At 42.2% G+C, this 72,089-nt stretch overlaps 3 protein-coding genes and 1 pseudogene across 3 annotated transcripts; 3 read left to right on the plus strand and 1 right to left on the minus strand.

Moving 5' to 3' along the window:
- Positions 1 to 4,000: 4,000 nt before the first annotated feature.
- LOC123346870 lies at positions 4,001 to 21,902 on the minus strand (annotated as a pseudogene).
- Positions 21,903 to 31,168: 9,266 nt separating this feature from the next.
- Positions 31,169 to 32,110, plus strand: LOC123346872 (olfactory receptor 6F1-like). Its single transcript, XM_044984319.1, has one exon. The coding sequence runs from the start codon at positions 31,169 to 31,171 to the stop codon at positions 32,108 to 32,110; it is 942 nt and encodes a 313-aa protein (XP_044840254.1).
- Positions 32,111 to 43,527: 11,417 nt separating this feature from the next.
- On the plus strand, positions 43,528 to 44,460 carry LOC123346299 (olfactory receptor 5A1-like). Its single transcript, XM_044983634.1, has one exon. It carries the CDS (start codon positions 43,528 to 43,530, stop codon positions 44,458 to 44,460), a length of 933 nt encoding a protein of 310 aa, XP_044839569.1.
- A 22,384-nt stretch (positions 44,461 to 66,844) lies between these two features.
- LOC123346460 (olfactory receptor 5V1-like) lies at positions 66,845 to 67,777 on the plus strand. Its single transcript, XM_044983869.1, has one exon. The coding sequence runs from the start codon at positions 66,845 to 66,847 to the stop codon at positions 67,775 to 67,777; it is 933 nt and encodes a 310-aa protein (XP_044839804.1).
- Positions 67,778 to 72,089: the final 4,312 nt, after the last annotated feature.

The following is a 72,089-nucleotide window of genomic DNA, read 5'->3' on the forward strand; positions in this document are numbered from 1 at the left end:
TACGTAGGCATTTGTTTTTATTTCTTTTACTTTTTTCCTATATTTTTCCATCCAGGAGATAAGCAAGAGTCGTCACCAGCACTGCATTTCAAAAGCTTCAATTTTCTTCTAGTCAGCAGCATTAACTTCCCACAATTAACATCTACAATTTGCTGTGGAGAAAAATTAGGCTTTTCCTCAGTCACACTTTTGTGTTTCTTAGGTGTTAGGTATTCAACCATTGTCAGCCATGGCGTGTGGAACCTAATTTTCAAAAGCCTGGTTGACACACAGCTCCTGCATTGGTATAAGTATTTCAGTTAGGAGTATATATATTTTTAATCAAAATAATTATAGTTTAACAGGATCACCCTCTAGTAGGCTCAGTTTTAGTGGTATAAATGTACCCTTTCCTTCCTGTATTCAGCTATCCTGGTATAAAGACTTGGGGCCAGATTTCCAAAGGTATCCAGGCACCTAAAGATGCACATATTTCCCATTGGGATTTTCAGAAGTTTCCAAGCATGTTAGACACCTATGTTGCATTGGTTTCAAAGGGTGTTAGGCACCTAACTTGCTTAGGTGGTTTTGAAAATAGCATACAAAAATTCCTAAGTGCTCGAGTCACTAGGCTTCTGAGTCACTTGGGCGTTGTTGAAAATAGTTCCCTAGGTTATTAGCAATTTGTTGCCCTGGCATCCAGCTGCATGTAGCCTGTAAAGGACTGATCTGCCAGAAGGGAATTCCCTACTGGTGCAATAAAGTCAGGAGAGTTAGAAACACCATTACCATCCTGCAAGTGCCAAAAATGCATACATAATAGTGCAGCTGAAATGATAATATTAAGCCAAACATTAGGTCTTTACTCAGGGTCAGATCCTCAACTGGTTTATGTGAGTCACGTTAACATACACCAGATGAAGGCCTAATCCTCATTGGTTGCACAGTGCTTCCTCAAACACAGGTCCTACTCCTTCTCCTGCATCAGTTTCTATGATTAGGGACTGAGTAAACACCTCAACATTTGGCCCCGTGGCTCACAATTTATTTCTATTCTTGAGCCAAGTTCAGAAATCTTTACTAGTTACAATTTATTCATGCAAAGCTCAGGAATGCATTTCTTCTGTTCTTTTGTGAGAAGGGTCTAATTCCAGGAAAGGCTCATAGCTATGAATCCAAGGACTCCCTGGGTCACAGCTCCTCACTCATCTGGCTGACTTCAGAGGATCCCCTTTTTAGGCACTTAACTCTCCCCTTGCATTGTATAGGAAGCCTGAGCACCTCACTCGGGGTTGTGGTATCCATTAGGCAGCAGGGTGTCTAAATATTAAGCATTGCAATGATGAGTCTAAGACCCCTTTGTGGACTTTCACATTACTTGGGTGCCTAACTCCCATAGGTGCCTTTGAAATTCTCACTCCATTAATCTGTCCATCGCTATACACACCATCTATCTATCTATTGTCGAAGAAAAACTCAGTTCTCGCTTTTTCTTTGGGTGCAGCAAAATCAAATACTTTATTCTTTCTCTAGTAATTACAATAGAGGGAGAGAGTGTCCTAGGAAACAGGGTTGCCCCTTGTCCCGGACAGGTCTCTCTCAATTAGTAAACAATCACAGCAAGCATTTATACCTTTGTTACAGACAATAGCTAGCAATCCTGGAGACAGTAAAAAGAAAACATTTGCATTTGTTTATACATAAGCCTCTTTGCTATCTTATTTGTCTCACTACTAGAAAAAAGCAAAACTGCATATTGCAAGGTCGTAATGACTTTTCACACAGTTCACTCTGTTCCACATTATCTTGCTTCTACAAATCTCACATCATTAGGGTCACAGCTAGCCTAACTCATGCTAACTTAACTAACATGCATTTAAGATCCCTTCAAATCCTTATTAATTATTTCCTGGCCTCCACACTATCTATCTATCTATCTACTTCAATGGAAATTGAAGGCACCCAGGTATTTTATATTAATTTTCTTCTTATTATAGCTTTATATTATAAATATTTATTATTTTTCTTTTAAAATTTCAAATAGACTAATAATTCTGCCTCAACCTATCATGTTTCAATGTATAGTATGTGATAGACCCAAGCCAGTTGGCAGCAGAATAGCAGAAGGCAGATATACTGGCCACTGGATTAACAGTTTTCTGTTCCCTGACTGACCAGAGCAGGGGCTGCTCCAATCTAATGAAAACACCTGACTCTATTAACCTGCAAAGAGTCAAGTGAGGCTGTTAAGCTAATGTGACCACCTGACTCTAATTAAGACCCCACTGATACTATAAAAAGGGCTCATTCCAGTCAGGCAGAGGAGAGCAAGTGTGGCTGAAGGGATGGTTAACAAAGATATCCTCAAGCCATCGTTAAGGGAGCCCTAAGGTAAGGATGAAGAAGGGAGAAGCAGGAGAGCTGTGGGGAAGTGGCCCAAGGAAATGTAGCAACTCTGGCAGTGAAAGGCTGGCTGCCAACTGCTGCTACCATTAGGGTCCCTGGGATGGAACCCGGAGTAGAGGGCGGGCCTGGGTTCTCCCCAACCCACCACTACAGGAACATCTCCTGGGAGGGGAAGTCAGGCCCCTGTCAGGACAGGAGGCTAAACTGTTCTGAAATAAGCCCCCAGGGACAACAAAGACTGTGGGAGTTCTCTCACCAACCTCCTTGCAGGCCTATGATGAAAAGGGTTCAGTAGACTGTAACGATGGCCGTAGAGAGAGAAGGGCTACTTGGAGGGTCACAGTGAGCCATGGAGGCTAGCATAAACCACCTAGAAGCGCAGGATCCATGGGGGCAAGATCAGAGCTATGCCACAAGTAATAAAAAAAGAATCATATACTTAATACCAATTACCTCGGTTTGTTCATGTGGGTGTATGTTTTAAGCTGCTTATGAATTCATTTTAGGGATACACATGAATGCTCAGTGAGGTACATAGGTTTGAAATGTATATTTGTTACATGTAGGTGGTAACATAGGTAGACAAGCCCTCAAAAAAGTATATGTACATCAGAATACACAGAGATAATTATTATACAAATATGTACAGTGTACACAGTTATTTAGTGCAATATTGTTATACTCAGAACCTCAAGTAGTTATAGAAGAGTATTTAACACAGTTATTATTTTACATATCTAATATATAGTATATTTAGTGCATACTTAGTGCAGGAATTATTGGACTGAATTCGCTGACCTGTGCTCGGCAGGAGGTTAGACTAGATTATCATAATGGTCTCCTATCGCCTTAAAAATCAAGAAATATATGATATACATCCTGAAGCTATAATCAGTGCTTCTAGCATAGACACCTGCACCTGTTCAGAACATAATAGAAGTTAAGATCTTCCTCACAGAGCTGTTGTGTGGCACCAGCAATTTAGGTTTGTAAAGCTCTATCAAAGTATTCAATAGAAAGTCATTCACAAGTGCAGAGAATTGTTATTTGAAATTAGGTCAGGGAGTCTGGGGAAATGCATTCAAGAGACAGCCAAACATGTTTGCACTGGAGTGATAGAGCAGGAAAGAGGCAGCCTATTTCACTTTACTGTAGAACTGGTGGGAATTTTTACATTATTGAAATTTTGATGAAAATTGTTAGGTTTACACACACACAAGGTGGAAATGTTATGAAATATTTCTCCTTTTCAACCACATATGTATATTTTTTCCTCTAACTTCTCAAATTTTGAAGATATAATTTGGAGACAGCACTTTGACTAAATATTCTCTTTTGTTTTTCAATCAACTTTCAATCTGGTCAAAAAGTTTTGAATTTCAGAAGTTGGATAAAAAAATCCTTAAAATTTGGATTAAAATATTGGATTTAAAAAACAAACAAACACAATTTTCCCTACCCATTTTCCCACCAGATATAGAACAGGTCATTCCACCCCCCCACCACCCCAATAGCAAAATGTCAATGAAGAAAAGAGGGCAAGGGGGGAGAAATTCAGTAAAATGCTGGTGGATTTCTCTTATTTTTCCCATTTTGACTAACTCTCCTTTTTTCTCTAATTTCTCTAGTTGTGTGAAAAGATGCTCTTCTCTATTGTTTTACTAAAGGTTTCCTTCACCTCTTTGTTCCTCAGCGTGTATATTATTGGGTTAAATACTGGCATCACAACCTTGTACATGAGAGAAATCATCTGATCACTCTCTGGGCTGTAGCTGGACTTGGGCCTCACGTAGGAAATTAGGGCCATTCCATAGCACAAAGTCACCACCATGAGGTGGGAGGAGAAGGTGGAGAAATTTTTATCGATGTAGGACAGGATTATCAACAGGAAAGGTCTCATGATGAACAGCACTGGCATGGCCAAGAAAACAATCTTGATCTTGGACATGTCTGTGCACACCATCTTCACCATTGGTGGGATGTCACAGAAGAAATGGTGGATGCGGTTGGAGCCACAGAAGGACTGGCTGAAGATCCATGTGGCCTGAACTGCTTCCACCAAGATGCTGATTACCCATGAGGTGGCTGCTAGCTGCCTGCACACCTGACCACTCATGATAGCTGTGTAGTGCAAGGGGTGGCTTATGGCCACATAATGATCATATGCCACGGCTGCTAGGATGCAGCATTCAGTGAGGCCCAGGATGGTGAAAACATACATCTGGGCTGTGCAGCCTGCCATGGAAATGCTCTTATGCTCCACCAGGCAGTGACTCAGAATCTGAGGGCTAGCTCAGTCGTTTGAACACTAGCCTGCTAAACCCAGGGTTTTGAGTTCAATCCTTGAGGAGGCCATTGGGGGATTTAATTGGGAACTCACCCTGCTTTAAGCAGAGGGTTGGATTAGATGATCTCCTGAGGTTCCTTCCAAGTCTGATATTCTATCCCAGGGGATGGGAACCTTTCAGAAGTGGTGTGCCAAGTCTTCATTTATTCACTCTAATATAAGGTTTTGCACTCCAGTAAAACATTTTAACATTTTTAGAAAGTCTCTTTCTATAAGTCTATAATATATAACTAAACTATTATTTTATGTAAAATAAATTAGGTTTTTTAAATGTTTAAGAAGCTTCATTTAAAATTAAATTAAAATGCAGAGCCCTCCGGACTGGTGGCCAGGACCCAGGCAGTGTGAGTGCCACTGAAAATCAGCTCGCGTGCCACCTTCAGCACACATGACATAGGTTGCCTACCCCGGACAGGCAAGAAGAACAGGCTCACAAGGAGGAAATACATGGGGATGTGAAGAGGTGGGCTGAGTTTTATCCGGAGGATAATGAACAAATTTCCCTCCAGAACGACGAGGTGTAGGTAGTTAAAAACACCACAAATAGAAGAATATGCAGCTCAGCAAGGTACAAAAACCCCACCATGGATGGTCTGGTTCTGGCCAGGGTCTCTCTCAGAATGGGTCCCCTTTAGGGGTAACAAACAGACTCTGAAGCTGAACCTGAAGAACCCCAAATAGGTGAATGTTAACTATACAATTAGTACTAGTTTCCCATCTGTTGGAATCCTTCAGACGAAAAGGTGCTGCTATTGTGTATATAAATATGCAACTGAGCCTCATTATCAGGAAATAATAACTTCGGTATTGATCTATTGAAATCAATAAAGCTATGCTAATGTACATTTGCCGAGGATCTAGCCCATTGACAGCGATGATGTACACTGATTTACACTAGCTGGGGATCTAATTCTTATGCCTCAGAGAATTTACCCTCCCCCCACCCATCTACATGAGAATTCAAAATGGGACCAGTCTTTTTGCCTTTGGGAATATTTTTTTTTACAACCATGTTTACTAAATACAATTTCCAAAATGCAGGCAAAATTCCGATCTCATCCATGCCTTCATCATGACAAGAGATAAACTCTTGCAAGTATTCCCACTGAGGTCGTAACTCACATAAGTAAGGACTGTGTTTAAAGCCCTTGGAAGTATTAAAAGCATTATGGGTCAACTGCATCTCAGATATAAGAATACTGAAATCAATGGAGGATTTTGGCCATTGGTGTGCTAAATATTTTATTCTTCCTTAAATAGTAAAGAGGAATTTAAATCATTGCTGCCATTATCACAAGAGCATTCTAAATGCCTTGTTTTCTCTCATTATACAAAAGAAGACCTAGGGTCAGTTCCTCAGCAGGTGTAAACCCTCATGGCTCCATTGATATCAGTAGAACCATGCTGCTTTACACCAATGGAGGACCTTTGTCTCAGACCCTTGCTATAAGGAGCTTGCCATAAGAAAGATCTGACAATTTAAGAAAAGACTTTTTCTGTAGACATTTACTTCAAGATTATTTACTAAGAAGGAATTTCATACTAATGGACATTACAGTAAAAAGGCAAAATTGAAATAAAAAAAATTATCCTTAGCATCTTCAATGTCTGGGTCACAAAGCAATGCATCTAACTGCAGTGCGCTGCTAAGGAAGAAAGTGGGGGTCGGAAGGTAAAGGGACTTGGGCAAGGTCACAGTGAGTCAGCATCCCCAGAAATGGAACTGAGGTCTTCCGACACCTAAAAATATGCCATGACCACAGGACCATTCCCATGGATATTGAACACACATAGACACACACACACACACAGAAGGGCGCATCCCCTGCAGCAAGGGGCAGCAGGGAAACACACACACACACACACACACACACACAGATCAGGTCTCTTTCTCTCCATCGGTGGGCAACAGGGTCTCTCTCACACACAGAGAGCAGGGCTCATCCCTTCTAGCAGCAGGCAACAGGACACACAGACATACACACACACTGGAAATCAAATAGAGAAAAGGAAATCAAACAATCTAAGCAAACAGTGATGACCCAGTGTGCAAAGTGCATTATATAGAACAATTTAAGGCAAATGGGAAGATTTTGACCAAATAGGAAGACTTGGAAAAGTTGTTGTGAAGTCAAAAGTATAATTGGGTTCAAAATAGAATTAGATAAGTTCAAGGTCCATCCATGCCTATTAGTCAAGATGGTCAGGGATACAACCCATGATCTGAGTGTCCCTAAGCCTCTGACTGCCAGAAGCTGAGACTGGACGACAGGCGATGGATCACTCGGTAATTGCCCTGTTCTGTTCATTCCCTCTGAAGTACCTGGCATTGGCCACTGTCGGAAGAGAGGATACTGGGCTAGATGGAACATTGGTCGGACCCAGTATGTCCATTCTTATGTTCTTAAGCAAGGGGCCTGACATATGATTAGATGAGGAGAGAATGTTGGATTAGATGGAGAGAGAAAGATAGATTCACAGATCAAGAGATGAACTGATATTCTAATAGATAGATTGTCAGAGGGATTTGACTAGGTAGATACACACACACACACACACACACATACACAGAGATACATGCACTTGAGCATGTGTATGAATGTACACACACTCATGTTCACACACACACACACACACACACACACACACACACACACACACACACACAGAGTGTTCTGCATGGAAAATTCAGATGAAGAAACCAATGATCTGACCTTGCTCCACTGCAGTCTCCAGCAGAATGCCCAATGGACGTCAGTGTGACAACAATTGGGGGCTTAAATAATTGAGTCATAGCCTACATTTTTAAGAAGAGTGGTTTGCTATCCTAGCTTGAAAGGATTAAATGTGTGGAAGGAAAGAGAGGTGTATTTATTCCATCCACTGGCTTTTGGGATGTAATCCTTGAAGGAACATTCTTATGATATTCCTGTGAGGATGAACAATACCGCCTTGAACTAGTTGGGCCAAAAAAAACCAAAATTCACTCAGCCAACCATTTCATATGAAGTCTGATGATGGTGTGTATTTTCTAGATGAGAATTGCAATGGGGTTTTACTGTAACTGGGGGAAGGGATGCTGTCCATTTCCTCTAATGGGAGTACTTTATTTTTTAGTAGGATTGAATCACCCTTCATTGCCTGCAGTCCCTTCCCCCTAATCCCATCCATGATCATTTTCTAGGTTAGTTGTCCTTGGCGGGGGTTTTCAAAAGGATCTGAGGGAGTTAGGTATCAAATTCCCATTGAACTTCAATAGGAGTTAGATGCCTAACTTCCTTAGGTTCTTTTGAAAAGTCCCACAAATGGAATCTGTGAATTTTTCCTGGAAGAACTTAAGGAAGCCCATATGATGTCCGAGGTCTTGAACCCAGGCCCGGGAGTCCCCAAACAGCTCCCACATCCCAGCTGCCACCCAATGCCTACTGAAACTGGGGCTGAGAAGCTACTAGGCCTATAACCCCAGCCAAGGTGTCTCCTGATCTACATAAAGCATGGGTCTGCTGTAGCTCATGGCGCTCAAGCAGTAGCAACTTTTGCTTTTTAGCTCTGGAGGCCCCTAGTTCAATCCCTGGTGTGTCACACAAATGGCATTTATCACCCAAGTGGGGATTTGAAGTGTTGTGGTCTTCAGGGGCTCGGTGGATCTTCCTTTGCTCAGAGGAAGTATATAAGCCCCTCATCAGTCTATGTTACCTGCCCCTCCTCTGCGTCCAGTTTGTAAAGGATGAAGAAAGTGTTATATATTTAGGTTAGTATCTAGTGACTCTTTAGCTCAGGCGGTACCGACTCAGGTGTTCCTTGTGGAAGTCTCAGGTTCCATCTCTTCTGGCGGCAAGATGGGGGTTGAGTGACCAGAGTGCAGCGAGCGAACAGGTAAGCCTGCACTCTGATCAGTTGGATGTTAATTAGTTCCCCTTGAGAAAGCTGAGGGGGGTAATTAGACAATCACGCTGGCTGGATGGATGGGATAAGGAGCCAATTAGCCCATAAGTCCAAGGCTGATAAAAAGGCAGGAAGGAAGTCCAAAACAGGAAGAGAGAGCAGGGACCAGGGTTAGCTGAGCTCAGTTACACTGAGGCCTCAAGGGAGGGAGATCTCAGTTCCCCTCTGGTCCTGGGGAGAGAGCCAAAAAGTGCTGTAGGTGCTGTAAATAGATTGTTGCATTGGGGTGGTTGTGGAAATGGTGGAGGGAACTTAAAATAACAGGGTCCGGTGAAGGCGCAACCACTTGACTCTGTTCAGTTTCTGCAGGGGAGAAGGTAGGAGAGAAGCCATGCCCCGTGACAGGCCGACACACATAGACCCACTAACAATACTGCTTTGCATGATCCCATATCGAGAAATACTGTTGTGACCTGATCCACTGGTGTCCCCATTCTCAGCTGACATGATATACAACATAGGTAGGAGACAGTACAAATCTATGAGTGTCATGAGCAGAGAATACAACAGCCTTCAACTGTGTGGCATCCATCCGCCTAACGCCTGTGGGGAAGAGTAGACATAACACTATATAGAAAACCAACAGTGTCAAGGAAGTTCTCACATCCCCAGAACACAAAGAGACACCAGCAAACATCACAATAAAGTGTACATGGTGAAACCAAGAGATGGGGAAGATTAAGTTGGGAGCAGACTGCCATGGAGAGAACAAAGTCAATGGGGCCACACTGATTTTTTCCCTCTGGGGATCTGAGCACTGATATCTATGTATAAATAAAATAAAATAATGTCTTTTCTAGAGCTTTACTTAGGGCTGAAAAGTGTATGAGGTTAAATGTTTTAATTAATTATGGAGTGAAGATAAGTGTGACACGTGAGAAACTTTCAGGGACCTATGCCCAAAGGAACCCAGGGATTATCTCAGACATTAGTTGGTATAAATTGCACATCTTTCAATGAGATAAAGGGAGTTTCTTAATCTCTTAGCTAGGGTAGGCATATCAGGGCTTGGCAAACATTAGGTCTACCATCGGTGATGTCCCTTCAGTGATTCACTCATTCAAGGTTATGCTCATTCAGTGTCCTTTCACAATGGACTTGTGAGACAGAGTATGCTTTTACTTATATGAGTCCAAAAGCTACAGGTCAGGGTGAAAACTTCACATCCGCACCAATCCTCACATAGAGTCCAGGTGACTTTGAGTTTTTTTAATCAGCTGAACTCTTTTCCTTGTTCAAAACATTTTACTAATGATCTACTGAAGTCTGGGACCAGGTGTGTGGGTTCCAATCTTGGCTTTTCCATTGGCCTGATGGATCACTTTTCCCTCTCTGAACCTCACAGTCCCCATTTGTAAATTGGGGGATGGTGATATTTACCCTGTTTCTTCAGACACCTGGATGTCCCCTAATGAAAAGTGCTAGCTCAGGGATAGTGTTGATGAAGATCATCATCAATTTGCATGAAAGAATAAAGTCATTTAAACCTCTCATCTACAATGACCCAAGTAGATTTTTTTTTAATATTTCAGGCTGTGATGACCCCCCTCCAAAAATTGATGACCCCGCCATCCCATGCCACCCTTACTTCTGCGCTGCTGCTGGCAGCAGTGCTGTCTTCAGAGCTGGGCACCCGGCCAGCAGCCACCGCTCTCGTGACCTCCCTACAATAGGTTTGCGACCTCCTTTTGGGTTGGGACCCCAGTTTGAGAAACACTGGACTAGATGATTTAGTTGTCTCTTCTGGCCTTAAACACTATAAAACTATGAAAGTATAAAATTTCCCATCACTCCTCATGTATTTAAATGTCTTCATTTAATTAACTTCTCTGGGCCTTTGTTTCCTTCCCACCTTTGTCTGTCTTGTCTATTTCCACCATAAGTAGGCTTAGCACAATTTGATTTTTTAATAACTTTGGCTGATAATATTGATGCTTATTTTAAAGCTTTTTTTAAATTTTTATTGATTTTACATTGTCACAGTTGAGGGAAACTATATGGGGATGTCAGACATTGGGGGGGATGTCAGACAATAATTATTTAGAAACAGTAGACATTGAGATTCAAAAAGTTAAGACTTTATAACCATTAAAACACAAATTGTAAACAAATCTTGTCAAACTATACAAAGTAAATAGCCTTAAATTAAACTCTAATAGGTACTCAAAGAGCATTTTTTCTTATTTTGCCTATCTGCAAATGTTGATGATTATAGATGGAAATATTTTGTCCGTTTGTGTGTCCGGTGAAACTGACATTTATCGACATTACCAATAAAAATCTAATCCTTTTGAGCCTAATCATAACTTCTTTTGGGCATGGACTGTTTTTCACTATGTGTTTGTACAGCACCCAGCACAACGGGGCCATAATCTTGATTGGTGCATCTGGGTGCTATAATAATGCAAGATGATGATGATAATATATACACGCCTATTAATTTTCATTCCAACACCATAACATTCAAATGAATTATATTCTAAACTTTTCTCTACTAAAACTTGAACCCTGGATTTTATTCCTGGCTCTGCCACTGACAGGTTGTGTGACCTTGGGCAAGTCACGTCCCTCCTCTGTGCCTCAGTTTCCCTTCCCTTCTCTTTGTGTGCTTTCTCTATTTAGTCTGTAAGCCTTTTAGTGCAGAGACTGTCTCTAACTCTGTTTCACTGTGCCCAGATCTTAGTTATGCCTCTGGGTACTATAATATTGAAAATCACTCACTAGATGACTATTAATAGCAGAAAGTGGTCATAACAACAATAATAATCAGGTTCAGAGTGGTAGCCAGGTTAGTCTGTATCAGCAAAAACAATGAGGAGTCCTTGTGGCACCTTAGAGACTTAACAAATTTATTAGGCATAAGCTTTCATGGGCTAGAACCCACTTCATTAGATGCATGGAGTGGAGAATACAGGAGCAGGTATAAATACATGAAAAGATGGGAGATGCCTTACCAAGTATGAGGTCAGTCTATCGAGACAGTTCAATTAACAGCAGGATACCAAGGGAGGACAAATAACTTATGTAGTGGTAATGAGAGTGGCCCATTTCAAACAGTTGACAAGAAAGTGTGAGTTAACAGTAGGGGGAAATTAGTATTGGGGAAATTAGGTTTAGGTTTTGTAATGACCCAACCACTTCCAGTCTTTATTCAGGCCTAATCTCATGGTGTCTAGTTTGCAAATTAATTCCAGTTCTGCAATTTCAAATCAGTTGGAGTCTATTTTTGAAGGTTTTTTTGTTGAAGAATTGCCACTTTTAGGTCTGTTATTGAGTGACCAGGCAGTTTGAAGTGTTCTCCTACTGGTTTTTGAACATTATGATTCCTGATGTCAGATTTGTGTCCATTTATTCTTTTGCATAGAGACTGCCCAGTTTGGCCCTGCTCCTGTATTTTCCACTCCATGCATCTGATGAAGTGGGTTCTAGCCCACGAAAGCTTATGCTCAAATAAATTTGTTAGTCTCTAAGGTGCCAGAAGGACTCCTCATTGTTTTAACTATAGTAACGTGATGTTCAATGTATTTTATTCATATTCATCATTGTCATTTCACAGACAATCTGCCTCTTTCTGAATTTATTTTTTGTAAGATCTGCTCTAGTTTAATCACAACTATTGGATTTGAAGCAGGAATTAATTCACAGAAGTCCTACGGCCTGTTTTAAACAGGAGGGTATCTAGACTATCACAGTGGTCCCTTCTGGCCTTAAAACCTATCGATTATTGTCTCCTTCCATCCATTTCCTATAATGCTGCTTCCTTCTCATTTCTGACCCTGTGCTGCTCTCTAGCAATCATATAAAGCAAACAGAATCTCTTTGATATGAGCCGTACTCTCAGTCTCTCCTTTTTACTTTTCTGTCACGATCCATTTCCAAATGCTTCCTGTCTATCGGTCAGAATGGCATATGGCCCATCTGTGACTGCTGTTAGCAAATAGCGCCAATGGCCGGAGATGGGACACTAGATGAAGAGGGTTACAAAGAATTATTATAGCTGGGTGGGTCTCTCTCACTTTCACCTTCCTCTGCAGCAGGGGGCACGGGTCACATGCTGATTTGAACTAGAGTAAATGATGGATTCTCTGCAACTTGAAGTCTTTAAATCAAGAATTGAGGAATTCAGTAACTCAGCCAGAGGTTATGGGTCTGTTACAGGAGGGGAAGGGGGAAGTTCTGTGACCTCTCATGTGCAGGAGGTCAGACTAGATGATCTGGCCCTAAAGTAGGAGTCTAAAATTGCTAAACCAAAACAGCTCGTTAGCTATGTTGGGGGCACTTGAAATGTGGATGGGATTGCAGTGCCTCACACACTCACAGAGATTTGCCTCTGTATTGTTAATTCATCAGCAAGTATCACACATAGGCCCCAGTCCTGGTAACACTGAGGCCAATGGGAGCTTAATCTTTGATCTCAGTAGGGTTGGGGCCCATTGTTTCGGACTACAATATCTATGTAGGTAGTTAAAGGCCTCCAAGCATGGTAGACTCAGAGCACTCCACAACCAATGATAAATGTAACCTCCCATCCTTCATGTGGGGTAAAGAGATGGAATTATCCCCATGTTAAAGGGAGGGGAACTGAGGCACAGAAGACTGGATCCTCAGATGCTTCAAATCCACTGAGCTATATGTTTTAGGTATTTACATAGGCCTCATCCCTGTGGTGTCTGCACATCTCACAATCATGAACAGACTTTAATGTCATAATGTAATAACACCCTTGAGAGGGTGAGAAGTGCGATTATCCCTTTTTTACCAGTGGGGAAACTGAGGCATGGGCAGATTGATTTATGTAAATCACACAAGGAGTTTGACTTCAATCGAGCTATTGACACCAGCGGGGATCTAGCCCCATTGACTCCATTGGAGCTATGGTCATTTTCTACCAGCTGAAGGTCTGGTCCATGGTATTTAAGACTGAGGTTTTCCTAGCCTGCTTGTAGGGTTTGGAGATACAAGTCCCATTATTTTTGGTTTGTAAACTTCAACCTCGGTCACTGTCTCAGTGCCACATGCAGTGTGAGGGTCAAAGCCAGGAACTGAGCTAAGGGTTCTGAGGGCCAGTCAAGTGCCTTTAACCCAAGATCAGCCTTCGTCTCTGTGTAGGAATTGCTGGGTGTCAGTGTTATGTCTTGATGGTGGTAACCAGCCCTGTTCTCTCTCTCCCTGTGTGTGTGTTCCTGCTGCATGGAATGAGTGTTTCAGTGTGCATGTGTGTCTGTCTGTTATTGATATGTTAGGGGAAGTAGGTTTTGTGTGTGTGTGCACATAGGGGATGGAAAGTGAAAGCTACTTTGTGATGCACTGAGACAGCTCAGCTGTGTCCCAGGACTGGCCTGGCAGGTCAGAATTAGTAGAAATACCAGAGCTCTGAAGACAGCAGGCCTGGACTAGCAAGGGTCAGGATTGCGGCATTCAAAGAGGGGTGTGTGGGTGGGTGGGTGTGAACTTGACTAGCAGAGGGCCAGGACTGAGGAGCATTGTCAGAGGTGTGTGTTTGGGGTAGGACAGCAATGACAGAAGGGTTGTAGCTCGTTATTGTGATGTATTGGCCGAGCTGAGGAGCAGTTTTGGGACAGGAATAGCAGGGGTAATGCAAGTCAGGACTGAGGCATGTCACCAAAGCTGTGAAAGGAGCCAATCCTGGGATAGCAGAGGGATTGTGGGTCAGGACTAATGGGCTTCAGCAGAGATGTGGGGGTGGGAGGGGTGAGAGACTAAAGCTGGGATAGCAGGGGCTTCAGATCAGGACTGAGGGGCAATGACAGAACTGTGCATGGATGGGGGGAGCTCAGGGTGCTGCAGATCAGGATTGAAGTGCATGAGTAGAGTTGTGTCGGGGGGAACCCAGGGCTGGGATAATAAGGGGCTGCAGGCTGGGATTGAGGTGCATCATCAGACCTGTGTGTGTGTGAGAACCCAGAGATGGAACCATGGAGGGGGCTGTGGGTTAGGATTCAGAGCATCGGCAGAGCTGATTCAGGGGCAGGACAGCAATGCCAATCACAACCCAGGTACATTGCCTGAGCTCTGTCACTGAGGCCTAGAAACCTGGAATTGCCTTTTGCTCACCACACCTGGGCCAGGCTGTCTTTGCTAACCTAATGGGAATCTGAGGTTTGTTTACATGTCAGTTTCATTGCAGTCATCCCTTCCCCTTACATTCCCTCACTACCTGGGGACTGATGGAATTTACAAAGGAAGGGATCACTGTTCACAGGGGCTGGGAATGAACTGCTTGACCGCTTTCACTTTAACCATCGGGGGCTACTTGACATAGGAACAGACCCTCCCCTTCCTCTGTCTAACTTTAATCAATGCCTCTGACTTTCTTTTCTAATCAGCCGCCACAGGACTGCCACTGAGACCTGCATTTCCCGGCAGCTTTTCCATTCTAATGGTCCTCAATGGGACCCATTAAAATAATGAGTAACTTTGTTTCTGCCACTAGCTCATAATTCCTTGAGAGGTTTGTTAAATCTCCAAGCAGTGCCCAGCTCTCAGCTGGGTTTAACATTCCTCAGAGCGCTTGATTAAGGCAAGTGAAGTTTTAATGACATGTGTGTCCCCCTGTGCATCTCTATAGAGTCACAGGTGCTGCATGCCTAATTAGAGAGATTTCTTTTTAGTAGGTGTGTTGCTAATCAGGGTGGTTTTAACAAGCACACAATGAAGTAGCTTTTATTTTTTTAAATTATTTTTATCTGAGCAAAGCATCAGTGAAACTAACTTGTTCCAAATGAAATTGATCAGGGGTCCTGCAAATGGGGCATCTGTCACAGATCTGTGATCAGACCTATAGAAACAGCTGCATCCTTAAGGTCAAGCATCTTATGCACCATGGACAGACTGTTTATTTGCCACTTCTCTGATCAGTCACCAGGGACCAACAGAGCACTTGGTAAAGTCTATCCCCTTGCCACTGCTGCCCTTAGTTAGTCACACTGCGAGGCTCATTGCCTCCAATTCCCACCTGCTTTGACTGTGAAATTAGCTGCACAGAGTGAGAAAAAATGTTCCTTAGTTACCAAAAATCAGGCTACATCTTTAAATTTAATATAATGCCTTTGACTGTGCCATGTCCCCATTCAGCAGTCCCTGCCCACTGAAGTCCACTTTCCATGGGGATGGGTCCATTAGTGGTAGATTAGATAAGGGGAATGTAAACACCACTAGCCAGGTGGATGGAGAGATGATTAGACAAATGAGCAGCTTGCAAGGCAGAGTCCCAGAAGTGAAGACAGACAATTGGCCAGACCAATGAGTAGATAATTGGATGGACAAAGAGCAGAAGGAGGAAAAAATGGACAGACATCTTGATGGACAGATAGGCAGCAAAAAAGACAATTAGATGGATGGACATATGATTATACAGATGGACAGATGGACGGATGGATAGTTAGATAAAGAGATAATTAGGTAGATTAATGGGGATACATGTCCCCCTGTCCTCCCCCTCCCCCTCCCCCATTATGCAGTGTGCTGCATAAGTGCCCTGAGGTGATCATTTCTATGGGTCAGAACCCAAAAGTTTGTTCACACTCCATGCCTATTGTCTCTTAACGTGGCTTGTGAGCCTGCCAGTAAGGAGGCCAGTTGGTGTGGTCCGCAGCAGTGGTTCTCAAATTAGAGCTGCCACTTGTTCAGAGAAAGCCCCTGGTGGACTGGGCCAGTTTGTTTACCTGCCGCGTCTGCAGGTTCAGATGATCGCACCTCCCCATGGCCGCGGTTCGCCGCTCCAGGCCAATGGGGGCTTAGGGAAGCAGTGGCCAGTACGTCCCTCGACCCACGCTGCTTTCCGCAGCCCCTATTGGCCTGGAGTGGCGAACTGTGGCCACTGGGAGCTGCAATAGGCCAAACCTGTGGACACAGCAGGTAAACAAACCAGCCCGGCCTGCCAGGAGCTTTTTCTGAACAAGCAGCGGCCCTAGTTTGAGAACCACTGGTCCACAGGATTGTGGTTTTCATGTGAATGCTTGTCCAACTAATGACAAGCGAATGACCAGGGCTGTGAAATTCAGTTCTGGATTCTGAAACTCCCCACCTTTATTGGGGGAGTTTGGATCTAAGCTTCTTTTGTGTCAGGGTTGTTTTTATCCCAGACTTTTCAGGTTCATTGTCTGACCGCAAGAGAGACAGGCAACCCAGCAAAGTCCGAAACCAAGTTCTTTATTGATGCATTCATACACACAACAAAGAACAAGCCCGTTCTCCACAGAGAACCAGAACCAGCCCCCCATTTCTTCCATACAGCACAAATTTATATAAGCAAGTTTACATCACAGTTAAAGCATTTAATTGCCTGCGGTTAATTAACGGCACCTGGTAAAGCATTCGATTACAAAATTCATGGCCTTGAGCAGTTCCTGGCGTACAAGCAGCTTCCTTATCAGTACTGAGAACTTTTTTATCGGCACTTCTCAAGCTTGAGTGCAAGGGGGGGGGTTAGCCACCCAGCTCCTTCATTCACCCACCTTCTGAGCCCCCCTTGTTCATGCATCAAGCGTGTGATCACCTGCTCAGCCTATCTTGTGGGCCTTTGGGCCCACTCTAAAGCATCCTATCTATCATTTTGTCTCACTTCCTGAAGTCCAGGAAGCTTCATTCAGGCCCATTGCTGCTATGAATTAGACTGAGACCACCATGTGATTCACAAAGAGGCCCGGGCAGAGCTCTAAGACAGTAGCAATGCACAGCTGCTGCCAGTGATGCACATGACCCACTGATATATAGGCAGAGGTGCATTTAGCATCAGCCAGTTGCAGTTACTGCACTGTGGAGCACAATTGTGCCTGGACATTAGAGGTACAGGGGAGAAATCAGGGAGACATTGGAACATCAGACTAGATCATCACACTCATTTTCACCAGCTAACTTGGGTGTCCTTAATGGAGCTACATTCATTGACACCAGCTGAGGATCTGGCTTCAGCTACCTGTTACACAGTAAATCACAATTCATATGCACAGAGCAGTCACACATGAATACTAACCAAACATTTGTTTCCCAACACGCACACACTGCTACATATGCAGGCACAGGGGGAGACACAGAGATACACACACATACAGAAAAACACATAAGCATGCACGCACACACACACACACAATCCACATAAGGAGGTGCACATATAAGGATCCCCACACATAGTATCACACTAACACATGCAGAGGGCCTTCTTTTTCAGTTTTTACCAATTTTTACTGAAAATTTCCCAGATTTTCCAAACACTATTTTTTTTACCAATTTTCACCTGAATTTTGCACCTCTCAAGTACATGAAAATACTGATTATGTCAAGAAACTCTAGTACATTACATTAGGTAGATGTTTATATTAGTAATACATTAGTTTCTATTAAATTAAGGCAATGTAGCAGGTGCAGTCCTGGAGCACACCCCCTCATGGTGTGGCACTGAAGTCAACCTGCCTCAGTTTCCCTCCTGGGTTTTCAATGATTCTCTGGGCTTTTAGCACAGTTCAGTTACAGAGGTGACTCAGCCCTCTAGCTAAACCTTCTGCCCCATCCCTTAAGATGCTATCAAAGTCCAAAGGAAAAAACTAATCTTCCATCCTAAATCTGTGATGGGCCCACAACAGCCTTTGGCCCATCTCTTCCTGGTCTCAGCTTCCAGCCCTCCTGGGTTCTGCTTAATCCCCTCTTCCTCCCCTTAATATCAGGGGTTGCTGCACCCTCTACAAGGATGGTAGCATGGGGGAACCTACACCCACATGATAGGAGCACTAGCTGGACTCTGTTCAGGCTCTGAAAGCTTAAATGACTCAGGGATCTAGGACACACTGGCAGTGAGTTTCTGGAAGGGAGTGCCTGGCTGAATCTTCAACACTACCCTCTGCTATGGGCCCTGGTCCTGGGAAAAGAACTGTCTCTCACTGTAGCCACAAGCTGACCCAATTCTCCTCCCCAAGGCCTCTTCCTATATTTGATGCCCTCCTTCTGGGTCCCTTGGGACAGGGTGACCACAGTCTTCTGTCCTGGGACTATGCTTCGCTTCTGTCAGGCCTTGCCCCAGTGGACTCCACAGCCCTCCTTCATGGTCCTGTGCCATGGTCCCGAGCTAACCCTCCATCAGCGTTCAGGTTCTTCCCCAGACAGCCTCCCTCCTAGTTTCCCCAAACTCTAAGCTCCCCTTCACTGAGCTCCACACAGTGTTATGTGGTGGGATTTGTAGTCACCTAGCTAAAATACCCGAGTGCACAACCTCTGATGTGTTGGGGAACAATTGTATCATAGAATCATAGAATATCATGGTTGGAAGGGACCTCAGGAGGCCATCTAGTCCAACCCCCTGCTCAAAGCAGGACCAATACCCAACAAAATCATCCCAGCTAGGGCTTTGTCAAGCCTTACCTTAAAAACCTCTAAGGAAGGAGATTCCACCACCTCCCTAGGTAACCCATTCCAGTGCTTCACCACCCTCCTAATGAAAAAGTTTTTCCTAATATCCAACCTAAACCTCCCCCACTGCAACTTGAGACCATTACTCCTTGTTCTGTCATCTGATGCCATTGAAAACAGTCTAGATCCATCCTCTTTGGAATCCCCTTTGAGGTAGTTGAAAGCAGCTATCAAATCTCTCCTCATTCTTCCCTTCTGCAGACTAAACGATTCCAGTTCCCTTAGCCTCTCCTCATAAATCATGTGCTCCAGTCCCCTAATCATTTTTGTTGCCCTCCGCTGTACTCTTTCCAATTTTTCCACATCCTTCTCGTAGTCTGGGGCCCAAAACTGGACACAGTACTCCAAATGAGGCCTCACCAATGCCAAATAGAGGGGAATAATCACTTCCCTCAATCTGCTGGCAATGCCCCTACTTATACAGCCCAAAATGCCATTAGCCTTCTTGGCAACAAGGGCACACTGTCGACTCATATCCAGCTTCTCATCCACTGTAATCCCTAGGTCCATTTCTACAGAACTGCTGCCTAGCCATTCGGTCCCTAGTCTGTAGCAGTGCTTGGGATTCTTCTGTCCTAAGTGCAGGACTCTGCACTTGTCCTTACTGAACCTCATCAGATTTATTTTGGCCCAATCCTCTAATTTGTCTAGGTCCCTCTGTATCCTATCCCTACCCTCCTGCGTATCTACCACTCCTCCCAGTTTAGTGTCATCTGCAAACTTGCTGAGGGTGCAGTCCATGCCATCCTCCAGTTCATTAATGAAGATGTTGAACAAAACCAGCCCCAGGACTGACCCTTGGGGCACTCCGCTTGATACCGGCTGCCAACTAGATATGGAGCCGTTGATCACTACCTATTGAGCCCGATGATCTAGCTAGCTTTCTATCCACCTTACAGTCCTTTCATACAGTCCATACTTCTTTAACTTGCTGGCAAGTATACTGTGGGAGACCGTCTCAAAAGCTTTGCTAAAGTCAAGGAATAACATGTCCACTGTTCTCGCCTCATCCACAGAGCCAGTTATCTTGTCATAGAAGGCAATTAGGTTAGTCAGGCATGACTTGCCCATGGTGAATCCATGCTGACTGTTCCTGATCACTTTCCTCTCCTCTAAGTGCTTCAGAATTGATTCCTTGGTGACCTGCTTCATGGTTTTTCCAGGGACTGAGGTGAGGCTGCCTGGCCTGTAGTTCCCCTGATCTTCCTTCTTCCCTTTTTTAAAGATGGGCACTACATTACCCTTTTTCCAGTCATCTGGAAACTCCCCCGATTGCCATGAGTTTTCAAAGATAATGGTCGATGGATCTGCAATCACATCCGCCAACTCATTTAGCCCCTCTGATGCAGTGTATCCGGATGGATAGTTAGATAAAGAGATAATTAGGTAGATCAATGGGGATACATGTCCTCCTGTCCTCCCCTCCCCCTCCCCCATTATGCAGTGTGCTGCATAAGTGCCCTGAGGTGATCATTTCTATGGGTCAGAACCCAAAAGTTTGTTCACACTCCATGCAACAAGGGCACACTGCTGACTCATATTCAGCTTTTCATCCACCGTAACCCCTAGGTCCTTTTCTGCAGAACTGCTGCCCAGCCATTCGGTTCCTAGTCTGTAGCAGTGCATGGGATTCTGCCATCCTAAGTGCAGGACTCTGGCCCTAAAAAATAATCTATGGGTCTGATACCCAGCTCACTGAAATTAATGGGCATCTTTCCAGTGAGTTCAATGGACTCTGAATCAGGCCCTGTGTGGATATTACTAATTCACATTTAGACTCCAATCCTGCAAACACTATTTATGTGTAAATTTTACTACTGCTTCCAACCATTGGATGGCAAAAATCCATGAAAGTCAGTATGTACAGCTTTCCTCTGGGTCTCTACTTAGGAAAAGGACCCAGAATATCTACAGCTACTCTCTGAAATGGAACCTCAATTATGGGGAGTGGCTGGAGAGGGGCTTTGACTGGTCTTGGGTTTTGCCACTCTTTGGCACACCTCACAAGACTGGACATAGGTAGAAACATCCTTTCCCATTCACCCCCAGTGGAATGACTTCCCCAAACGGTCTTTGGTTCTGTTCACTCCAGCATGGCCACTAGGATGATCATGGACTCAGCTCAAGAGCTTTACCCAGTACCTAGCTGAAACTACCAACTGTCTTTGAGGATGCTGGTCCTCCTGTGCCCACCAGAAAGAGTTTCCTTGTATAGAAGTCCTTTTTCTAAAACAAATCAGGACCTATTAGAAGAGCTGAGAGGCAATGAGTTGTTCTGTGCTGCCTTCCAAGCTCTCTTGAGGCTCTCATCTGCTTCCTGCTCTGTCTGGAACTGTTCCATTGACACTGGAGACTTCAGTTCCTTACTGGGTTGTAGACGTGGGCTTGGTCCCTCTGGAAGTGATGTAGGTGACGGGGTTGTTTCCATTGATTGTGAACTGCTTTCTGCTGGTGCACTAGGTTGTATTTTAGGCTCCTGCTGAGCCTCTTGTTCAGGATTAGCTGCTCCTGCTACTGCAAGCTCGGTGGTGCCCTCTGGCGTTGGAGTTGCAGATGGCATTGCAAATGCTGGATTCAGTTCTGGCAATGGTTCTGGTGCTGATTACTCCATCAGTTCCAGTTCTGGGACTGCTTCTGGTTGGGTCTCTGGGACTGGATCCACTGCTGCTGTCGCAGATGTTGGCATGGGGTCCAGTTCCATCACTTCAGTCTGGGTCTCTGATAACACATATGGGGCCCTGGTAGAAGGCTCAGAAACAGGGATAGGTGTGAAGGCTTGCTTACTCTGGCTGTGGGTGACCATAGTCCTACACTCTTGGCTAGTTTAAGATGGTTGGCCAACTCTTCTCCCAGCAGCATGGGAATGGGATAATCATTATAGACTTCAAAAGTCCACATTCCTGACCTGCCCTTGTACTGGACAGGCAACTTGGCTGTAGACAAGTTAAAAGACTTTGACTTGAAGGGTTGAATCATCACTTGGGCCTCTGGGTTGATGATTTGTCATCCACTAAGGACTGGTGGATAGTTGACACCTGTGCTCCAGTGTCCCTCCACACAATAATCTTCCTGCCTGCCTCACAGTTTCCCTTCACTCTGAGGGTATCTTGGAGGCATCTGGGCCTGAGGACCTTTGGTGTGACGCCAGTGCAATGAACTGCAATTTGTTGGGGTTCTTGGAGCAGTTGACCTTTACATGTCCCAGCTCATTAGATTTAAAACGTCGCCCCACTGACTGGTCACTGGGGCAAGGTGGGTTGCTGGAGAATGGTATGATGGGACAATAAGGTGTCCAGGGTTTTCCTTGGGGCGTGGGGGGAGAGAGCTTGAGCTGCCCCCAAGGGTAGGGTATTGGTTTGGGACATCCCTTCTGGTATCCGCCTAAACTGTGATCAGGGTTGTTCCTCTCTGTTACCTCCACCCAACTTGTTATGATTTGCCCTGCTTCTCTGATTATCTGTGACTGCTTGTATTGATCAGCATAAGTAGAAAGAATTTCTGCTGCATTCATTTTCTTATCACATAAACACTGTTTTACATCATCATTGGTCATAGTCAGGAACTGCTCCTGTACAACCAAATCCCACATCCCTTCAAAGCTAGTTATACCTCTTCATTTGACCCATTTGTCTAACAGATCCTTCACCCGGTTTAGATAAGCCAAATTACTTAGTCCAGCCCTTCTTTTAAGGGCTCTAAATTTTACTCTGTAAGTTTCAGGTGTAATTTGAAATAGTTTCAAAACCAAATCCTTTAATTTATCATAGTTAGAAGCACCTTGTTGAATAGGCATCTTGTTGAAAATGTCCAGTGCTCTTCCAGTCAATTTTGCCACTAATGCAGTCATTTTTTGGTTATCAGGAATTCCATGGAGGGTGCACAGTCTCTCAAAGGTGATGAACTGTTCAGCAATATCACTGGATTCATCATTCTGCGGACATAGTCACTCCAATTTGTGGATTTCTGGGGAAGTGGAACCGCCTGCTGAAGGGTTCCAGCACTTCCATTCCATCACCTCCAATTCATGCTTCATCTCTTTTTCCTTCTCCTTCTGAGCATGTTACCTCTCTCTTTTCCTCTCCTCCTTGGCATCCTGCCTCTCTCTTTCCCTCTACTCCTGAGTAGTTTTTTTTAATCTGGCCACTTGTGCATCAGTCTCCATTCATTTGAATTCCATTTGTCTTTCATGTTCCTTCTTTTTTCTTTTCAGCTTCCAATCTGGCTAATTCCAGTTTCTTCTGGGCCTCCCTTTCAGTCATTTTTCCTAACCTTCCTGCCCTTACTGTAGCCTAGCCTGAGAGCTAGGGAAAAAAAACAAAACAAACAAGCAAACAAAAACAGCTTGTGAATTTCCTTGCTATAGCTTAACTACACTGCTCTCAGGCAAAGAAAGAAAGAAAAGAAAAAAAACATCTCCAGCTGTTCTCAGTTTTAAAAAAAAGTGTCCTTTAAAAAAAAACAACCAACAATAGCAACAACAACAACAAAACCCTCCCTGGTTTTCAAGCTGTAAAAAGGAAAAATGTGTCCTTTAAAATCCTGTGGTCTGTGCTTCTGGTTCAAAATTATCCTACCACTGTCACCATGTCAGGGTTCCCCCCACACACTCTGAACTCTGGGGTACAGATGAAAAGACCCCCTAAGCTTATATTTTACCAGCTTAGGTTAAAACTTCCCCAAGGCACAAATTCCTTTCCTTGATCTTGGATGGTATTGAATTCCAAAATATCCCCCTTAGCCCCTTCACCCCTTCATTCCTGGAGAGTTTTGAGAATAATATCCAAAACAATTGTCTTAGCAATGTAAGCACAGACCAGACCCTTTGTCTTCCGGACACTGAAATCAATCAGATTCTTAAAAGAAGAACTTTATTTATAAAGAAAAAGTAAAAGAATCACACCTGGAAAATCAGGATGGAAGATAACTTTACAGGGTCATAAAAAGATTTAAAACACAGAGGATTCCTCCCTGAGCTCAGCTTTGCAGTGCAAAAACAGGAGTAAAATTACCTCTGTAGCATAGGTAAATTCCTTTGAAAGACCCAGTTTGAATATTTTCCTCTGGCCTATTCCACAGCACACTGATCATGGGCATCTATGGTTTGGTGTCTAGGGCATGGAACGGAGAGTTTGGGTCAGTCCATGACCTCAGTTATACTGATCTAATTTCAGAGCAACTCCACTGCATTTAATAGCTGGACACCACAGTAAACGAGATCAGAAGATTTTCAGTCTTTTGGTTCTTGTCACAGCACTGTCGGGTATTTGCTGCGGGTTAGGATTCTGTGCCTCACCTTCCCCGTCTGGGGATATTGACACAATCTATTTGAGAATCCCACTTGAACAATGCTAGGCATTATTATTTCAAAAAATATAGCTGTCTGTGGGCCTGATCTCCCCCCCTCCCGCCCTTGCTGGTTTCTCTAGTCTAAATCAGGAATAGTTACCCTTACATCAACGGGCCAGTTTCCCAGCTGGTACAACTTGGCCGTACCTCCACTGAAGTCAATGGAACCAGATCCCCAGCTGGTGTGTATTTTCATAGCTTCATTGTGTTCAATGGGCCATTTCCCCATCTGTTTTAAACTAGCATAACTTCACTGAGGTCAACGGAATAAAAAGCTCAGCTGATGTAAACCAACAGAGCTATGTCAGTCTACAGCAGCTGAATATCTGGCACAATCAGAATTTCTCGACTAAGAACTATTCAGAGGGCTGACCATGCCAGCTGTTACTCATGAAAGTACTTCTTACCCCAGAGATCCCAATGTTATCAGTGAAACCACTGATGTCCACAGACCTACTCACATGAGTAAGGCCTATTTGAGAGTTTGCAGGATTCAGCCCTTCTGTGGTTAAAAGAAGGACAAACAACTGCCCTGAAAATTCACTCACACCAGTTTTTTGCACTGATCTCTCTCCAATGACTTTAATGCAGCCACTCATCATTTGCCTCAGTGAAAGTGATTGGAGAATTTGGCCTGATATATCTGCTGTTGACTAAAATTCCAGATCTGATCCTTTCTCACAGGCAGGCAAAGTGTAAGGTAGTAAAACATATAGCTCCCATTGACCCATTGACTCTCTGTGGGATTTGGACACCTAACTCCCTTCATCCCCTTTCAAAATCTCAGTTGCCATTTTCCTGAGCAAATTGCTGTGGTTGAGATTTTCAAAGATCACCAGTTTCCCTTAACTGAAGTGGGAATCTAAATCCATTAGGCTGGGATTCACAAAGGAGCGTAAGGGAATCAGGTGCCCAATCCCACTGAAATTCAATCCCACTGAAGGATTAAAATCCATGTGCATTTTATATAACAACCACTCCATTGGTATATGGATTGTGCCAGCTCTTTTTCTCAGACCCAAAGTCCAGAGTTTGGTCAAGAGACCAGAGGCCTAGCAAATAGTGATTAGCTAAGAGAAAGCTGGGGTAAACAGATAATCTTGTTTTGCTAAAATAGGCCTGGTCAGCAAATTGCCAGGTGTTGGAGCTAAGAACAAAATAATTGTGTCTTATTCAGAATTGCAAATTGAACAAAGGATCCCTGTTCCCATTGTGTCAGTCTCTTCTGTAGGGAACGTTCTTCCCACAGATCCAACCTTGAGTTTATGAAAAGTTGGCACATGTCAGTATAAGATATGTCATCCTTCCACCTCTCTTCCCAGGGACCAATGCCTTGCCTTAAAACATAAAGGAGACAATCTTTAGTGCCATATACTTTCACTGTTTCTTTGCTTTAACCCCTAGGAATGTACCTGTTGGAAAATCAAAGGAGTTGCTCCATTCCTATGGACCCCAAATCAGAATTCAACATATATATTTTATACTAACAACATTTTATCAAAGTATTAATTAAATGTTAACTTGCTAACTTGAGACCATGGGCAGAGACATTATGTAGCTGTTAACCATTGGCTAATATGCTATCTTGTCTTGATGCAAAACCTATCCCGGGGTGTGGAACTGCCTATATATTTTATGATAATCAATTGATTGACAGTGTCTCTGAGCCTAATAAGCCAAGTGACACTCCGCCAGTGCTGTGTGTAATAAACTCCTGTGCTTGGCCTCTACACGGTGTGGATTTATGTCCTTCACCCACCTAGCTCCCTTAGGCCCCTTCTGGAAATCACACCCTGTGGCAGCCTTGAAAATCACAAGCTGTGTGTTTTGGATGTGCTGGATCAGGCTGGCCAGATAAAATACACTTGCTTGACTTAAACTTTATATTCATCCACAGGACATATATAGTGTGAGCAGCCTCTTAGATATGTTCTAGGAATTATTTTGGAGAAGTTATGTGGCCTCTGTTATACAGGGGGTCAGCCTAGATTAGCACGGTGGTCCTTTCTGGCATTAGAATCTATTAATCTAAGCACTGCATTCTTCCCCAGATCTTTATCCAGGGGGAAAAAAGGGGGATTAGTGGGTTACAGATTGTTGTAATAAGCCATAAATCCAGTATCTTTATTAAGTCCATGATATTTAGTTTCTAGCAAAGTTATGAATTTAAGCTCCCAAACTCATCCTTTGAGGGTGTCATCCAGGTTTCCTTTGAGGACAAGGACTATGAGGTCAGATATGGAGTGACTGTTTTGTGACAAGTATTCACCCATGAGTGATAGGGTGGGTTTTTTTGTCTTTGTCATGCAGCTGCTGGACCAGTAGGTTTAGAGCATCCTCCATCTTCATCCACCAGAGCTTTGGTCTATCACGTGAAAGGTAAATATTCCCAGTTGGAAATAGAATTGTGGTGCAATGATTCAATGTTGTTTACACTGTGCAGACATCGGGCTGCTGCTAGAAATTCCCTGATGGATAATAGTTAATAAAACAAATCAGCTAAATAGGGCCTGTCCACAGTCTTCAGTTCTGCTACTCCCTGCAGATAAAGGCAATCGGTGACACTGATGTTCTTTACTTTGTGCATCTACACAGTACGAAACCACTGCAAGAAGCATGAGGTCATTTGTTGAAATAACTGTATATGCACAGAGAAAACAGTGAGTAGTGTTAGATCCACATAAGACAACTTTGATTGCTGAATTTCTGAGAAGAGTTAAATGATGCATTCTGATCACAGCACTTTTGAAGGTACAATATGATCATTTTTAGTTAAGAGTAAACCACCTCATTTTCTATTCTTTTCATATCACACCAATTGCCATAATACTTAGTGTCTCTGTATAACTGGGTTAAGCATTTATAGGTACAGAAAATATGGGATTTGTGAATTGAAATACTGTTTTTATTATTAAGGTACTTAGTAATGAAAGCAAAGTTCTAGATTCTGATATCACATAATAGATCTATAAATCTGAAATAACTCCCTCTAAAGTCCATAGCTGGTCAAAATATTTTGAACACATTTTTGCCCCTTTGCCCGAAAAATGGCTTTGTATCAAAATTGAAATTTTACCACGGGAAATTGAAAAAAATGTGCAAAATTATATTGAAACAAAAATATCTTTTAAAAAATCAGTACAGATATTGAAAATAGGAGGGAAAAATGAGTGAAATAAAGACAACTTCAGAATTTTGTTTCCAGAAAATAGGGTTTTTTTTTGTTTTTTTTCTCATTGAAAGTCAATGGGATTTAGGTTTTGTCTAGATAGGGGAAATTGACTGGCATAACTATTCTGGACTAATTTAGCTATCATGGAATAACTCCCCCATATGGACACTGTATTCAGAATAAAAGTGATTTTAGTCTCAAAAAATCACTCTGCTTTGTAAGCAGAGTAATTAATCTGTAATAAAGTAATTTTTATTCAGGAATACAGTGTTCACATGGGGAGTGATTTTGGAATATCTGTTGCAGACAGCTTATTCCACAATAGCTATGCTGGTTGATTTAATCCCATTTAGGCAAGGATTTCAACCCCTAAGAGCCTAAGTTTCTTTAAAAAATAGGACTTAGTCTCCTAAAGAACCTCTTGTCTTGATTGTGAAATGAATCAACTATGTATGTCTCAAAGCCTTGCATCTGGCAGCATTTCAAAGTTTTTCCTTTTTATATTAAGCTGTGTTGTCCCTGTCTTTTGCACAGAAAGGTTTGTCATTTTTTGCATGTTGAATTGGTTTTCTTAAACATATGCGACACAAGATCCTTAACATTTTCAAATTGGCCAAACTCCATTGAAGACACTATGTAAGATTTGCACAAGTTTGACTCTGCAGTCTTAACTAACAGAAGTTCCCATTGAATGTGATGGGACTTTTCAGTGGATATGGACTTGAAAATTAGCCCCTAAAATTTCTACAATTAAAAACATGCTTACTGCTTACCATTCGGAGCATCCATTCACATGAATTCCACATCTTCAGCTGGTGCAAATTGGCATAATTCTATTGAAGTTTTTTGTAGTTATTAAAGGATTTTTGGTCATTTTTTTTAACTTTGCCTACCTATACTTTTCAATTACTATAGATGGAAATATTTTCCCTCAATCTGTATGTGTACTGTGACATCGACATTTACCAACATTTGCCAATAAAATTTAATTCTTCAAAGCTGAACTATATGTCATAGGGTTTGCAGAATCAGTAGAACTCCTCAAAAAATGGGATTTGCATCTGGTAGGAAATTTTGATACTTTAACATTTGTTTTCATCCCAAATTGGGGCAAATTATTGAAATATTTTAAAAATTGTCAAAAAAAATTATGTATTTCAAATTGGAAAAAAATGACATTTTTGATCAACATGAAATGTTTCTTTTGATATACAACATTTTATTTTGAAATGATAAGTCAAAATGAAAACAATGAAATGTCAAAATGAAATGAAAAATGTATTCTGATATTGACATTTTGACTTAAATGACATTTTAAGTTGAAATGTAAATCTAAAACTATTTTTCATGAAAATAAAAAACAAATCTTTCAGTTCTTGTTTTCCTTTCAATTTCATTTAAATTACCTTTTAAGATGGGACAATTTTTGTTCATCCAATTTTGACCATGTCTAAGAATTACTCACTATTGTGTGCAATCATATACAGATATTATCAATGCTGATTTACATTTATCATGTCTACCACCACCTTTTTCCCTTAAAAAAGAAAAGAGTCCGTGTGGACCAGAGGAGTTCATTTAAAATAAAAATATTTCTCAGGTTTGGTCAATATGAACTATAACCATGTTTCCTTACTCTGTTCACTTGACACCAGGATGGGTGAAAAAAGGAAAATATTAAATACGTCTTTACAAATCAGTGTAAGCTAATGTGGGTCTGCAAAGCCTCAATTTTAATTATACAGTTTTAGCATGTTGAAACTAAAGGGCAAAATTAAGTTTTCTGCTGGAGGAAAAACTCTTATTTATGAAGAATAAGGAGGGGAGGGGAGAACACCAATAATTAGGACCAGTCAAAATAATTCCATCAAAACATTTTTTCTGCAGAAAAGTGGGTTTTTGACAAAATGAAAATTATAGAGGAAAGTGTCTGCTCCTCTGAACAAACAACACACCCCCACAAGAAAAAAGAATAATCTCGACCCATTATTTTTAATTTGAAAATCAAACACTATCAGTTTTTGGTCAAAATGTTAAAATTTTTAGTAGTTTTCAGGGGAAAATATTCAGGTTTTCACTAAAAAAAATCGGCTTCAACTAAAAATCTGTAGATTTTCAATGAAAGTTTTCAAAAATGTTGCAGAGAAAAAAAGATATGACCAGGTTTACTAATAATTCATAAAAGTAAAACAGGCAACTTTATGCTTTCTCCAGTGCTGTCACACAAATCTACTTCATTATCCACCTTCAATTCCCTCCTCAAGACACTTCCTCATCATGATATCTACAAAAAACTTGACAATGGTTAGGCTGTTGGTATGCAGAGACCAATGCCTATCAACTGAACATGAGCTTCCAGTGCGATGCTGTGGTCAAAAGGGTTAATGTAATCCTGGTATGCATAAACAGTGGGACCAGAGAGGTTATTTTACCTCTGTTTTTGGCACTGGTGTGACCATTGCTGGAATTCAGTGTCCAGTGCTGGTGACTACAGGTCAAGTAGAATGTTGATAAATTGGAGAGGGTTCATAGAAGAGCCATGAGAATGATTAAAGGAATTGAGAACATGAGTTATAGTAAAAGACTCAAGGAGTTCAACCTATTTGCCTAACAAAGAAAAGAATAAGGGGTGACTTGATGACAGCCTATAAGTACCTTCATGGGGAACAAACATTTGATAATGGGTTCTTCAGTCTAGCAGAGACAGGCCTAACATGGTCCAGTGGCTGGAAGTGGAAGCTAGACAAATTCAGACTGGAAATAAGGTGTGAATTTTTAACAATGAGAGTAATTAATCATTGGAACCATTTACCAAGGGTCATATTGGATTCTTCATCACTGACCATTTTTAAATCCAGATTGGACGTTTTTTTCTAACAGATCTGCTCTAGGAAATATTTTGGAGAAGTTATCTGGCCTGTGTTATACAGTGGGTCAGACTAGATGATCACAATGGTTCCTTCCAGCCTTGGAATCAAAGAATACAATCTAAGGGCTAGTCTACACTTACCTGCCGGGTCGACGCGGTGAGTTCGACTTCTTGGAGTTCGAACTATCACGTCTGATCTAGACGCGATAGTTCGAACTCTGGAAGCGCCGCGGTCGACTCCGGTACTCCACCACTGCAAAAGGCGGTGGCGGAGTCAACCTTGGAGCTGCGGACTTCGATCCCGCGGCATCTGGACGGGTAAGTAGTTCGAACTAGGGTACTTCGAGTTCAGCTACGCTATTCACGTAGCTGAACTTGGGTACCCTAGTTCGACCCCCGCCCTTAGTGTAGACCTGCCCTTAGTGTTTCCTTGTACTCTCCTATATGTATGTCTCCATCTGTTGACCCTAGTCTGATAATTAGATTGTAAAATCCTTGGGGCAGAAACTGCCCTTTTGTTCTGTGTTTCCACAGCATCTGGTACAATTGGGTCCTGGTCCAGTACTGATACTTTTATGTGATATGGTAATAAAATAAATAGTAATTAATAATTATTATTAATAAAGCCCTGTTCTCAGAGCTAACAATATTCTTCTGAGATTCTTTTTCTCTCTATGAAGACATGCTTGATGTAGAGGGGGAAAACCAAACAACCATCACAGAGTTCATCCTCCTGGGATTCGGTGACCTTCATGAGTTGAAGATCCCTGTATTCGTGGTGTTCCTGGCTATCTACATAGTAACACTCACTGGAAATATCCTGATCATTGTGACGGTATCATATAACCACAACCTGCACAACCCCATGTACTTTTTCCTGGGCAACCTGTCTGTCCTGGAAGTCTGCTACACTACCAGCGTCGCCCCCAAGATGCTGAAAACCCTTCTGGTGGTGCAAGAAGACATTTCCTTCTCTGCTTGTCTCCTGCAGTTCTACATCTTCGGATCTCTGGTGGTTGCCGAGTGCTTCCTGCTTGCTGCCATGTCCTACGACCGTTACTTGGCCATATGCAAACCACTGCATTACGCCTCCACCATGAGCTTCCAGCTTTGCTTTCAGTTGGCAGTGGGGTCATGGGTCATTGGGTTCCTTTCACTGGTGGTCACCATGCCCATGGTTTCTAGGTTACCTTTCTGTGCTTCCAAGGAGATCGACCATTTCTTCTGTGACCTGACACCCATCATTAAACTCTCCTGTGGGGATACCTACATGGTCAGGACACCGGCTTTCATCATAGCGTCCCTTGTGTCCTTCTTGCCTTTCCTTCTAACCCTACTGTCCTACTACAACATAATCTCCACCATCCTGAAGATCCCTTCCACCACTGGGAAGCAGAAAGCCTTCTCCACCTGCTCTTCCCATCTCATTGTGGTGTCTGTGTTCTATGGCACACTTATGGTGGTCTACGCGGCTCCCATAGCCAACCAGTGGCCAAACTTAAACAAGACCTTTTCTGTGCTGTACACAGTGGTGACCCCACTGATCAACCCCATCGTATACAGCCTGAGGAACACGGAGGTCAAAGAGACATTGAGAAAGCTTTTCAATAAAAATCCATGTTAAGTGCATGACCGGGGGCTCTGTCCTATCTTGATTGCTAAATCCTTTCTAATCTTATACACACAAGTAGTCTCATTGAAGTCAATAGCTCAAAGTCCAAGCTTTGTCAAAGCTCATAAAGGGATTTGGATGCCCTATAAATATACTACTTAATACCAAATGAAGGATGTGCCAGTAGCTAGGACACTAGTTGGAAGTTGGGAAAACTACTTTCAGTTCCCTGCTCAAGCACATGTTTCCTGTGTGAGCTTGGCTAAATTCTCAGACTGCAATGCCAGAAGGGACCATTGTGACAATCTAATCCAATCTCCTGTATAACACAGGCCATAGAATAATCCCCAATATAATTCCTAATGCAGATCTTTAGGAAAAAAACAAAATCCAGGCTTGATTTAAAAATTGTCAGTGATGGAGAATATAGTACAACCCTTGGTAAACTTTCAGAACAGGGTAGAGAGCTATGCTGTGCTTACACCTGGATTGGCACCCAGGAGTCAAATTATATATTTAGCAGCAGAGGGGAGATGCAGATTTTGTATGTCCTGCCCCTTGTGGGCAGTGCCGGTAGCGATTAGACATGGGGAATACTTCATCCAAATATTGCCAGCAGAACCTCAACCATGTACCCACATGCCTCGCCACTGACCTCAGCTAGGTTCCATATGAATGCAGGTGTACACATAAATAAAGCAATTTACAGAACAAGGGCCTTAGTTTCCTATTTGCCACAACCAGTAGCCTTACTTTCCTACTCCCCAATATTTGATATTACATTCAGCAGCCACAGATAAACACATACGCAAAAATGACCAGCAATGACATTAACATTGTATTCATTATGTTTTAGATTTAACACCCCAAAGAGATGAGATAAACCCACAGAGTTTGATGTTTCTGCAAATATGACATTGCTGGTATGTAATTTGAGATCACGAGGTCTCAGAGTTTACATCTCATTAAGATGAATGAGGGAAAAGCACACCACTCTTACAGGTATTGGTCTTGATTATGCCTGGCCTTCCCCCTTGTGCATTGTCCCTTTGTAATGTCAATGCAATGTAAATCTCTAGCAAATCAGAACTAGGGATTGCCATTTTATGTTTCTTTGTACAGCATCTAGCACAATGGGAATCCGTTATTGTTGGCTTCTAGGAACTATGACAATATCAATGTTTAATTCATGGATTTTAAGGCAAGAAGGGACCATTACAATCATCTCAGCTCTATCTCTTGTGTAACACAAACCAGAGAGAGCAGCAAAGAGTCCTGTGGCACCTTAGAGACTAACAGACGTATTGGAGCATGAGCTTTCGTGGGTGAATACCCACTTCGTCGGTACCCACGAAAGCTCATGCTCCAATATGTCTGTTAGTCTATATGGTGCCACAGGACTCTTTGCTGCCTTTACAGATCCAGATTACTTGAAACCAGAGAAAGCCACCCGGTCATTCCTACATCAATCCCATATACTGTGGTTGAGCTAGAGTTTAGCTTTTTGGAAAGAGATGTCCAATCATGTTTTAAAGGTTTCTAACCATCAGAGGAGTGAAGTTCTGGAACAGCCTTCCATGGGGAGCTGTGAGGACTCTTATTGTATATATGTGGGGTTTTTGTTTGGTTTTGTGTTTTCAGAAAACCAGTGCCATTTTCACCGAAAATATTGGATAACACTCTCAGCTCAGCCTACATGAGCAATGAACAGGGCTGGATCTAGGCACCAGGAAAACAAGCAGGTGCTTGGGGCGGCACATTTCCAGGGGTCGGCATTTTGGCCATCCTTTTTTTCTTTTTAACTCACTTCCTCCCCTCTCACAACTCTGTAGAAGTGGAGCCACGGAGCAGCTGGGGATCCAGCATGGGAGCTGAGAACGCACGGGACCCTGGGAGCTGTAGTTTGTTGCCTAGCTCCCTGACTATAGAGCAGCCCTGGAGCAGGGAAAGAACTATATTTCCCAGCAATCCCTTGGCTGCTATCAACAGGAAAGGGAGGGGTAGGGAGTGAAGTAGCTGAGCCATGCTGCGAGTTGAAAGGGGTGGCACTGTGAATGGGGAACAAGTGTGCCCAAGGAGTAGAAGGCTTTGCCCCAGATATCCCCTTCAGAAGACTTCCACAGACTGCATTAGGGATACTATTGTGACCTCAGCTTGCAGCCCACAAAGAAGGAAGTGGGTGGTCTAAATGGACAGTGCACCTCTCTATCTGAAGCCTAGCAAGGGAGGTATGTGGATCCCACTAGAACAGGGGTAGGCAACCTATGGCACGCGTGCCGAAGGCGGCACTCGAGCTGATTTTCAGTGGCACTCACACTGCCCAGGTCCTGGCCACCGGTCTGAGGGGCTCTGCATTTTAATTCAATTTAAAATAAAGCTTCTTAAACATTTTAAAATCCTTATTTACTTTACATACAACAATAGTTTAGTTATATATTATAGACTTATAGAAAGAGACCTTCTAAAAATGTTATGATGCATTACTGGCATGCAAAACCTTAAATTAGAGTGAATAAATGAAGTCTCGGCACACCACTTCTGAAAGGTTGCCAAACCCTGCACTAGAATTTAAAATGAAAAGTAAGGGAGGGGAGACTCTGCTAGGGGACTTCGGCAGCTTTAGATACAGTACCAGGCACGTAGGAGGATTTCCACTTTTGAGCCATGGAAGCAGAAATTGACTTTTCCTTTCCAGATTTAGCTAATATTGAGAAAGGGAATCTAGCACCTGCCTTCCAGATTTGAACACCCTGAAAATTCAGGAGTGCTCAAGCTCAATTTGGGGAGCTGTTACTTCATTTCTCCCAAATCAAATACACTGATCCACTGTAATTTGCTGTAGAAAAAGTAGGATAAGAAATGAAGAAGCAAGAAATGCTTCCCAGTGGTTTTTAGGACTGGAATTGCTATTTTCAACAGTTATTGCCCTTTTTAAAATATATATATATTTGTTTAAAAGGAAGATAGGAAACAAAGAGTGGAACAAAAGAATAATAAAGGCATCTCAACTTTTCCTCATTTATTAGGACAGTCTTATAATATGCATCCAGATATCCTCCAATCACACAAGCTGAAAATTATTCCCCTTTACTGCAGTCCTGTAACCATATGGGAACCAATCCTGTCTGTGTTGTGTGCACATCCAAAATTCCTGCTGAATGACCCGCCCTGGGTGCGAGTTACCAGTGACCCAGGGTTGGGAAAGCAAGAGGGTGCAGGTTGTGGGGGAGAGCCCAGGGCTGGGGCGACAGGAGAGTACAGGTGTGTGGGGGGTGACCCAGGGCTGGGGCAGCATGGGAGTGCAGGGGGGAGCCCAGGGCTGCGGTAGGGGGCAGCCAAAATTTTTTTTGCTTGGGGCGGCAAAAAATCTAGAGCCAGCCCTGGCAATGAAGATTTACCTGGTTGTTAGAGAGCTCAAGTTTGGGATTTTAAAGGTTTGGAAGGGAGCTAGGTGCCTAAATCCTATTAATTCTCCAATTGACTTTAAAACCCTAAACTAGAACGAGTCTACTAATTCTCTTTATTTGAATGTAAAGCCCCAGAGGTTCAGAACCCAGATCCGCAGAGCTACCAGGCAGTTAATAGCTCCAGGGTGTATCCCAACAGCAGCTATAACCAGCTTGCACTCCACTTCCCATGACCTTCTGTCTACATAGATCATAGGAAGTTCCATCTCCAGGGTTTGACAGACAGCAGTAAAGGGGAATAATTTTCAGCTTGTGTGACTGGAGGATATCTGGATCCATATTATAAGACTGTCCTCCATAAATGAGGAAAAGTTGAGATGCCTTTATTATTCTTTTGTTCCACTCTTTGTTTCAGCATGGGTCTGCAGGAGGAGGAGGATGGGCCAAGAGGTGTCAGGTGGATGGTTTAAGGGCAGCTCAGCACCCCTCTCCTAGCACTGACAGAGAGAGAGAGAGAGAGAGAGAGAGAGAGAGGAATGGATTCCGTGGTATCTTGGCTGGGTGGAGCGCTGGCTTAGCCACGATGGACTGCTAGCTTTGCTTCTCTATGCCAACACAAGGATTCTCCGGTGCTGTGTTCCAGTTGAAAAGGCTTCCTGGTGTCACTGTGAATGTTTGCTGAGGCGCATGGTTCCCTGAAGAGTGTAACAGTCTGTGTGACCAGGAGTCTCTCTCAACTGGATTCGCTGTGCAGAGCTCATGGTGTGAAAGGCCACAAGGACTTAAAGAAAAGTGGGACCCTGTCGGGGTCTGGCACACTGAAGGGATTCCGTAAAGGTGAATATTAAAATAGGTAGCAGCCTACTTTAACTTACTTCATTTTATACCCTCCTGGTAGGCCGACCTACCTTCCCACTCACCCTGTTGATATCTGCCAGTCTACCTACATATACACTGGCTGGGATTTTTCCAGAAGCCTAAGGGAGTTAGTTGACAGTCAATGGGATCTGAGTACCTAACTCCCTTAAGCTCCATTTAAAATATAAGACCACATGCAACTGGTCTCCCTTAGACTCAGACTTTAAATATTCTCCTTAATTTCTTTGCATTTCTCCCTGTAAAGTTTTCTCAAATAGAATCATGCCTTCCTCCCCCTGAGCCTTCTAACTTATAGGCCAGTTGTCTTCCAACGTTTTTTCATCTCCACTTTGGGAGAGAGAGAGACTTCTTCCAATATTTCAGTCTCCCCAGTTCTTGGTTTTCAAAATATAACTCTCTCCGGACCAGAAGGAAGAGTACCATAGGGCCAGTTTTATAAAGATTGATGCCTACTGGGATTTTCAAAATCAATGGGAGCTAGGCACTTCTAGGTAATTATCTGTGTGTTCAGTCACATAAATTCCTTTTAAAAATCTGGCCCATAGAGCTTTGGAGGACAATGAATTGCTGTTTGAGATCAGCTGTGCTGGACGATAGATGTTGGTTTCTTCCTTGAACAAGGTGAGTCTTCATGAGCAAGATTCCTATCCAATGTACTTTTTAATACTGAAATCCTTAGGTTTGATCTCACCTTTTACTCAGGCCTTACTCCCTTTAAAACTCCCACTGATTGAGTGAAAATTGCATTTCAATGCAAGTTGTGTGCCTAAATCCCATCGGCTCTTTTGAAAAATCCCAGCCTCCATTGCTTTACACACATAAATCACAATCACACTCTTCTCAGGAGGACCTTAAGGCAAACAACAAAACAAGGAAAAACAAAGTCAACGTTGCCTGAGAGCACCATGAGTGTTGCCCCAATTTAACAAACTACAGCATTTTCCCTCATGAAATGGAAACTGCAAGTGGCATTGCCAGATGCACCTTAATTATGTAGAGCACAAGTCAATGGGTCTTGGTTGACCAAAATGTCTGAAAGAGGAGGTGGTGCTCCTTCTTCCAACCATTGCCCAGTGTTAATTACTGGTGTTCTGGAAGATGAGAGTTCACTTCCTCATTCTACCACCTGTAGAGCAGGGACTGAAACTTCTACCTCCCAGCTGAAGGCCCTAACCACCAGTATATAGGTACACTGGAGTGGAGTTTTCTCAAGCTTTCCTATCGAAGCAGTCATTGGGCTAGAAAGCTTGAGGAAAATTACACTGAAGCTCAATGTTAGGTGACTCCTTTGGTAGGTTCAACTCTGTGATCCATTGAGTATTTTATTAAATTATATATACAACGTGGAACAGCTTTGATACTCCAGAATACCTTATAGCCCAGAAATTAAGGCACTTTCCTCAGAGATGGGAGATCTCTGCCCCCCAAACAGGTAGCCATGGGAAGAGAACCATGGTCCCCCACATGCAAGGAGAGTAACCTAACCAATGGACTGAAGTTACAAGAACAGCAGCAGCAGAGGGACTCAGCTTCCTCCTGCTATTTTGTGAATTTAGCCCAATATTTATTTTTCTGGTTGAAACAATTCATTAAATTTCTGGTAAAATCATGAATAATTTGGGGTTGACCAAAACTTCCTTTTTGGTGAATAAATGATTCATCTAAAAACATACAATTTATCTCCTCTGTTTCAATAGCTGTTTACTGCCATCATATAGTCTATTTACTCCTTTTCCCAATTCCCTAGACTGTGTCCATTTATTAGGGAAGTTTAAGGCTATCTGTCTATGTTGTCGTCTTGTGATAATTATATATTATGGTTGGAGCTTCAAAGGAGTGTAGGGGAGATTAAATGATTTGCTATTAGGATGTCTAGCTCCTTAGACTGTTTTGAAAATAGGAGCCTAAATACCTGCCTTTTTTATTGACTGTTGCTGAGATTGGGTACCTAAATCCTTTGATAATCCAAGCCTAATTACTCTCATTTTTAGGCACTACAGAGCATTGCTTAAGTACTGACCCAACCCAGTGTTACTGGGAGCTTGTTACAGAGATTGAACTTCAGGGAACTTTCCCAGGGGGAACAAAACAGCATTTAAATAGTTCTCAGGAAATTAGCTTTTAGTCTTGGAGTCAGCTCAGGAAAGGCTGTTTGCTCCACTCCCACAGATAACCCTACACACCTTCAGTGCTTTCACTCCTCTGAGTGAGAGGCCCAAGGACCACATCCATAGAACTACTGGATGTCTCGAGATGCTCTATTCCAGACACAGATAGACAGATTAGATAACCAAATAAATAAGTAGGTAGCTAGACTAAGAAAACAGAAAGAGAAAACGACAGGTCAGAATGATCTCACCATATTTATGATCCATGTTTAATAGGCAGGTGAGTTGATTCATAATTTTAATCCTTTTAATCTCTTTATTCTTTCAATTTCAAAGGACCAGATTCCGCCCCACTTATCTAGGGGTGGGTCTTTCTGTGGAGTCCCACTGACTTCTGCCTGGATGCAGCAGTCTGCTCACATAGAGTCAGTTACAGCACAGGGGTCATGGCTGGCAACCCAGCTACTATTTGAATCACCCAGCTCTCTCTCTCTTGTGCAGGACAGAACTGAGTCAAATGAGGGGTGTGCACGTGTGTGTATGAGTGTGTGTATGATGGGCATTCTCTGGAGAAGGAGTTTAGCTTTGGAATTCACTTTGCACAGAATTTGCCTATGTTGACACTCAGGTTCAAGTACAAGATCTCTTCACGTGGGCATTTGTCTGATTAGCTGCGGGGGGGGGGGGGAGGATTTAATTTCTCTCTGGGGAGACAGGCAGGATTAAACATAGATTTGACATTGGACAGAACACTGGCTTTGTTCCCATTGCCACTAAAAATCAATGTGAAAATAGCCTCTCACTTCCAAGAGAGCAGGAGAGATTGTCTCATGTATGAGCAGCTTGATGTTCAGATGTTAAGGACACTGAGTCTAAAGTCCCACTAGATCAGATTTTCAAAGGAACTTTAAAGTGATGTTTAGGCATGAAAGTCCTGTTAATTTTCAGTCAGACCCCTCGTTTTCAAATAATGTCAGCGGGCCTTGAGTGTTTTCTGGGGACATTCATTTATTATGATCATTATTAATGTCCCTCAGTATAACACAAGGTGGATTTTTTTAAAAAAAGAAATAGCTTTCACAACATATTAAATCTTTAAGCTTAAAAAGAAGAAAATGTAAAATGTATCCCCATGAGTCACCAATAAATCCTGGCTGACGGAACACTGTAGGTTTGTGTGGTCAGGAGTTTTGTTAAAAGCTTTACAGAATTCCTTTGCATTTTAGTACTCCATTCATTGTCATTGTCATTTGACTTTCCTGCACATTCTCACAGTGCCTAGGAGAGCTGTCTGCTGGAAGTCACTGACCATGATATCTTGCAGTCCTAGAATTTTTTATCCCTAGGGATTGTACCATGTGCTTCAATTACTGCTGGGATTGTCTTTGTTTTAGTTTTCCATAATTGTTTGCCTTCAAGGCAACGTTCTTCATACTTTGTCATTCTCTTTCCCTGGTTTTTTGTTATGTTTCTGTCTGCTGGCACAGCAACATCAATTAACATGGGCTTGTTTGTTGTCTTTTCTACAACTATGTCTGATCGCACCATTCGGTATGTGACAATTGCCAGAGCCCATAAATCTTAACCTCTTCATTCTCTAGAGCACATAGATTGTGGCACACATGGATTTGTACAGCGTCTCCAGTGCAGACACTTGGCAACCTCACTGTGTCTGTTCATATATTCTCTCCCAGATAGGCTCTAGCGGTTGCTCAACGCATGCTCCACCATCGCTTCCTTTTTAGAACACATTCTGCAGCTCGAGGAACAGTTGTCGGTCAATTTTACTTCTTAAATAACTAAGCCCGTTAAGGAATTTTCTTGTCCACTCATAATGAGGCTTTGTCTCTTTTTTTGAGGGATCCTTCTACAAGTCATGAGTTTGTCAATCTTCTATCACCAATAGGTTTGATCTCTCTCCACCACTGTCCATGTATTGATCTCTATGTAAACCTATCAAATCTTTTTTTGGCAGTTTGCTTTCTCCTTTCTTTCATTCTTTCTTGGCTTGCATGCAGCTCAGTCATTGCTTGTTATCGTGACCGGAAGCTCTTTATATTGGTTGACTCCTCATATATTTTGATATTATAGTCTTCATTATCAATTGCTTCCTCCACAGATAGCAGAGGTTTTCCTTCATCACATCATGGGATGTACATCCTGTCCATGACTTGATTGCTATCTAATACTCTATGCATCACCGGCAGCTGTCTTCTTTGGATGTCATTTTTTTTCTTCCCCTCTTGATTCCACTTGATCACTCCAGCAATATTGCATACTACCGGCATCTCCCACATATTAATAGCTCAGATCAAATTCTTAGACTTCAGTTTTGTCTATAGAGTAGTTCTTATACATCTGTAATATTCTTTCCGCACTTTTTCTTTCAATTTCTTATGTTGTAGCTCTGACAGTTCCCTGATTCCAAGATATTTGTATGGATCATGCTGAGCTATCATGGATAGTTCCTTCATTAACTTGTATGTCATCAGATTGTGCCAGTCTGTCCATCTTTACAGATGCTGACACAGTTAGCCAAGCCAACCCTTAGCTTTATATCTTCACCAAACTTTTCCACACATCATCAATCTCTGTAGCTCCTTTTTGTGACTGTTCATGTAGTTTCAGATTGCTCATGTCTAACAAATTGTTAACTGGTTGTTGCTCTTTGCTGATATGGTAAATTGTGGTTATCTCAACAAGCATCCATGTCAGTGGCAGCATGGTTACCACAAACAGCACTGGTGTTAAGGAATCCCCTTTAAAGATTTCTCTTTTAATTTGAACTTCATCAATGAGTCCCTTCCTGGGAGAGTCTAGTGCTCCAGTTAAACATAGATTGTTGCAGAAAGGAAATGATCTGTGGATGAACCTTGGACATTTTCAGTGTATCAGTGATCCTTGATTGTGAGACGCTGTTAGATGCTCTCTGGTAGTCTACCCACACAATCGATAACATTTTTCTTTCTTTGTTTTGCATCTTCTGTGATCCTTCTGTTTAGCCAGAGCTGAAGTTTTGTTCCTTTCAGGTTTACTGTGCTGCCTTTTTGGTCAGGAACCAGCATTCCATTTGTGAGCTAGCCCTATCCAGATCTTCTTTGCCAGAATTATTGTTAGAAGTTTCCACATAGTTGGTAAACATGTGGTCAGTCTATAATGCAACCTGCTTCTTTCATTCTTTTTTTTCCACTGAATGAGAAGAGTTGTCCCTGTCACCATCCATCTTGGAAATCCATTCTTCAAACATTTATTAAGTTGTTCAAATAAACAATTATGGAGTATTGTAAGGCGTTTCAGCCAGAATCCATGCATCTCGTCTGGTCCAGCTGATTTCCATTTTTTCATTTATCTTAGTACCTCATTTATTTCTTTGCTCTTTCTGTGTATTCCTCTGTGGTGTGTTTTGTAAACTTTTTCTTTCATTTCTAATCTGGTTCGCTCTCTGCTCATGTTGTAAAGTCTCAGACCAGATTTTCTTCCAGAAACAGTGTAACTCTCCAACATCATTTACTGGCTCTCTATTTTTGCCTATTCTTTTTTTCAATATCAATCAGATGAAAGAATCTCCTACGATTTCTGGTGAAGTGGCTGTTCTCTTGATACTAATAACTTTGTGCTGAAATCTTTCAAGTCCATGACACTAAGCGATCAGCTTCTCTTTACATTGTTACTTCATAGCTCTCACATCCTTTTATTCAGCTGATATTTCATCTCCAAGGCTGTTTGCTGCTTTTTTCTCTTCAAATGATTTTTCTCATATTCATCCAGTAGGCTGGTATCTCAATGAAAAAATGTACTCTTCTGTTTTAACATTCATTTTCATGGAGGTTCTTGAAGATAGGAAGTTTTCCAATGGTTCATATGTTCAGATGGCTTGATGCTAAACCAAAGAACTGCTACTGTAACTGTAGCATAAATTATATAATTGTACAGGCTAATCCTTGTTGTTTTTTCTCCAGTTTCCTTGACCATTTCATTAAGTACTTTCATTGTATCATCCAGTGTGTGATGGTCTATAAATTTCACAGTTGGTAGGGCTGATGCTCAATGTCTCTTAGGCTTTGCATGATCTTGATCAACAAATCCTTCATATTTTCTGTACTTTCTTCAGGTGCTCTTTCACTCATATTTGTCCTCAAATTTACTTCCATTTCTGGCTTCTGTTTATCCTATGTCAGTGCTCCCACCAAAATGTTTGTACATAGTTCTACATGACTAATCTCCATTTTCAGGCTTTCAATCTCCATTTCTGTAAATTCTCCTCTTTGTAATAAAGCTCTCAGCTGTGCAGTGAGTCAATGCTTGGTCATTTCTTTCTTGGTGTTGTCATTTCTCTCCTTCCAGTGTTGTAGCATTTGTTTGCTCCAAGCTCTCTCTTCTGGTTTTGTCAAAAAACAACCGCAGATCACTTCTTGGTTTATAAGAAGACTCCTTTTCACTCTGTTGTCACAAATGATCTCTGGTTGTTTGGACAGTTGCATGATTCATGAGGTTGCCCACCTCCACACAAAACACTCTGGTGGGGAGGAGGCTGTCATCCAGATTCGGTCTTCCGAGGCCCACTTTAGAGGATATTAATAATTATTATGAATGCCACATTCTCCATACTGGTTTGGGTTGACAGGCTAAACACCCTGTTGGGTAGAAAACCAGAATTTCTAGACCTCACAGGTTTCTTCCTCTTCTTCTGGAATTCTAGAGATTTTAATAGGGATCAATCCAATAAGATACTACAGATATTACATTCTGTAGTTTTTGTACAATATTTATAGAATTGAGCGGAGTTTCTGTGAGTACCAGTGGGGCCTGATCCTGGGATTTAGGGGACTAAAGTGGTAGTTTGGCACCAAAGTCCTTTTCTGCATGTAGCACATTTTTGTCTATTTTAAACACACATTTTATAGGATGTAGTAGGCCTCTTTACATTCACCCTACTGATCAGTGATCAGATGATCTCCACAGGCCATTTCAATTTACTTGTGTGTTAATTTTATTTTTTGCAGTCTGACAGGTCAGTTTTCCTGAGTAAGGATCCATGGGAAATCAAACCGAAGTGACTGAATTTATTATCCTGGGACTTTCCAGTGACCCACAGATGCAGATTTTCCTCTTCCTTGTGTTTTTAGTTGTCTACCTAATCACGCTTTTGGCAAACATGGTGATCATGCTGGCGATAAGGGCTGATCCTCACCTTCACACCCCAATGTACTTCTTCCTGTCTCATTTATCCTTTGTTGATATCTGCTATTCCTCAGCCATTGTCCCTAATATGTTGGTGCATTTCCTAGCAGAGCACAAAACCATTTCTGTCAATAGCTGCATTGCACAGATGTTCTTCATTTTCATGCCAGCTGTTACAGAAGTTTATATTCTCTCAGCAATGGCTTATGACCGCTACGCTGCCATCTGTGACCCATTACGTTATGTGGATACAATGAGCAAAGGGATCTGTTTTCAGCTGGTGAGTGGTGCATGGGTGATAGGCTTCATAGATGCCCTGCTTAACACTATTTTTGCCCTCAAGCTGCATTTCTGTGGGCCCAATCAAATCAACCATTTCAGCTGTGAGCTCCCTAGTCTATTACGTCTGTCCTGCACTGAGACTCTCACCAATCAAGTGATGCTTTTTACTTCTGCTGTCATACTTGGATCAAGCTCCTTCCTCCTCATGCTGATCTCCTACATTTACATCATCTCCACCATCCTGAGGATGCGCTCCGCGGAGGGCAGGCATAAAGCATTCTCCACCTGCAGCTCCCACCTGATTGTGGTTGGTTTGTTGTACTTGACAGGTTTTTTCCAATACACAAAACCCAGCTCAGTCTCGTCTGTGGTGCTGGATGAAATATTCTCCATCCAGTACAGCATCTTGACTCCCATGTTAAACCCCATCATCTACAGCCTGAAAAACAAGGAAGTGAAAACAGCTATAGGGAAAATGTTGGGGAAATTCAATTTTCTCAAGTAGTGTCGATTTTATTTAAACAAACAAACAAAGAACATAGAACCGTGGATAGCTTGTGTTTGGGAGATTCTCAGCTCAGGCATCTGACACTTTGGGCCAAAGTCTCAGCTTGTCTAAATCAGTGTGGCTCCATTGAACTCATCAGGCCATATCCCCACTGGGTAGAAGAGACACTGGAGCCAAGGGGACGGGATCCTGGGTCTCCATCTAGGGTGAGTGCTACAAGTACCAGTATCTACAGCCTTTCATTTGCTCTCTTTCTCTTTTTGGGCCAATATCTCTTTCAATCTGACCCACTGACTTCAATGGTCCTATGGCCAATTTATACCGCTCGAGGATCTGGCTAGTTCTATGAAAAGAACATCTTTGTCTATTGCATTCTGTAGTTCTAGAGTATTTTGTTGATAACCCTATTTAATATCTGTATTATTTTATAGTATTCATCCATATTAATATCTCTGTCTCCAACAATACATAATAATGAGTGTGATCCCTAGCTGGGCCAAGATGAACAAAGGAATTAATGCTCTATTAGGAAAGATTGAGACACAGATCAGGTATCACAGAAAGGGATCTAGGGGTTATAGTGGACCACAAACTAAATATGAGTCAACAGTGTGATGCTGTTGCAAAAAAAGCAAACGTGATTCTAGGATGCATTAACAGGTGTGTTGTGAGCAAGACACGAGAAGTCATTCTTCTGCTCTACTCTGCACTGGTTAGGCCTCAACTGGAGTATTGTGTCCAGTTCTGGGCAACGCATTTCAAGAAAGATGTGGAGAAATTGGAGAGGGTCCTGAGAAGAGCAACAAGAATGATTAAATGAGAACATGACCTATGAAGGAAGGCTGAAAGAATTGGGTTTGTTTAGTTTCATAGAATCATAGAATCATAGACTCTCAGGGTTGGAAGGGACCTCAGGAGGTCATCTACTCCAACCCCCTGCTCAAAGCAGGACCAAACCCAACTAAATCATCCCAGCCAGGGCTTTGTCAAGCCTGACCTTAAAGACCTCTAAGGAAGGAGATTCCACCACCTCCCTAGGTAACCCATTCCAGTTCCTCACCACTCTACTAGTGAAAAAGTTTTTCCTAATGTCCAACCTAAACCTCCCCCTCTGCAACTTGAGACCATTACTCCTTATTCTGTCATCTTCTCCCACTGAGAACAGTCTAGATCCATCCTCTTTGGAACCGCCTTTCAGGTAGTTGAAAGCAGCTATCAAATCCCCCCTCATTCTTCTCTTTTGCAGGCTAAACAATCCCAGTTCCCTCAGCCTCTCTTCATAAGTCGTGTGCTCCAGCCCCCTAATCATTTTTGTTGCCCTCCGCTGGACTCTCTCCAATTTATCCACATCCTTCTTGTAGTATGGGGCCCAAAACTGGACACAGTACTCCAAATGAGGCCTCACCAGTGCTGAATAGAGGGGAATGATCACATCCCTCGATCTGCTGGAAATGCCCCAATTTATACAACTCAAAATGCCATTAGCCTTCTTGGCAACAAGGGCACACTGTTGACTCATATTCAGCTTTTCATCCACCGTAACCCCTAGGTCCTTTTCTGCAGAACTGCTGCCCAGCCATTCGGTCCCTAGTCTGTAGCAGTGCATGGGATTCTTCCATCCTAAGTGCAGGACTCTACACTTGTCCATGTTGAACCTCATCATATTTCTTTTGGCCCAATCCTCTAATTTGTCTAGTTTGGAAAAGAGATTACTGAGAGGGGATATGATAGAAGTTTTCAGATATCTAAAAGGGTGTCTTCAGGGAGATTTAGGTTGGACATTAGGAAAAAGTTCCTAACTGTCAGGCTGGTTAAACACTGGAATAAATTTCCTAGGGAGATTGTGGAATCTCCATCTCTGGAGATATTTAAGAATAGGTTAGATAAATGTCTATCAGGGATGGTCTAGACTGTATTTGGTCCTGCCATGAGGGCAGGGGACTGGACTCGATGACCTCTCGAGGTCACTTCCAGTCCTAGAGTCTATGAATCTATGAATCCCATATCGCAGTGGTTAGGGCACCCACATGGGAGGAAGCAGATCCCTTTTTAAAACCTTTCTCCTTATCGGGCACTTGAAGAGGGTCTGCTACATCCCTAACTGCTAGGATAAAAGCTGAGGGGTTTTCTCCACCTAATTCCTTCTTCTTCTCTCCCTTCTCTCACCATGGTTTCTTGCTACCTTAGGTGGGGTTAGAGGCTTCCAGCTGAGAATCCCAAGTCGAAGCAGGTGCCTTCCCCCAGAGGAGATAGGAACTGAACTTCTGTGACAACTGCTGGATTTAGAACACAACCCTCTGCTTGGCCTTTCCCATTGGCTAAGGAGCCATCTATCATGTTGGCTTCTTTTAATCCCATTCTTCGGTACCTATGTCTCCCCTTTCACTGTCTAGGGAGCCTGGCTGCACAACTCAGGCTCTGCAAACCAAGTAATTAAAAAAAAATTACCTAAAATTTATCTACTGCAGTGTTCAGCATCAGAACAGCAACGTCCCTTTGTGAATCTAACTCTGGGTGTAAAGTAACATAGCACCATTAAATCAATGGAACTAGGTGAATTTAGATGAACTAGGAATCTGGCCCATAGTGTCCATATTCTTAAGTGATTTTTTACATTCCTCAAATTTCACTCACCTTTGAATTGGAAAGACCCATGTATCATCACGTTTCCACTAAACAAAATAGGAAGTGGTGCTGGCACTATGCACCCCAATGAAATTCAGCATCTGGTGGAAAGCAACATAACTCTGCTGAAAGAAACAGGGCTACACAGAGATTAAAGTTGTGATTCAGAATCCACCTTTTGTCAAAGTTGGACTTACAGAGATATGATCTCAGGTAAATGAAGAGTCAACCAGCAGGCTAGGATTCTCAAAAAAGCTTAGGTAAATTAGGTGCCCTACTCCTACTGGATGGAAAAATGTAGTCCCAGTAACATGTCCAAAGTCAGTCAGAAAGTCGGTGGAGAAAAAGATAAAGAAGCCTGATCTCTTCCATCCCTGCCTCTGCCTTGAATCACACAATCATCCATGTGCCCACTGGTAGTCCCATATCTCTTCCCATGTCAACCTGGTACTAACAAAATGTACCCCCTGTCCCTGCTAAGAAAGATACCACCCTCTCCTCCAATTTCAAGGGAGAATTTCTTCTTTCACATTCTTCACAAAAAATGAATAGAGCTGGTTGAAAATGCGAATATTTTCAAGAAAAAAAAAGATCATGTCCCTCTTTCTCATTAAAATTCACAACTTTTGCCACCAGCTCATTGGATAGAAAATACCATGATTTAACTACGCTCACCTCCTGCTTATGCAGGGTGTCCTGCCTACTAAGCGTCACTCTGTTGGCCTGTAATTTCTTTAGAACAGGAATGATGACCACTTCTATGTTTGTTAATACCGGTCAAAAGTTTTTCCCATGTTTGGAAAACAAAATCTGAAAATGTTGTTTGAATGTGAATTTGGAAGAAAAATATTTATTTAGTTAGTTAGTTATTTGTTGCAAGGGGGAAGATTCCATTTCAATTTGACAGCTCAAAATGAAATGAAAGTTTTTGTTTCAAAATGTCCAATGGAAATGAAAACATGCATTTTGAATTGATATTTTCACTTAAATTGACTCATCTCAAGCTCATTGTAAATAAAAATATTAATTCAGCATGAAAGATTTCATTGAAATGGACACTTCAAGAGGAAATGTTTTGTTACAGTCAAATTTAAAAATGAAATGTTTAGACATTCCTGCATCTGTTTAGACATTCTGCAAGAGATTTCATCTTTTTGGCCCCTGTTGGGATTAACTGAAACATCAAAATATGTAGCTTCCTGTGTGATGGAAATTTCTGTATCTCTAATATTTGTACACTGCCAAGCATAACAAGGAACTGATTTCATAATTTAAAAGGCCAGAAGGGACCACTGTGATCCCCTAGTTTGAGCTAGGCCAGATTATATATCTATATATAGATAATAAAAAAGTGGTTTCTCCAGTGTCTCAGTCTATTATATGTAAGGCTTTCCGGGTCATAGAAACTCTTTAATTTCATTTTAAGCACAGAGACTAGTATTTTGTTAGTGTTTAACAGATGATTGTTGGTAATAACCTTCTGTAATTTGGGGAAAAGAACCTCACAGATGGACTGCAGATTGTTGTAGTAATTCAGCCTACAAATTTACCCTCATTGTGAGCTCAAGTGTAAAAAGTATGTGACAGTTCATAAGATGTCACAGTAGCCTATAATAGCAGATGGTGGTAGAAAAAAAATCACTAAAGGAAGGGAGAAAGAGAGACTGAATTAGTCCAAAGGAAAATGTCTCCTGATAGAACTCACAAACTGTGATAACATAATGCCTCATAAAAAAGTGTGAGACTGAAAAATCAGTGACCCAAAATCAGTGTATCAAACTAGTCCTAATTGGTGAGCAAAGTAATGAGGGGATGGGCTATTTCACCCAGCAGTCCCTTTAAGGGTTCTTAAAGAAAGAGACTTTGGGTAAAAAAGTTGGCTACTGGAGTGAGAGTCACCATCATGGCTGACATCCCCACCGTTTTCTGGGGCCCCAGAAATTCTTCATCCTAATTCTGAGAGATGTCCTGACCAGACTGTTCCAGAGAGAGGGAGGAAGATGACACCACCACTGCCTCCAGCTAAATCCCAAATACCACCTGAGATGTGAGACTTTCCCTTATTCTGTCTTCCTCCCCTTCACCCTGCTTCCTTTTCCTTCACCACTTTATTTCTTCTCTTTCCTACCCCTCCTTTTCCCTTCTATCTAACGGCTTAGCAGGACAAGTCTGTATACTTAGCAGCACTGCTGTGAGCCTGTGACCAGAAAGAGGCCACTGAAAGTAATGCCCTAAACAGCTGGATGCTGGTACAAGGTTGCCAGGTCTCTAAATGGCTAATAAGACTGTGGGCAGTGCCTGTGTTTCTCCAGCTGTGAGGTTGCAAATGAGAGTCAACCCCAGAGACTGAAGCTGCATTTTCTATCTTTGCTGTTCCTTTCTTTCCTGTTGTGTGTGTGTGTTTCTCTTATTTTGTCTTCTAGGAAACGGGATCGGACTTAAACAAGAACTGGAACAATAGCTCCCGCCCAGAACTACTACTTCTTCTCTTTCCCCCAAAAGAACAGCCATTACCATCTTTAATGCCATCTAAAACAAGATTTTTTTTTCCTTCAGAAAATTTGCTTCAGCTAAAGCGGGAGGGCGGGGGGGGGGAATAACAGATAATGTTAAAATGAAAGTTTTATTTAACACTTTCCTTTTCAAAAGTTTCTATTGTTTCTCCTTCTGTACTGTGTCTTTAATAAAAGCCAAAAAGGATGTTTAATGGTGTGTTTGCCATGGTAACAAGTAGGCTGAGCTCTCTGTATACCAAATTTTGAAGCTTGTTTAACACTGTTTAATGCTGGACGGTGACTGGGTTATGTTAACACCTTTGGGGCCACATATTCCATCTAAATTAATAGAACATATGATGATACCCATGACATACTTTGAGATCTTTAGATAAAGGAAGCTGCTGAAGAAAACTGCTCACCTCTTGTACTGCCATTGTCTGTATCAGGGAACATAAGAATTGCCATATTGAGTGAGACCTGCCATCTAGTCTTGAATCCTCTTTCTGGCAGTGACCAGAACCAGCTGTTCAGAGGAAGAGTCAATAACCTGACGGTACACAGATGTGGGATAATCTGCCCCCTATAGCAGAGTCTCTAATTGTTGGAGTTTGGATTAAGCCCTGAAGCTTACTATTTAATTATGTGTCTTATTTGTGCATAGAACACCCTCCCAACAGTGGTTCACCAAACAGACATCCTCACTTAAAGCAAATCCTAAAGAAAGAAAGTCTAACTTGGTTGAATGGGCTTTTTCATTCATCTATTATGTTTATATGCATTTCTTCTTCTCTATAGACATGATATTGCATGCCCTTGAGTGTTTAGACTATATGATTCTCATTCTAAAGTATCAGTGGGTAGCCGTGTTAGTTTGTATCCACAAAAACAATGAGTCCAGTGGCACCTTAAAGACTAACAGATTTATTTGGGTATAAGCTTTTTTTGGGTAAAAAACCTAATTTCTTCAGATGCAGCAATATCCCTTCCAAAAATCTTATCATAAAGAATTATGATAGCTCTGGGTATTCTTCTGCAATCCCTTACTGATTCTTCCTACATTTCTGGTCTCTATATCTCCCTATGCAAGGAGTTATAGAGACCACCATTTATTTTTGTGTCTTATTTGTCCATAGAACATCCTCCCAACAGTGGTTCACCAAACAGACACCCTCACCTTATGTGAATCCTATGGAAAGAAAGAAAGTATAACTTGGCTGAATGGGCTTTTTCATTCATCTATAATGTTTATGTGCATCTCCTCTTCCCTATAGACATGATATTATATGCACTTGAGTGTTTAGACTAAATGGTTGTATCCGTACAGCCTAATATAAATGGAGGCTAACAGGACTTCCTCTTTTTGACTTCCTGAGGGATTGAGCCCAATCAGGATTGTGTATGATCCCAATCCTGCAGACAGATTATGAATCATGGTAGTGGTCAATAGTCACACTTAACTGAAATATGATTATTCATGTGTTCATCTTATGCACTGGATAGTAATTAGATCTGCATTTTTGCAGGGCTCTGAATTCTGGGCACTGAGGAAGAAACAGGAGGAAATCTTGAATACAGTGGAAATGAAAATTTTAAATGGGTGGTTGGAGTTACAAAGATGGCCCATGTTCAGAAAAAGCAAAGTAGGGGAAGTGTGAAGGTGGTACCAATTATGAAAAAAAAAAAAGCTGAGGGAATCCAGCTTTAGATGGTTTGGCTATGCAAAAAGAAAATCAGGAGAACATATAGGAAAGAGAGAGTTCAATTTAGAAGTGCAGGATAAAAGAAATGTTGGAAGACGCAAAATTAGATGGACGGATGACATAGTAAAGGATTTAGTTAGCTTCTGGGTTTCAGAGGAAATATATACAAGACGGACTAGAAGGATAGGAAGAACTTGAAGACCCAACCACATATAGATGGGAGTAAAGATAGAAGATTTGAGTTGAGTAAGTTCAGCCAGGGGTTCAGACACTATATTGCAAGATTGTCATTGTGACAGAAATGACAGTATCCTGTAAAAAACTTTACTGAATTAAGTCTAACATCTTTGGCGTTTGTTGTATTAAAAATTCAAATGTTTATGTACTGTTGTAGGACTGCCTGGAGATTCTTTAAGAGGAAGTCATGAATAATGAAATCTCTGGGAGCTATTAGGAACTTCAAAGGACTATTGGGGACAATACGAATGAAGTGGATGTTCTAGGACATTTTGTAGGGGGGAAGGGAATGCAAATGCATGCCCGGATTTAGGGGCACATGACCCAGGGCTTGGGGGGGAGGGCGCAGCACTCAGGGTATTGTTTTGTTGTTTGCGACAAAATACACTTTTACAAATACTAGTGTGCAAATTTATCTTCTTCTATGACAGGGATAAATCATGCACGCAAATCGTGCACCAAAGTCATGAAAAGTGATACAAATGCAATAAAAATATGATAATTCAAACATTTAACAAATGGAGGGGCGACCATTAAGATGCTTCTTGCCTGGGGTGCCATTTGGTCTAGGGCCAACCCTGTGCAAATGACTCACTCGGAAACCCTTCTTTTGAAGCTGCACTTTGGGCGGAGTTTGTCTGGCTGTTTACATATGCAAGGTCTCTTCAAAGAGACAAACTCAATAAATGAGTCACTTACAGAGTCAGGCGTTGTTCTTGTTCTGAGGTGAGGGTGTGAAGGACATGAATCCACAGGAAAATCCCTGAGTGGGGTTGAAGGACAGCTCTTACTAAAGCCCATGTTGCAGTCGGGGTGATCTCAGCTAAGCTTGTTGTATAGGTTTCTTTTATTTTATTTTTTTTCTGGGTAGTGATTTACCTTAAGACTGAAATACACTTGCTTAGAAAGAGCCATGTGGTAACTTACAAGCATAGCAATTACACTGTGTACTGTCTCAAAAGCAAGTTTTTTTCACTAATAAAAGTTATCCAACTTTTCAGAGAGAGAGAGAGATGCTGATGGAACGATAAACGATACACTGAGAGATATAAAGAGAAATAATGCTGATAGTCTATCATGATGTAACACATTATACAGTTAATAAAAATGCATACTATTCACATCAGAAAATGTTCATAAATGTAGAGGACTGTATCTGATCTCTTGAAAAAAGCATAGACACATATCAGTGGTTTTCATTAGTCAGTCAAATGTTAGCTGCGAATGTTGAACTTGTTTTGTACCTTTGAGTTATTTGTGAACTCATTCCTTTTTCACTGAATGCTATGACAAATAATTTGAATATGCAATTTCTTTTGCCCGAGGTTATTCATGACCTGCCGATGGAGCATGTAACTGGGAACAATATTGCATGGGTGAATAGTTTTATGTATCTGGGTAGTCAGATGACAGCAGGAGGTTCTATATCTGAAGAAGTCACAGGTCTGATGGGTCTTGTGTCAATGGCATTTCCGTATCATTCAAAGGCCCCTGTTTGGGTAGCAGGATGTCTATGTGACAACTAAGAAACAAGTTTTAGATCTTGTGATGACATATCTCTTATATGCAGAAGAAACATATCCATTAAAAACAGCAGAGGAGAGGAAGCTAAACAGTTTTCAGTGTCAAAAGTTACAGCGTATTCTTCACTTCCATTTGTTTGATTTGTCACAAATGAGGAGATACTTACAAGATCCCAGCAAGTTGCAGTCTGGCATCAGTTGAGAAGATGACTACAATGGTGGAGTTATGTTCAACTTGCAGAAGTTGTTATGCTTTTACTGAAGCTTTTTATATCTGGGGTCAAAGGAAATAGAGCACGAGGCTGACTAAGAAAAAGATCAGAAGATGCAATTTTGTGAGATTTAAGAAAATTTAGTCCTCCCATACTGACTCTGTGGAAGGAAGAAGACTTGCAAAGAACCAATTAAGATGGAAACCAATGCTGCTGCTGATTGTGCTGCTGATTTATACAAAGTGAACAGCTTTAAGAGGCGAGACTGAGAAAGCCCTGCCCCAAACTACATTATAGCCCAGAGATTAAAGCACTTTCCTGAGAGATGGGAAACCAAACTTCAAAACTTTGCTCCACAACAGACAGAGGTGGGTCATGAACGAGTGTCTCCCACGTGCATGGTGATGAGTTCCCTAACCACTTTGTTAAAGGTCAATGAGGTTCCCTGTGCCTCTTGTGAATTTAGCCTTTTTTCCCCTTTGCCTTGGATGAAACTATTTGACAAGCTTGTTTCAAATTCACAAATGTATCAGGTCAATGAAAACAACACTTTTCCATGAATCAGCTGTTTGTCTGAAAAATGTCGCCCAGCTCTATACAATATAGCTTTTCCTTTATCTCATCTCCTGTTCTTTCCTGCCATCTTATAGTCTATTTGCTTCTTTTTCATTCCTTAACCTATGTATCCATCTAATGGTGATGTTTAAGGATGACTGGCCAATTCCCATGCTTTCACCTCTACTGCCCTCTTCTGGTAATTATACATTATGGCTATCACCTTCAAAGGAGTCTAGGAAGATGAAATAATTTGCTATGTGGAGGTCTAACTCCTTAGCTTTCTTTTGAGAATCTGAGGCTAAATACATACCTTTTTAATTGATCGTACCTGAGATTGAAAATGTAAAGCACCTAAACCTATGATCTCACCATATTTATGATCCACATTAAAAAGGCAGGTTAGTTGATTCATGTTTTTATTCATTATAATCTTTTATTTTCCTTTTAACTTCAACAGACCAAGTTCTGCCCCCAATTATCTAGGATTGGGTCTCTCTGCAGAGTCCCTTTGATTTCTGCCTTGATACAGCAGTCTGCTCACACACAGTCAGTAGCCGTGTAGGAGTTATGGCTGGCAACACAGCCATCTCTCTCTTTCTGTGTTTCTTGAGGCAGCACTGAGAAAACTGAGATCAACGGGTACAGGATAACAGTAGTTTCTGCTTCCGGAGTCTGTGTGTTGCGGGGTGAGTAGATTAGGGGCAGGGCATTCTCTAGAGAAGGCACTTAGCTTTTGGTATCACTGTGCACAGTGCCTTTGTTACCACTCAGACAAGGTCCATCTCTTTGCTTTGGCATTTGTCTGATTAGCTGATAATTGAAAAAAGATTTATTTTCTCTCTGGGATACATATGGGATAAACATAGATTTAACACTGGTCAGAAAATTGGCTTCCTTCCCATTTCCACTACAAATAAATGTCAATTCCATGAGGGCAGGAGAGATTCTCTTATGTAGGAACAGCCTGTTATTCAGATGTGCAGGATCCTGAATCAAAAGTCCCATTGGGTTGAATTTTCAGAGGGGTTACATGATTTAGGAACAAAACTCCCATTAAGTTACAATCAGACCCCTCTTTTTAAAATAATGTCAGCATGCCTAGAGAGTGTTTGCTGGGCACATTCATTTAGTATGATCATTATTACTGCCCTTTAATATTACATAAATGGGATTTTTAAAACAAATAGCTTTCACAATATACAATATCTTTATGCATAAAAAGGGTAAAGTTACTGTCTAAAAATTACCCCATGAGTCACCAGTAAATCCTGCCTTGGACTGACTCTGTAGGTTTGGGTACTCAGGAGTTTTAAACCTAAGCCTTTGCAAAATTCCTACATTTTAGATGCTCAAATACTCTTTCCTTTGACTTTCCTTAAAGTTTTCTCACTGTCTGAGATCTCTGTCTGCTTGAAGTCACTGACTATGATGTCTTGCACTCGTCATGTGTTGTTCATCTGCTCAATCAGACCCTTAGGGATCACTCTAAGTATTTCAATAATTGCTGTAATCATCTTTGTTCTATTTTTCCATAAACTGTAGCAATGAATGAAGCCAAGTCCGTCAGTCTGTTCCCGTGGAGCCGCCCCAACGGGGCTGTCCACGTCTATTTATTATAGTTGGTTACATAAATCATCCTATTATGCGCATGTACTAACACAAGCCAGCGTCTCGCCCCCTCTCCTGATTGGTGCTTTATGCCCTGCGTACTCCAGTAGTAAACACCTGGTCGGCGCTTTATCAGTGTGTCTCCTGACCGGAAGTGTGGGGGTGTGGGAACTACTTCAGCCGCTCTAAATCCGGGGGCGGCATTCCTACCCCCTTAGTGTTTAAGAAGTGTAACGTTCCTACATCCCCTCCTTTTCTGTTTTGTCGACCCGTGCCTGATCCGCATGTTTCATAATTCTATGGGCATACATGACGGCTTGGAATGTAGGCAGGGGTTTGCGCCGACAGGGTGTAAAGCACATCCCAATTATATTAGGAATACACTGAGCAAAGCAACAAAAACCAATCAAGCAGGCAATAACAATCAAAGCATATTACAAAACAATTCAAACCCATCCCATGGATGGCAGCCAAAAAATGTACTCAGCCCAACTAAAAAGGCTGACATTGGCATTACATCCTGATCTCAAGGGGGTTAAGCTTCGCCGGCATCGGGTGCGGGTCTCATTAATTTGGGAGCCAGTCAACATTGACCTTGTGGGGAGTATCAATGTGAGCCTACTTAGGCAGCATTGAGCTTCTAAAATATTGGCCGGAATATAATTAAAGGTCCTCTGACCACATGTAAAAAACCAACCCTCTGGTAACATGATGTGCCCGTAATTGCTGGACACATTTTGAAAGTGTGTACAATTCCATCCCGGGGTACCCACTCGCAAACATCCTTTTGGGGGCTTGTGACGTGTGCAATTAACCATCCGCACACAGGTCAAATTGGCGTAATTGGCTACCCATGGGGTAAAGAGGGACAAGGCACTCGCGGATTTCACATAAGTGGCCTGACCCCATAGGCTCATAGAAAAATATAAATCTCGGTGGCATTCATAAAATTTAACATCCCCAATGCATCTGCAGCATCGCCTGGTGCCTTACATACTGGGACCAGGCAGGTGCCCAACAGGCCATGCATCTCAGGGGCCTGCTGTAAACAAAAGGAAAATTAATTGGCAAGGACCGCAAATCAAGCCCATATATTATAACACATGCGGCTATACAATTCGGATTTGGACCTAGCCGGTAACACACAAAAACAACACAACAATATGGTAAAAGAATTAACGATCAAACAAGCAAAGATAGCAACATTAAAATTCTCGGGGGTAGGCTCGGGGGTATGGCCCCGTTCCATTGTGAGTTTGGGGACGGGGGCGTGCCGCTGCGCCAGTCATTTCACCTGCCCCCAGGTAACCTTTGGTGCCATCTTTGTGGCTCGGCACACTGGAAAGGTCTTGGTTAGGGTTAGATTGAAGTTGGATATCGGGTTCTTGAGGCTTTGATGCCACGTCATTGTGCCACGGTCGCATATTCTTGGCAGGGACCCACAACGGACCTGTGGGAGTAAGCACAGCGGCATGCCCCCGTCCCCAAATTCTCAATGGAACGGGGCCATACCAATTAGGGTCTGGGCTCTGCCTATATTTGACAGATGGGCATGGGAGCGGGGTTCCCGTCTTAAAATATCATTCAGTGGCTGTAAAATTCTGAAAGATATTTAAAATATTTAGGGTAAACAATACTATCGCTAATTAATTTTGCTTGGCGCCCAGGGTTGGCCCATCATCCCCCACTGTTTTGTTCTGCTTGTTCAGGTACTCTTTAAGTGTACGATAAATTTGTTCCACAATGGCTTGACCAGTGGGATTGTACGGAATACCAAGGACGTGGTTAATTTGCCACTGCGTGCAAAAATCCGCAAATCTGTAAAAAATGTAGGCGGGGCCATTATCGGTGTTTATCTGTCGGGGGCGGCCCATAACGGCCACCACAGCAAGAACATGATTAATTACATGTTTGGCCTGTTCGTCCCATTGGGGGGTGGCCCAAATGTGATGAGAGTAGGTATCAATGGTAACATGTAAATATTTCCAAGGAAAAAAAAAGGGGGGGATAAAGCGTGATATCCATTTGCCAAATTTGGTTGGATTAAAGGCCGCGGGGATTAACACCCAATTCAGGGCAATAATGAAGACTTGCACAATAATTACGGGTTTAAACAATACATTGGGCCTGAATTAGGGGGATCTTAAAATGCTTCACTAAAAATTTAGCATTTTGATGAAAAAATGCATGACTATCAATGGGATCCAAAAAAAACAGAATGAATTAACTGAAAAGGTTAAAGAAAAAAAAAAACCACTGGCCAGTCAAAGACACCACGTGCAACTGAAACTTGGCAGACAGCCAAGAAGAAGGGAGGGCTTGGCGAACAGCCAAGAAAAGCTGCAATGAAAACGGCAGGACTTGGCCAGGCAATAGCAAAATGTATTAGCCAAAAAGGGACGGGAAGGATCACCATCTGGGTCCATGAGTCCCCTTGGTGCTGCTGTTTTGGCATAAAAGCCCAATTTTAAACATAAATACTTCCCATATAAACACTATCTACTACCCTGGGGACTATCTAAATGCCATATTTCCCGGCATGGAAACGAGGGAGGATTAGCCCCATCGTGCCCGGGGGCAGGGATCCAAAAAATTAAATAAAAACCACCACCACCTCCCCGGGGAAAATAAGCTCCCTATCTTTAAAACAAGGAAAAATCATTAAAAAAACAATCTTTAAAACCTATTATCATAAGCTTATAATCATATGGGATAAAACTGGAATTTGGGGTTCCACACTGCAGGGGTCCCATGAATTAAATGCAGGCGTTAATCGCTCTAAAATCATGGAGCATTCGCCATTTACCAGATTTTTACTTGATAACAAAAACTGGCGAAATCCAGGGTCTAGTGGATTTCTCCACATGGCCCGCCTGGTATTGTTCCTCACATAAGTGATACAAGGCAAAAAGCTTCTCCTGGGGCAGTGGCCACTATTCCATCCACACAGGGGTACTGGTTAACCATACAAGGGGAAGGGCAATAAACTCAGGCATGAATAGTAAAATGTGAACAGAATGAGTTAACTGAAAAAGGCTGAAGAAAAAAAAACAACCACCACAGTCAAGGACAGCACTAGCTACTAAAACTTGGCAAACAGCCGAAAGAAAGGGGGGCTTAACTATGCCCAAACACAAGCGGCAAAACTGGGCCAGGCACTAACAGCACTGGCCTCAGTCATAGATAGTAAAATGTGATCCAGATTTGCTTAACAAGTCTCTTCCCCATAGGGATACAGCAATATCCATGAATATAGGGCTTAAGGAGAATCTCCTTTCCCCCTTCTCGCGGAGTCATAGCAATCCATCGGGTGCTTTGTTGAGCAGCCTGCAATCTGCCCACTCCCCAAATGGCTGGCACTTCAAACTTGTCCCAGGTGGACGGCCGCTGTCAAGCGGAGATGACTGTAACGTCAGCTCCAGTATCTACCAGTCCCTCAAGGGGGATACCGATAAGCAAGCTTCCTCATTAATTCCCACTGGGCATCAGGATTATCTGCCTGCTCTCGTATAGCGGCGAACTGTCCTGCTCCATACAATTGCTCGGGAGTATAGGCCTCCCCCAATGCCTGCCTCTGTTGTAATGCTTCCTGTTGAAATTCACTATCCCAAATAACATACTGCGGGGGCTTAAAAGCATCCTACAAGGATCCTTCCAATCTTGGGGGAGCATGCTATATCCGTTTGCAATCCCTTCTAACATGCCTCGGGTAAAGGTGGATTCCAATCCAGACTCAGTAACCGCTCGTCTCGCCTCTCGGAGAACAGAATAGGGGAGGGCTGTGATCTCCCCTTCAGCTTTCCCCGCTGCGTTGCCAGGGCAATGTGTCACTGGGAACGCAGCCAATAACTCCCTTATCTCTTCGGAGCTCTGTCCTCCCTCCTCCTTCTACCTCTGTAACATTGCCTGAAAAGGGGACAGCCGATAATTCGGCTGTGAAGAGCCATCCGTACCCGGACATGCATCATGGCACTCGGGTACCGCCACAGGCGGCTTAGGGGGCAAGATCCGAGGGTAAGGAGGGGGGGGCGAAGGCGCGGGGGCGAGAAGGATAGCCCTGGATGACGCTCCAACCCTGATTGTTTCCAGAGCCTCTGTACATCGCTGCCAAAGCAGGAGCCACTGCACCGCGGCTCTAGGCTCCGCGTGCAGTGTCGCCCCTATCGTTATCCAATCATCTACTGACAGTGACCCGTGATCCGGGTACCAAGGACATTGGCGATTGATTTCAATTAGTAGCTTTTCTAACTGACCCAGGGAAACTGGCCTGCCAGTCTGTCGTATAATATCCTGCAGCTATTTCGCATGAACCTTCTGCAGAGCTGACAATTTCTCCCCCATACTCACGAAACGGGGCTATTCAGCGAGGGTCGATGCATCGGAGGCTATTCCAGCCGGTGAGCAGGGGGAATCACGTCGGGGTCACCAGATGTAGCAATGAATGAAGCCAAGTCCGTCAGTCTGTTCCCGTGGAGCCGCCCCAACGGGGCTGTCCATGTCTATTTATTATAGTTGATTACATAAATCATCCTATTATGCGCATGTACTAACACAAGCCAGCGTCTCGCCCCCTCTCCTGATTGGTGCTTTATGCCCTGCGTACTCCAGTAGTAAACACCTGGTCGGCGCTTTATCTGTGTGTCTCCTGACTGGAAGTGTGGGGGTGTGGGAACTACTTCAGCCGCTCTAAATCCGGGGGCGGCATTCCTACCCCCTTAGTGTTTAAGAAGTGTAACCTTCCTACAATAATCGATCTACTTTGTGGAAGTGTTCTTCATACTTTGCCATCTTGTCTCCATGTTTATTTTTATTTTTTGACCCTGTCTGCTGGTATGGTGATATCTAGTAACATTTGGCATGTTTTTTCTGCACTGCGCAGTATGTAACAATTGCCAGATCCCATAAAATCTTAGTCCCTTCATTCTCAAGAGTGCTTTTGATTTGGTGGTTGTGTTAACACATGATTTGTTTAAATCCGTACTTCCACTGAGACTCCAGTGCAGGAACTTGGTGGCCTCATGTGTGTGTTCTCCCCTAGCCAGGCTCAGCAGGCACTCCACAGTCTCTTCCTTTTCAGAACACATTGTGCATTTCAGGGAGCAGTTATGTTGGTTGATATTAATTCTATGTAAATAATCCTTAAGGACTCCCCTTGTGCACTCATATTGAGGCTGTCTTTTCTAATATCCTTCTAGATGCTATTAGTTTATGCATCGTCTATCCCTAATGTGTTTGATCTCTCTCCACCACTGTCCATGCACTCATTTCTGTGTAAAACATTGGGGTCTTTCTGTGGGGATTTCCTTTCTACTATCTTTCATGATTTCTTGGGCTGGAATGCACTCTCAGTCATTGCTATTTATTACCACAAGATGACCTTTTTGTCTCTCATTTTTAATATGTTTTCAGGTTGTACTCTTGATTATCAAATTCCTCCTCCACAGATAACAGACCTTTTCCTTTATCACACTGTCGGACGTCCTGTCTGTGTCTCGATTGCTATTCAAAACTTGTTGCATCACTAGCTGCTGTTTTGTTTGGATGTCAAATTTTTACTTATCCCCTTGATTCCACTTGATCACCCCGACAGTGTGCCACACTACTGTTGATCCTGTGTCATTGCTTCTACCAAAATGTTTGCATGTGGGTCAATAGGACTAATCTCCCTTTTCAGGCTTTCTGTCTCCATTTGCGTAAATAACGCCTCTTTGCTATTAAGCTCTCAGTTGCCCAGTGAGTCTATGCTCAATCATTTCTTTGTCAGTGTTGTCATTTCTCTCCTTCACGTCTTGGAGCATTCATGTCCTCCAGCCTCTCTCTTCTGCTTTTGCCAAAATCCAACCTTAGATCACTTCTTGGTTTGCACTATGAGTCCTTTTCACTGTTTGGCTGAAAATGATCTCTGGTTTTCTTGAATTGTTTGGACGGTTGCATGATATCAACCTGGCTTTACCCGCTTTCACACACACATCTTGGCATAGGAGGAGCCTGTCATACAGCTAAGCTCTTCTGAGACCCTCTTCATGGCATTTGTAATATTTATCAATTTGCCAGTGTTCTCTGTATTTGATTTGGTTGTCAGCCTATGCCCAAACCAGTATTTCTAGGTCCCGGGGGCTTATTTTTGTTATTATTTTATTATTATAGAACTCCTAGATATTTTAATAGGGACGAATCCAATAATATATTATAGATATTAAATACTCAATAACAGTGGTTTTGAACTTCTGGACCACAGACCACTGGGGGTCCGTAGATCATGTCAAAGATTTTCAAAGGGATCTGCACCTACATTCAAAATGTTTTAGGGGGCCGCAAATGAAAAGGCCAAAAACCACTGGCTATAAAAATTACAAAATGTAATAGCTGAAGAGGTACTTATAGAATTGACCAGATCCCCAGTGGGTGTGATTCAGCCATAGCTCCATTGGAGTAAAGGAGCCAGATCCCCAGCTGGAGTAAAAACAGCTGTATCTCTGCTGATGTTAGAGGGACAGATTAAAGAGTTATTAGGCCAGAGAGAAACAGCAAGCGAGTCAATGACTTTATAGCCTGGTGTTTAGGGCCCTCACCCGGGATGCAGGAGATCCAGTATCCAGTCCCCTTTCTCCAATGCCTCTTTAATTATTTAACCACAGTGGAACAGATTCAACAGGAGAGGAGAAGCAAGGCCCGCATCAGACTTTTCCCATAGTCTCAGCTGGGCAGAGATTCTGTGAATACCTGTGGGGCCTGATTCTATGATGTAGGTGCTTAAAGTGGCAGTTGGGGCCTAAGTCCTGTTGTGTATCTGGCCCATTTTGTCTCTGTGGAACACACAAATTCCAACCAGCTTATTATTTTACAGGATAGAATAAGGCCCCCTTTATAATCATCCTACTGAAGAGATGATTTCTACATGCTATTTCAATTCATTTTTATGGTATGTGTTAATTTTATTGATTTGTCTGACAGGTCATGCTCTTGCTGAAAAAATATCAATGGAAAATCAAACCACAGGGACCAAATTTATTCTTCTGGGACTTTCCACTGACCCACAGGTGCAGATTTTCCTCTTCTCAGTGTTTTTAGTTATTTACCTAATCACTCAGGGTGGTAACATAGTGATCATGGTGGTGATAAGAGCTGATTCTCACCTGCACACCCCTATGTACTGATTGGGAAAGCAGCCACAGCTGTAGCTGGCTTAATAAGGGCCCAGCTGGCCCTTATAAGAGGGCAGTGGGCCAGGAGCAGGCAGGCTCTCTCTAGCTGAGGAGAGAGATGGACCTTGCTGCCTGAGTGTTAAAGGGTACTGGAGTGAAGTGGGGCTGGGGAAAGGCCAGAGGAGCTGGGGAGCCCTGGGCCAGCAACTCTCGAGGCTGCACGGCCTTTTACAAGACTCCTAGAGGTACTGGGTTGCAGGGAATGGCAGCAGGTCAACCCCTTTCTTACCTATGATGAGTGGCTTTTACATGGCAGTCTGGCCCAGTGAGCAGGGGCTAGATGGTGACTGGCCATACCCCACTATTGAACCAAGGTGGGGATAGAGGGTTGGGGGTTCCCCTGGGTGGGGAGACCCTGAGACTGTGGGGGTATTGCCAGGGGGAAGCACCCCAAAGACAAGGGGCACCGGGTCCTGGGAGGGACACAGGGGCCAGCAGCAGCGGGACACCGGCCTGCAGAGGTCTCTCCAGAGGCTGGAAATGCTAATTCCCTGAGGTAAGCAGTAGGTAGCGCCACAGGAGTGAGTCCGGCACCACTACAGATTCCTAAATCCATTAGGCTCTTTTGATAATCCAAGTATCATTGCTGTCACTGTTACACATGGTAGAGTGGTACTTAAGGACTGAACCAACACAGTGTTACTGGAAGCTAGTTACAGAGAGTGAACTTCAGGGATCTTGTCCCAGGGGAACAAGCCAACTCTTTTAAACAGCTCTCAAGAATCAGATCTTAGTCTTGGAGTCAGCTAAGGAACAGCACTTTGCTCAATTCCTACTACACATCTTGAGGAGTTTCACTGCTCTGGATAAAGAATATTGGATCTCCTTAGATGCTGTATTCCAAAGGTAGATAGAGAGATTAGTAGACAAATCAATAAGTATGTAGGTAAACAGACTAAGAAAACAGAAAGAGAAAACCACAAGTCAGAATGATCTCACCATATTTAAGATCCATATTAAAAAGTCAGGTGAGTTGATCCAAATTTTTATTCCTTTTTATATATTTTTATCCTTTCTATTTCAAGAGACCTGATTCTACCCCCCACCCCTCTCATCTTGGGGTGGATCTCTCTATCTCCTCCCATTGACTTCTGCTGGAAAGCAGCAGTCTGCTCACACAGAGTCAGTCACAGCATAGGGGCCATGATTAGCAGCCCAGCTACTACTTGAATCAAACAGCTCGCTTTCTCTCTATTCCTCAAGGCAGGGCAACTAAGACAGTTGGTGAATGTTACCAGGAATTTCTATTTTTGGAGTGTGTGTGTGTGTGTGTGGTGGGGGCATTGGTGTAGGTTAGGAGTAGGTCATTCTCTGGAGAAGACACTTAGTTTTAATAAGAATGTAAAAATGGCCCTACTTGTTCAGACCAATAGTCCATCTAGCCCAGTATCCTGTCTTCAGTAGTGGCTGGTGTCAGATGCTTCAGAGGAAGTCAACAAAACATGCCAATTTATCGATTGATCCATCCCCTGTTGTCCAGTCTCAGCTTCCAGCAGGCAGTGGTTTAGGGACACCCAATGCATGGGGTGACATCCCTGACCAACTTGGCTCATAGAAAATTGATGGACCTATCCTCCATGAACTTGTCTGGTTTCTGTGGTATTTGAAGGGGTGAATAACACTTCCCATTCTCTTTTTCCACACCATTCATGATTTTACAGACCTCTATCATGTCCCCCTTCAGTCGCCTTTTTCCAAGCTAAACATCTTTTTAATCTCTCCTCATATGGAAGCTGTACCATGCCCATCATCTTTTTTTGTTGCCCTTATCTACTTTTTAAATTTTTAATATATTGTATTTTGAAATGGGGCTGTCACAATTGCACAGAGTATTCAAGATGTGGATGTGCCATGGATTTATATAGTAGTATTCTGATACTATCGGTCTTATTATCTATCCCTTTCTTAATGGTTCCTAACATTCTGTTAGCTTTTTTTGGTTTCCACTGCACATTGAGGCGATGTTTTTAGAGAACTATCCATGGTGACTCCACAATCTCTTTCTTAAGGGATAACAGATAATTTAGACCACATGCTTTTTATGTATAGATGAGATCACATTTTCCAATATGTATTACATTGCATCAATCAACATTGAATTTCATCTGCCATTTGTCACCCAGTTACCCAGTTTTGTTAGATCCTTTTGTAACTCTTCGCAGTCTGCTTTGGGCTTAACTATCTTGAATAATTTTGTACCATATGCAAACATTTGGTATCATTTACAACTTTTTCCCAATAATTTATGACTATGTTGAAGAGCAATGGTCCCAGTATAGATCCTTGTGATAGCCAAATATTTACATCTCTAACTGTGAAATTTCCCTTTGCACACAATCTGCCAGTGTTGACATTCAGATTCTAGTACCAGGTCCAACTCTTTGCTTAGATATTTGTCTCATGAGTTGATAATGAAAGAAAGGTTATTTTTTTCTCGGTGTTGTCATTTCTCTCCTTCAAGTCTTGGAGCATTCATGGACTCCAGCCTCTCTCTTCTGGTTTTGCCAAAATCCAACCTTAGTTCACTTCTTAGTTTCCACTATGAGTCCTTTTCACTGATTTGCTGAAAATGGTCACTGGTTTTCTTTAATTGTTTGCACAGTTGCATGATATCAACTTGGGGTTACCCACTTCCACACACACACCTTGGCAGTGGAGGAGCCTGTCATACAGCTAAGCTCTTCTGAGTTTCTCTTCATGGCAGTTGTAATATTTATCAATTTGCCAGTGTTCTCTGTATTTGATTGGGTTGTCAGCGTATGCCCAAACCAGTATTTCTAGTTTTCAGGAGTTTGTTATTATTTTGTTATAGAAATCCTAGATATTTTAATAGCGATGAATCCAATAAGGTAGTATAGATATTAAATACTCTACAACAGTGGCTTTCAACTTGTGGTCCGCAGACCCCTGGTGGTCCATAGACCATGCCTATGATTTCCAAAGGGGTCCACACCTGCATTTTAAATTTTTTAGGGGTCTGCAAATGAAAAGTTAGAAACCACTGGCCTACAAAAATTACAAAATGTAATAGAAAAAGATACTTCTTATAAATTTGGGCAAATTTCCCTTTGCACACAATCTGCCTGTGTTCACATTCAGAATCTAGTACAAGGTCCACCTCTATGTTTAGGTATTTGTCTCATGAGTTGATAATGAAGGAGAGGTTATTTTTTCTCTGAGATCATATGGGGACGAATATAGATTGGACATAGGAGAGAACATTGGCTTCATTCCCATTCCCAGTGAAAACTGATGTCAAAATAACCACTGACTTCCATGGGGGCAGGATAGATTATCTACTATATGTAAAGCCTGACATTCAGATGTGCAGAACAATGAATCAAAAGTCCCATTGAGTAGTAGTTTAAACGTCTTAGGAACAAAAGTCTCATTAATTTTCTATCAGGTCCCTCTTTTCAAAATTATGTCACTGTTCCGAGGGAATGTTTGCTGGTCACATTCATTTCTTCTTCTTCAAAAATCCTAATGATTTTAATAGATAAGAATCCAATTATATACTACAGATATTAAATCGTGTTTTCAACGAAATAGTCTAGAACAAGTGACAAAAAGCAATAGAGAAGGAGATTCTTTTTATACATTAGTCCACATGCCCAGCTATTGTAAATTGGCCATAGTTGTTTCATTGGAGTGAATCTGCCAGTTCTCATGCAGGTGTACCTCAGTTGTAGCTCTGCTGAAGTCATAAAGCCAGATTAAAGAAACATTAGGGGAGAGAGAGAGACTGTATAGCCTGGTGATTAGAGTCCTATCCCGGATGCAAAAGACCAAAATACCCAGTAACTGTGCTTCCTCTCTAATATTTGAGCTAGATTGGATCAGCTTCAAGAGGAGAGACTTAGGGAGTCCCACATCAGCCTATCTGCTAGTCCCAGCTGAACAGGTCTTCTGTGAACACCAATGGAACCAGATTCTGCTATTTAGGCAGCTAAAGTGACAGTTAGGTACTCAAGTCCTTTTGTGTATCCAGCCCATTTTGTCTATTAAAAACACACACATTCCAGCCAGTTCTCTGTTTCTCTCTCACTGAATTTAGTATATTTAAAATACATATTGTACAGCCTGGAATAGGACTCTCTTTACATTTATGCTACAGAGAGATTAATTTCACATGCTGTTTCAATTTACTTTTATTATAAATGTTAATTTGTTTTCTCTCATCTTCCAGGTCACAGTTTTCCTGAATAACTGGCAATGAAAAATCAAACCACAGTGACTGAATTTATTCTCCTGGGACTTACCAGTGACCCACAGTTGCAGATTTTCCTCTTCTCGGTGTTTTTAGTTATTTACCTAATCACTCTGGGTGGTAATATAGTGATCATGGTGGTGATAAGAGCTGATTCTCACCTTCACACCCCTATGTACTTCTTCCTTTTCCATTTATCCTTTGTTGATATCTGCTATTCCTCGGTCACGGTGCCTAACGCACTGAGGAACTTCCTAGCAGTGCACAAAACTGTTTCTGTCAATGGTTGCATTGCTCAGATGTTCTTCATTCTCCTCTCAGGTGGAGCTGAAATTCTCATTCTCTCAGCCATGGCTTATGACCGCTACGCTGCCATCTGTGACCCATTGCGTTACATGGAGAGAATGAGCAAAGGGATCTGTATTCAGCTGGTGAGTTGTGCATGGGCAATAAGTTTCTTCCATGCCCTGCTTAACACTGTTTTTACCTTCAAGTTGCATTTCTGTGGGCCCAATCAAATCAGCCATTTCAGCTGTGAGCTCCCTCCTCTGTTACAACTGTCCTGCACTGACACCCTCACCAATCAAGTGGTGCTTCTTACTTCTGTTCTGATATTTGGATCAAGCTCCTTCCTCCTTACCCTGATCTCTTACATTCACATCATCTCCACCATCCTGAGGATACGCTCTGCGGAGGGCAGGCATAAAGCCTTCTCCACCTGCAGTTCCCACCTGATTGTGGTTGGCTTATTTTATCTGACAGGTTTTCTCCAGTACACAAAATCCAGTTCAGTCTCTTCTGTGGTGCTGGGTGAAATATTCTCCATCCAGTACAGTGTCTTGACCCCCATGATAAACCCTATTATCTACAGCTTGAAAAACAAGGAGGTGAAAACAGGTCTAGGGCAAATGTTGGGGAAATTGAAGTTTCTCAAGTAATGTCAATGATCTTAAATAAATAACTTATGTTTACATCAGAGCATAGAACTGTAGACAGCTTGTGTTTAGGAAATTCTGAGCTCAGATAACTGATGGACATGTTGGGACAAAACCTCAGTTGGTCTAAATGAGTGTGGCTCCACTGAAGTCAGCGGACCTGATTCCTAGATGTACAAGAATCACTGGAGCATGAGGGACTGGATCTTGGGTCTCCTAAATCCAGATGAGTGCTCTGAGCATTAGGCTTTAGAGTCATTCACTCATTTCTCCCTTTCTCTCCATAACTCTTTAATCTGGCTCACTGACTTCAGGGGAGCTGTGGCCAATTTATACCAGCTGAGGATCTGGCCAATTATATAAAAAGAATCTCTTCATCTATTAATTTCTGTTCATTCTTTTTGAGTAATTTGCTGAAACTCTATTTAATAGCATTTATCTTATTCTAACCTATTAAAATCTCAAGGATTTTTCAATAATAATAATTAATAATGAAAATATAATTCTCATTGGAGACAATAGGTTTATTCCCAGGGAGGGCTAGAGCCACAAAGAAACTTAGGCTTGAACAGGAGAGTTAGAGACAGACCCACATGAGTGTATCCCAGTGGTTAGGGCATCCACATGGGTGGGGAGAGTTCCCCTTTTTAAATCTTGTCTGTTTATCAGGCCTTTGAAGCGGGGCCCTCCCACATTCCAGGTGACTGGGGATATGGAGACTGAACTCTTTGACAGCGGCACGGTTTAAAACACACCCTTCTCCTTGGCATCTCCCATTGACTAGGGAACCACCTATCATCATGTTAGACTATAAGAACAACTGAAAGACCATCCCAGACCAATGGACCACCTAGCCCAGTATCCTGTTTCTGCCAGTGGCCAGTGCCAGATTCTTCAGATGGAATGAATAGAACATAGAATTATCAAGTGATACATCCCCTGTCACTCATTCCCAGCTTCTGGCAGTCAGAGGTTTAGGGACACCCAGAACTTGGGGTTGCCTCTCTGGCCTGGACTAATAGCCATTGATGGACCTATCCTTCATGAATTTACCTAATTCTTCTTTCAAAACTGTCTCCACCTAAACAGAAAGGGAACAAAGGATGTTGTTAATATGAAAATGAAAGTCTGATTTAATATTTTACATTTCAAATGCCTTTTTTCCTTCTTGTCTTTAATATATATATATATATATATATATATATATATATAATGGTGTGTTTGCCAAGGTATTAAGCAGACTGAGGTCTCTACAAACTGAACTCTGAACCTTGTTTAAAACTATTTACTGTTGGACAGTGGCTGAGTTATGTGGTTTAATCCCTAAAACATGTTGTATAATATCCCTTCAAAATATGTTTTCATAATTTAATTATAATAAACCTGAATATTTGTCCTATCCAAACCTTATCTCAGTATTGCTACATTTCTTGTCTTCAAAGTCTGAATGTGGCAAGAAGTTCCACTGTTTAATTATGTATCTTCTTCATGCCATCAGCACATACACAGAACACCCTCCCAACAGTGGTTCACCAAACTATCACCCTCACCTTATGAAAATCCTACAGAAGACAAAGAGGAGGTCTCCACTAAGTGGGCTTCTTCATTTCTCTGTTATGTTTTTGTGATTCTCTTCTTCTTTATAGATATGATACTGCATGCACTTGAATGTTTAGAATAAATGGACATACTCCTACAGCCTGTCTGCATTCAGAACTCCAATTTAGGCTTAGAAGACGTCCACTTACAGACCACCTGCAGGACAGAATCTAATCAACATTATGCATGATCCCCATCCTGCAGACAGATTCACACTCATGCTAAGAGTCCATACTCACATGTAATTTCAATAAAATTATTCATATGTACAACATCTTCACAGGAGTAACATTGTTGCTGGATTTTGCCATTATGTGCCTATTTATATGCACATTTGTATTTTCACTAAATCTACCAAATTGTTAAATAGGCCTGCACTTTCATAGGGCTCTGAATTCTGGACAGTGAGGAAAAGAGAGGAGCAGATCTTGAATACAGTGGAAATGAAAATAGAAAGATGGATGGACTATGTTTGGAACTAATAAGGTAGGGAAAATGTGAAAAATGAGATTGACAATCAGTAATTAGACCTGCACTTTGGTAGGGCTCTGAATGCTGGGTACTGAGCAAGAGACAGGAGCAGTTTCTGACTCTTGAAAATGGCATAGACACATGTTGCTGGATTGCATTAGTCCGCCAAATGTTAGCAGTGAATGTTGGTCTTGAGTCATTTGTGAAGTCATCTTGATTTATCTGAATGCTTTGAAAAATAATTTGGATGGGCAATTTCTTTTGCCCAGGGGTTGCTCATGACCTGCTGATGCTGCATGTAGATGAAAATCACATTGAATGGGTGAATACGTTTTTCTATCTGGGTACTTGTTGACGACATGAGTTTCTATATCTGAAGAAGTCACACATCTGATGGGTCTTGTGTAAATGACATTTCAGAATCTTCAATGGCCTCTGCTTGGGAGGCAGAAAGTCTATGTGACAACTAAGAGACAAGTATTCAATATGGTAGTGATGACAACTCTGTTATATGGAGCAGAAACATATTAATTAGAAACAGCTGAGAAGAGCAAATTAAACAGTTTTCAGTGTCAAAAGTTATGACATATCTTTGACATCCATTGATTCAATTTTGTCAGAAACAGGGAGATACTTAAATTATCCCAGCAAGTTGCAGTCTTGCATTAGTTAAGAAGATGACTGCAATGGTGGGGTTATGTGCAATGTTCAGGAGACCGTTTCTTTTTACAGAAGGTTTATAGAGATGAGGAAGAAGGAAGTAGAGTGCCAGTGCAACCATGAATGAGATTGAAAGATGCAATTTTGTGGGATTTAAGAAAACTAAATCATCCCATCCTGACTCTTGTGAAAGGAAGAAGAATTGGAATGGACCATTCAAGATGGAAACCCACCTATGTTAGAGCCATGTGTTTCTGCTGCTGAGGATCTGCTGCTTACTTTACAAAGCAAAATACCTTCAGAGATACTGAGAATGTCCTGCCCCAAAATACCTTATAGACCAAGTTGTTAGTGCTGTGGAGCATTGTTAAGGCTGCTCGGTGCTGTTCTTGGATTTCTGGTGTCAGCTGCATGAGCAGGGAATGCAGCTTATTGATTCAGCAGACCTCGATGTTATTCCTAAAGAAAGACCACAGGCTCGGTTTGGTGGCTAAGGCCCTCAGCCACGTTTATTGTCAGCAAAGCACAATACTAGCTCCCTGTCCAATGGATCACAGGGACACTAAGACATGCATTTCTGTGACAAGATGGGACATAAGGGTCCTGTCCCCTTGACTGATACAAAAATGCCCCTCATTGGGCTTCTCCTTTTATACATTGATACAAAAAAGTTATGTATTACACTCCAGATGCTGTTAGTTACCACCCTTAACCTGGTACCTGCTAGTTAGAACAAAACATCCTCACCCATTATCCTGTGATCCCAATCTGATCTTATGAGGAGTCAGTGTGCTCTTGTACCATCTCTTAAGAATGTATTTACAAAGTTACTTGAGAGATCTGTGTGTTTTTGCACCGTCCTCTCTGGTCAGGAATAGGCCTACTTGGTGCATTGCTATTCTGTCAAAGCCCAGCCGACCCTGGTTCCCAGCCTTTGGTTAATACAGTTAAAGAACTTTCCTGAGAGACAAGAGACCTAACTTCAAATCTCTGCTCTACATCAGACCGAGAAGGAATTGCATGAGGATCTCCCATGACCCAGGAGAGTTCCCTAATCACTAGGTTAAAGGTACCGAGGAGGCACTAAGGTGCCCTGTGCTGCTTTGTGACTTAACTTGTTTTTTGTTTGTTTGTTTGTTTTGCCCTAGATGAAACAATTTGGCTTTCTTTTCTAATTCACAAATATTACTGGGTCAAACAAACTGCATTTTTCAGTGACTAAACTACTTGTCTGAAAAATTTTACGCAGATGTATTCAGAAAAGCTTCTCCTTTGTCTCGCCTCCTGTGCTTTCCTGCTACCTTATAAAGTCTATTTGCTCCTTTCTCATTCGTTATCTTGGGTATCCAGCTGTTGGTGATTTTTTAAGGTTGGCTGGCCAGTCCTGATTCATTTTCCTCCACTACGCTCTTGTCGTAATTATATATTAAGACTAGGACCTTCAAAGGAGTCTAAGGAAGAGGAAATGTGCTGCTGTTTGCGCATCTAACTCCTTCAGCTGCTTTGAGAATCTCAGCCTAAATAAATGCCTTTTTAATTGACTGTCACTGAGATTGGGTACCTAAATCACTTGGATGCATATGAT

The sequence above is a fragment of the Mauremys mutica genome, chromosome 12, assembly GCF_020497125.1.
Source record: "Mauremys mutica isolate MM-2020 ecotype Southern chromosome 12, ASM2049712v1, whole genome shotgun sequence".
In the NCBI taxonomy this organism is placed as follows: Eukaryota; Metazoa; Chordata; order Testudines; family Geoemydidae; genus Mauremys; species Mauremys mutica.

Bases quoted from the DNA above. Each gene is read 5' to 3' on its own strand.
- LOC123346299 (XM_044983634.1), top strand. From the start codon at position 43,528: ATGGGAAATCAAACCGAAGTGACTGAATTTATTATCCTGGGACTTTCC.
- LOC123346460 (XM_044983869.1), top strand. From the start codon at position 66,845: ATGAAAAATCAAACCACAGTGACTGAATTTATTCTCCTGGGACTTACC.
- LOC123346872 (XM_044984319.1), top strand. From the start codon at position 31,169: ATGCTTGATGTAGAGGGGGAAAACCAAACAACCATCACAGAGTTCATC.